This window comes from Dermacentor albipictus, chromosome 7 (genome assembly GCF_038994185.2).
Source record: "Dermacentor albipictus isolate Rhodes 1998 colony chromosome 7, USDA_Dalb.pri_finalv2, whole genome shotgun sequence".
NCBI classification, from domain to species: Eukaryota; Metazoa; Arthropoda; class Arachnida; order Ixodida; family Ixodidae; genus Dermacentor; species Dermacentor albipictus.
Window position 1 is genome coordinate 106,531,912 of NC_091827.1, and position 72,089 is coordinate 106,604,000.

General features: G+C 45.8%; 1 protein-coding gene and 1 pseudogene across 1 annotated transcript; one reads left to right on the top strand and one right to left on the bottom strand.

Moving 5' to 3' along the window:
• The first annotated feature begins 15,284 nt into the window (after positions 1 to 15,284).
• On the top strand, positions 15,285 to 52,678 carry LOC135903521 (uncharacterized). The gene is made up of 7 exons (XM_070522566.1): positions 15,285 to 15,335; positions 15,864 to 15,999; positions 18,872 to 18,991; positions 34,223 to 34,395; positions 37,089 to 37,248; positions 42,338 to 42,487; positions 52,419 to 52,678. Exons 2-7 carry the CDS (start codon positions 15,866 to 15,868, stop codon positions 52,585 to 52,587), a joined length of 906 nt encoding a protein of 301 aa, XP_070378667.1. The 5' UTR covers positions 15,285 to 15,335; positions 15,864 to 15,865; the 3' UTR covers positions 52,588 to 52,678.
• LOC135903528 (U2 spliceosomal RNA) lies at positions 47,453 to 47,625 on the bottom strand (annotated as a pseudogene).
• Positions 52,679 to 72,089: the final 19,411 nt, after the last annotated feature.

Sequence of the window (72,089 nt, forward strand, 5' to 3'; positions counted from 1 at the left end):
TAAGCTGTTATTGCAAACATATTCCAAAAAAGTTTCAAAGAACTGCAAGAAATTGGCAATACTTCCGCCTGGGGGTCGATACAGTACAGAAAACAGCTCAAGCTTACAATTAATTGTTAGTATTTCATAATCATCAGTTACTACAGTAAATTGAGGGACAATATGGCAATTCTTTTCAGAGTCGGCAGAGCGAGGTCGTAAACATGCCGAAAGTGCTCGAAAACTGTACACTACCACACAAGGAGTTTTATTCTACGCACATTAACCCAAGCTCTCCGGCAGGTGCGAGTAGCCAGTGCCTCAGCGATCGGTGGCAGCCATCTTTTATTCCTTTCGAAACGGGGCAGCGTGCGGCTATTCAGAAGAAAATTGTGCTTTGTTCGGCATATAATGCACCTTTAACGTGTACGCGTCACATTGCCGCGGTGAGTTTTCCCTGTTATGTGACGCCGCGTGACCGCCAGGTGAAGTGGGCGCAGCCCGAAATCTTTTGATCAATAGCCGAGGGCTAATGGCGAAAAGGCGTCGAATCAGAAATAACTTTTTTACTTTGTTTAGTCCAGTCATGCATAATTATGTAGAAATCAAGTTGGATGAGGAGCTATCGCAGGTTTCATGCCATCGCGTGACAGACAGATGAAGTTCGGTAGCTTCAGAAAAGTATTTGAGCAATCGCGAAGAGCTGATTACAGAATTGAAATATAAAAGTTTCGAAGAGCTTTACGACATACCGCCCCCGTATACAGCTCCATTGGTCATCCGCCTTGACTGAGTATAATAGCTTGAAATTTTATTGTTGTGATAGCATTATAGGTGCACATCAACTACTTTTGAATTAACGAACAGAAAAAAATTTAGTGACGTTTCTGTTCGTGAACACGGGGGACTCCCAAGCCTATGGGTACTATGGCACTCATGATGCTATCGGCCCTCGGTGCGCCTAAAAGCCTGCACGGTCCACACCGAAGTTCGTAATTAAGACAGGGCTCCCACGGCCACGCCTTAGGGAGCAGCCACCAAAGTAGAACGCTAGCTTTTAGACATTAGCTTACTAACTAAATTAACCAGCATGGCATCATCGTGCGCAGCCAGATATCAACACTTCACACTAGGCGGCCGTGGACACTCGCGGTCAAAATATTAGCTTGAGGAATGGCGGCAGCTGCAGTGAGCAAAATGAAGCTTCAATGCAAGTCGAGGGGTGAGAACACTGTGTACGCACAGCTACGAGCCGTCGGCCCTGCTAGACCTTGCCCAAGGTTGCCAGGTCCAAAATGTGAAAAGTAGCCAAAAACGATGGCATTTTTGGGTCGGAAACAGAAATGCAGCCAAGGAGTAGCCACATAATGGAAAAACGTTGCATTTTGCTTTATTGTGTTACCATTAAGCCATTATCACAGCACATGCCTAAAGCTGTTTTTAGTAAATATAGGAACATACAAATAACACTATGGAATGTGTATCAATGACTATACCTAGCAGCGCATTGGTTATTATCGCATATGAGTAGAAATGTATCGCAGAATCAGAATCACAGCTGCACTTCAGGTGTCATTCTATGAGTTCGTTTCGGCAATAATTTCCGGAGGGGTATCAAAGCTGTAGCTTTTTGAGTTCGTCAGTCGTAGTCCGAACTTTATCATCAGAATTGTTTACGAGGCAATCAGACATTCTGTTTTGAAACATTGCTCGCGGAATAACTGCGCAAAGCGAGCGTGCTTCACAACTAAGCATTTCATGTGAATCCATTCGTTTCTCCAACCTGTGACCCAACAATGTGTAGTAGGCCTCACACGGAACGTCAGTGCGAAGTTCGTGCACACTGCGTAATCACTAGTCCGGAATTCATTGCATAGAATGAAAGCGCCCGCGTCGGATTGACGATGATGATGAACAAGCTTGAAAATATTTGAAGTGCCCTGATTGTCCGGTGGTCTAATATACTTAGTAAAGTTGCTTCACAATATAAGCTGAACATACTTCTATTCAATTTTGACAATAGCGAAGCAATGGGAATAGTATCCAAAAAAGTAGCCAAGGGAAATTTTTTCCCCACAAACAGCGCCAAAAAACACCAAATTTGGTGCAAACCTAATCATATTGCAAAAAACGCCATGCGTTGCATTGCAGCTACAGTGCACTTACGTCGGAATCATTTGCAAGATTTAAGATTTTAACGATTAAATCTTTCTGCGAGCACTATCTTGTAAGGACATTTAGATCAGAACTTATGAGAAACAGCCGCTACATACGTACATTAGTTAGCTTAACTCTAAATACCTTTTTACGTTCATCACGACACACTGTCCACTGACACACTCCACAGCCGTGTACAAATTATGGATGGCCGCTATTATAGTATTGCCTAGCCAATGTACCCAAATAAATTCAAACAGATGACAACTTACGCGCTATGTCCAAAAAATCAATTTTATATTTGTAGTCTTTGAATGCGTTTTGTTCCTTATGTAATTATGACATTTTGTGTGCTTTTATGTTACCCTTTTTGACATGTCACTTAAAATTTTGCAGTATGACTCAAACTCTTGTGTACCACATGTTGCTGCCTTTGTGCCAAAGGCGTGGCGGGGATATTCAAGCTGCATATATTCACCCTGCTATCCTGACTATAAATGGTACGTTCTGATGTGGCTCCTTGTTTGCCATGCAAAGGGAGGGGATATATATATATATATATCGTCATCAGCCTGGTTACGCCCACTGCAGGGCAAAGGCCTCTCCCATACTTCTCCAACAGCCCCGGTCATGTACTAATTGTGGCCATGTCGTCCCTGCAAACTACTTAATCTCATCCGCCCACCTAACATTCTGCCGCGCCCTGCTACGCTTCCCTTCCCTTGGAATCCACACCGTAACCCTTAATGACCATCGGTTATCTTCCCTCCTCATTACATGTCCTGCCCATGCACATTTCTTTTTCTTGATCTCAACTAAGATGTCATTAACTCGCGTTTGTTCCCTTACACAATCTGCTCTTTTCTTATCCCTTAACGTTGCACCTATCATTCTTCTTTCCATAGCTCGTTGCGTAGTCCTCAATTTGAGTAGAACCCTTTTCGTAAGCCTCCAGGTTTCTGCCCTGTAGGTGAGTACTGGTAAGACACAGCTGTTATACACTTTTCTCTTGAGGGATAACGGCAACCTACTGTTCATGATCTGAGAATGCCTTGCCAAACGCACCCCAGTGCATTCGTATCCTTCTGATTATTTCCGGCTCGTGATCCGGATCCGCCGTCACTACCTGCCCTAAGTCGATGTATTCCCTCACCACTTCCAGTGCCTCGCTACCTATTGTAAATTGCTGTTCGCTTCCATATATATATATATATATATATATATATATATATATATATATATATATATATATATATATATATATATATATATATATATATATATATATATATATGTATATTATCACGTGGTGGTCACGTTGAAGAACACAATAGCAATACTGTGAACGACAAAACTAACTTTTATTGGGCGAACCTGTGGGCACAAAACAGGCGGCACTTTAAGCAAAACGAGGGCGTTGAACACAGTGGGCGATCGTCGTAAATCTGCTCAACGGGTCAAGCGCCGGCTTTTATACATCAATCGTCGAATGTTCCAGACTAATCGTTGGGACCCGCGTGCCTTCCACAAAGTTCTACACCATTCGCGTCAAGTGATGAAATCAGATAACATAAGGTTCGGCGACAACAGACAGCTGATAGAAGCATCGATAACTTTCCAGAAGCTTCGGATACATGCAGGCGAGTCCCGCGCTGTGCGATAACATTTGTTAGGCGACGAAACGTGGTCGCCCGATAAAGATAAACACACGTGTCATTACCCCCCTCTTAAAGAAGCATCGACCCGATGCTTCAAACAAACGAAAGTAATAAAGAAAAGCACTCGTAGCAAAGAAAACAACGAAATAAGGACGTTGATCAGCATCCGTAAAAGGGTTTAAGACGCACTACGTGGACCACTTAGGATCGTCCGCGGCGCCGCTGTGAATGCGAAATGCCGTCTGGCACTACCTCATAGTCCACTGCGCCAATACGTCGGATGACCTTGTAGGGTCCGAAATAGCGTCGCAGTAGTTTCTCAACAAAAAATTTCGCCAATTCGGCTGCGCTGCCTTTCGGTAGAGCTTTAGTTTCAGCGAAGCGGGTGAGATAGTCCGTCGCCACGACGATCCACTTATTTCCAGAAGTTTATGTCGGAAACGGGCCCAACAAGTTCATCCCGATCTGCTGAAAAGGTCGGTAAGGAGGCTTTATCAGCTGTAGTAATCCCGCTGGCCTTGTCGGTGGTGTCTTGCGTCGCTGACAGTTTCGGCATGTCTTGACGTAACGGGCGACATCGGTGGTTAGGTACGGTGTGATAGGAGGATGTGGGCCCAGGCCTCAAGCACACAGGGATGGCACAATGAACACAGAGAGGCTTTAATGACACGGGGACGGGACTAGGATAACGTATACGATAACACACAGAGTTCCTTTCATAAATGTCTGTCGCGTAAGTATCGTCGCGCTCAGCGTCAATGTTGAAAGGCGTCCGATAGCGCGTCGGTCTCACACACTCACGGCACGAAGAGGCGCAGAGATGGATCTCGAGCGGCGAGCGGCGCAGGTGCTGGAGGCCGGGGCGGGTGCCCGGCACACGACGAGCCACTCGCGCGACAGCAGGGTCGGGACGTCGGCCCGCCACAGGGTAGACCGGTCGGAAGGCTTAGCTGCACCGGAACATGCCGGTGTCGGATGCTCGCCCAGCAGTGGAGCAGGCCGGTTGAAGACCAAGGACAGCCCGGCCTGTTCTGCCAGCACGCCCAGGAACACCGGCCTTGGGTAGACGAACTGCTCGGCTCGTTCGGAAGGCCAGTCCAAGCAGCTCAGGCAGATCGCATCGCTGCCGTCTCCGCCCAGACACCGGCTCTTTCTCTTCTTCTTCGTCCGTCGCCGCCACTCAGCAATCACGCGCATTCGGCCGCGTCATTCAAACAGTCCAAACTCCTATCACATTTCCCCCCAAGTTCAAGAAGTCGAGGAGGGTAGCACTACGGAGTATCACAAGTGACACAGTTCACATTATTACTCTCATGACAGATTAGTCCGTGTCCGTAGCTATTCTACTTAGATAGTCTGCACCAACGTTATCACATCCACGAATATACTCCACATGAAAGTCATAATCCATGAGGAGTAAACTCCAACGTAGCACGCGACTGTTCACGTGCTTCGCCGAATTGAGGTATCGCAGTGGTTGGTGGTCGGACTGCAGGATGAACGGTTTACCATAAAGATACACATGAAATTTCTGTACAGCCCACACTATGGCCAGGCACTCCCTCTCAATTGTGGAGTAGGCAGCTTCACGTGGCAAAAGCTTCCGGCTAGCGTAGGACACGGGATGCAAACGGCCGTCGTGTTCTTGCAAAAGAACTGCTCCGAGACTTCTCGAAGAGGCGTCTGTGCGTAGCACAAAGTGTCTGCTCAAGTCGGGAGCCTTTAATATAGGCTGCTGTGACAACAGCTCCTTTAATCGCCTAAATGCCTCTTCGTGTGGTGTCTGCCAATTCAGCCGGTTCGGAGAGCCCTTCTTCGTAAGGTCGGTGAGTGGATGGGCAAGCTCAGCGTAGTTCGGAACAAAGTCCCGGTAATATCGCGTTAGTGCTAAAAAGGCCCTGAGCTCCTTCTTCGTTCCAGGTCGTTTGGCAGTGCTGATCTTGTTGGCGGTGTCTTTCAAGGGCTGTAAAACGCCTTGCCCTACCAGATGGCCTAAGAAGCATGTTGTTGGGCAGCCGATTTCACTTTTGCTGGGTTTTATGGTTAGTTTGGCTGTGCGCACTCTATGGAACAAGCAATTTAAAGTCTCTAAATGCTCTTGCCATGTTTTTGTTGCCACAAGAACGTCGTCGAAGTAATGGTAGACGTGAGGTATGTCTCCGACAACCTCCCTCATCAATCGGTTGAAGACAGCAGGTGCTGTCTTAATGCCAAAAGGCATGTACTTAAATTGGTATAGTCCAGAGTCGCATGAAAATGCAGTGGCTTCTTTGGACTCAGGGGCCATGGGTACTTGCCAGTACCCTTTTGTGAAATCAAATTTAGAAAAATAATGACTTCCAGTGAGCCTGGCAAACATTATCTCTGCTCTAGGAATGGGCTCACAGTCGGGAACTAGAATTTGATTAAGTTTTCGAAAGTCTATGCAGAGGCGCACTGTGCCGTCTTTCTTTTTGACCACCACAGTGGGTGCCTGATATGCTGACTTTGATTTTTCTATTATACCTAACGTCAGCATGTCCTGGACTTCTTTTCCACGGCATTTCTGACAGCAAATGGCATGGGGTACTGCCGGACTTGTATGGGTGCAGTAGTAGTCAATTCCAAATGACATTGCAGGACATCAGTCTTTGCAGGTAGATCGGAGAATATATCGTCGTAGGTTGTAAGGACAGCTTCAACTTGGAGTCGCTGATCCATAGTCAGTTGGTTTGAAATGACGACGTCTTTTGATGTCTGTGTTCGGATAAGTGACGGGTAAGGCGGCGTCGTCTCTTCAAGCTCTAGCCCTGTTGTGTCATCTGTACCCACCGTTGTCGCTGTTACCTGAAGCAATTCGCTGTTGGGTCGCTCTTCGTATTTTTTCAGCATATTTATATGAAAAACCGTTGTTCTGCTCCCAAGGTCAACAGCATAATCCAACGGACTTTTCCTTTCTACAACGTTGAAAGGTCCCTTCCACATAAGTATCAATTTATTCCTTTCACCAGGCAGGAGAACAAGTACTTTGTCTCCCGGATTGAGCTCTCGCATCTTGGCTTTCCTGTCATAATACGTTTTCTGTTGCTCTTTCGCTTTCGTGAGCTCTTGCATGGCGATGGCGCACGTACGCTCTAGCCGGTGACGCAGTTCCATGATGTATTCATAAGAAGATTTCGTGTCGTTATCCAAACGGGGATTTGTCCACAATTCCTTTAGCACAGCCATCGGACCACGGACATAGCGCCCATACAACAGTTCAAATGGCGAGTAACCGATGCTGCTCTGTGGCACTTCTCGGTACGCGAAGAGTAGGGGGCCGAGATAGCGGTCCCAACATTTAGGTCGCTCTTGGCACATCCGTCCGAGCGCGCGCTTTAGCGTGCCGTTAAATCGTTCCACTAATCCATTTGCCATGGGGTGGTACGGCGTGGTAGGCAATTGCTTAATTGACAAGAGACGACTGAACTCCTTCATCACAGCTGACATGAAATAGGATCCGCGGTCGCTGACAATCTCCCGCGGTACGCCCACTCGGGAAAACATTTCGACGAGTCCTTCCGCAACAGTTCTCGACTCGGTTGATGGCAGGGCGACAGCGTCAGGGTATCTGGTGGCGCAGTCAACCATAGTGAGGATGTATCGGTTGCCTTTATCTGAAGTTGGGGATAAAGGACCAATAATATCGATGCCTACGCGAGCAAAGGGAGTCTCAATTACAGGCATCGTACCCAGTGGAGCGCGTCCGACTAAATGGCGCGGCAGCGTTCGTTGACAGACGTCGCACGACTTAACAAACCGTTTCGTCTCCGACTGGACCCCTGGCCAGTAAAATTCAGCAACAATTCGGTCCACCGTTCTCGTCATACCCTGGTGACCGGCGAGGATCCCTTCATGAGCCAACTTCATGACCATCTCCCTGAGGGCTTTTGGCACCACTAGCTGATCTAGTATTTTCCCACCTTGCACTGTGTGCTTCCTGTATAAAATGTCGTTCTGTAGGTAATATTCGCTTGCGCGACCATCCGCGACCATCATCTTGCCGACCTTTACGAAGCATGTCCTCAGAGACCCATCGTCTCTCTGTAAAGCTTTTAGTTTGCCTTGCTCTATCCCAGTGACTGCGAGTTGCGGGACAGGCAGTGTAGGCAGGGACCGTATCTTCGTTTCTTTTGTCACAGCAACGAGCTCGGTACCAGATTCGTAGTCTTCTTTATGTCTCAAGGATCCGGCTGCGTTTTTAGCTGCTCTGGTCAACGTTTGACCCTCTACGTCTGGTAGCTCTGCTTGAGCGGTGGATGACATCCTGTTGGCTGGGTAACTCATCTTGTCGCTGTTATGTTTCAGCGGAGACCATGAATTGGTCGGGTCATCAGCTGCACGGGCACCTTCAATGTTTCCCAGTACCACATCATACAGGGGATCTTGCATACATTTAACTCGTGCGACGCCGGTAAAGAACGGACTGTCTAAGTATACTATGGCTTCCGGTAAGTAGTGGATTGTACGGTCTAGCAAGAACACTGGACTCTTTGTTCCTGTCATTTTGTCCTCAGGTACCAAAGAGAGTCGCACGACCACGGTATTGCAGCCAGTGTCTCGTAAGACAGACACCGGTTGTGATTCGAGAAAGCCTCTTCTCACTGACAGATTTCCACTGTCACATGTCATGTCAGCTTTTACTTCGGTCCCCCTGCATCATCATGTATGACGTGATGGTCGAAAATAAACTTACTTACTTACTTACTTACTTACTTACTTACATCTGGGACCTTGTCGCATTAACGTCATGTTGACTATTGGGACCGTTTCGCCACCTTGAAGCACTACGTATCCGCCTCTCTCTTCTGTCGGCTTTTCGGCTTGCGATGGAGCCAGAATACACGAAGCTTGTCCTTGATTTTTCCTTCTTGAGGTTTCACCGCCTTGTCCCTTTTTGCCGGACAATCCGCGACCTGTAGAGTTCTCTTTAGTCCGGGACCAGCACTCCGAAGCTCGATGTCCCGCTTTATCACAAAGGAAGCACCGATTAGTTGCACGTGGCATCGCTGTTGGAGGTTCAGTCTTGCGAGCAGAGTCTAACACGACCTCCTTGGATAACTTTTCTCTACCTAGATTGGTCAGGTTTTGTGCCTCTATAAAACAATCGGCATTCTTTGACAACATAGCGAGGGTCTTACAGTTCCTTTCTTTCAGGAACACTCGCAGTGACGCAGAACATCTTCTCAAGAACTGTTCAGCAATCATGGTGTCCCTGAGGGAGTCGAAGGTCCTCTCAATATGGGACATTTCAAGCCAGTGGTCAAAGTAGCCCGATATTCTACCTGCATATTGTAGGCCAGTCTCATTGTCTTCGGGCCTTGCGTTTCGAAACTTTTCTCGGTATCCCTCAGCAGTGCACCGAAAGCGCTGAAGGAGAGTAGCCTTCAGCTGGTCGTAGTCTAGGGCTGCATTAGAATCAAGCCGTTCTATGACCGTCAACGCTTCTCCTGTCAGGCAGAGGCTGAGGGAGAGCGCCCATTTTGCACGGGGCCATTCCTGACTTGTTGCCACTCGCTCAAAACGTTGCAAGTAAGCGTCTAAATCATCCCGGGCTTCGTTAAAGGGCGGGATCAACTTATGAGGACTGAATAGCTCAGGAGCCGCCCTGGTAACCGACTGTTCCGTAGTGCTGTCTCTCTCTGCGCTTTGTACGCCAGTAGTCTTTTCCTGGAGCTCGATCTTGAGCTTTAGCACTCGTTCTTCCGCTTCTAGTCGTAGACGCTCTTGTTCTGCCTGCGCTTCGGCCTCTAGCGCCTGCGCTTTCGCGTCTTCCCGATGTTGGGCGCGCTGGTCGCGTTCCCTCACGATTTCTGTATCAATCCAACGCTTTAACTCCGCTCCTGTCATTCCTAGCTCTTTCCCTATGGCGTACAACCTCTCGATCTCCATCGCTCCTCCTGTGCGTTTGAATATCCTGGCAGGCTCGCCAAAATTTGTGATAGGAGGATGTGGGCCCAGGCCTCAAGCACACAGGGATGGCACAATGAACACAGAGAGGCTTTAATGACACGGGGACGGGACTAGGATAACGTACACGATAACACACAGAGTTCCTTTCATAAATGTCTGTCGCGTAAGTATCGTCGCGCTCAGCGTCAATGTTGGAAGGCGTCCGATAGCGCGTCGGTCTCACACACTCACGGCACGAAGAGGCGCAGAGATGGATCTCGAGCGGCGAGCGGCGCAGGTGCTGGAGGCCGGGGCGGGTGCCCGACACACGACGAGCCACTCGCGCGACAGCAGGGTCGGGACGTCGGCCCGCCACAGGGTAGACCGGTCGGAAGGCTTAGCTGCACCGGAACATGCCGGTGTCGGATGCTCGCCCAGCAGTGGAGCAGGCCGGTTGAAGACAAAGGACAGCCCGGCCTGTTCTGCCAGCACGCCCAGGAACACCGGCCTTGGGTAGACGAACTGCTCGGCTCGTTCGGAAGGCCAGTCCAAGCAGCTCAGGCAGATCGCATCGTTGCCGTCTCCGCCCAGACACCGGCTCTTTCTCTTCTTCTTCGTCCGTCGCCGCCGCACAGCAATCACGCGCATTCGGCCGCGTCATTCAAACAGTCCAAACTCCTATCACATACGGCCAGTAGTACCTTTCTTGTATCCTCGATAGCGTCCGGGAGAAACCGAGGTGCCCAGCGGTCGGATCGTCGTGTAGGGGGTGCAGTACTTCTGCACGCAGCGTCGACGGAACAACAAGAAGGTAGTTCGCGCGGACTTGTGAGAAGTTCTTCTTCACGAGTAGGTTGTTTTGAAGCGTGAGCGAAGACAATCCACGCTTGAATGTCCTAGGTACTACGTCGGTGTTCTCTTCCAAATACTCAACGAGGGCTTTTAGCTCCGGGTCTCCTCGTTGCTGTTGGTGAAGTCTTCCGCGCTTATTATTCCAAGGAAAGCGTCGTCATTCTCGTCATCTTGCGGCGGCGGGTCAATGGGGGCGCGTGATAGGCAATCGGCATCTGAGTGTTTTCTTCCGGACTTGTATGTTACAGTGATGTCGTATTCTTTTAGTCTGAGGCTCCATCGTGCCAATCGTCATTAAGGGCCCCTTACGTTAGCTAGCCAATACAACGCGTGATGGTCGCTGACAACTTTCAATGGCCTGCCATATAGGGAAGTGCGAAATTTCGCTGAAGCCCAAACGATGGCGAGCCATTCCTTTTCGGTTGTAGAATAATCGCCTTCCGCTTTAGACAACGACCGGCTAGCGTAAGCCATCACGTGTTCATGTCCATCTTTTCTCTGGACTAGGACGGCACCGAGGCCTAGGCTACTGGCGTCAGTGTGTATTTCGGTATCCGCGTGCTCGTCGAAGTGTGCAAGTAATGGTGGCAACTGCATGCGTCGTTTGAGTTCTTTAAATGCGTCGGCCTGCGACGTTTGTTCTTCGTGATCTTGTTGAGACTACGATAATCGAAGCAGAAACGTAGGGATCCGTCCTTTTTGTTCACCAGGACAACAGGGGATGCCCACGGGCTTTTCGACGGGTAGATGATGTCATCGCGCAGCATTTTGTGGACTTGTTCTCTGATAGCTTCACGTTCTCGCGGCGAAACTCAGTAAGGGCTCTCGGAGTGGTCGAGCGCACTCCTCGGTGATTATGCGATACTTGGCTAGTGGTGTTTGTCGAATCGTCAATGACGTCGAAAAGCAGCCTTTGTATCGTCAGAGCAGACTTCTGAGCTGCTGTTGCTTAATCACGGGGAGACCTGGATTAATGTCGTAGTCTGGTTCGGGAACCATGGTTGTCGGGGTAGATGCCGCGGAATCCGAGAAGGCAAACGCGTTACTGGTTTCGAGAATTTCCTGGATGCCCGCAATTGTCGTGCCCTTGTTGATGTGCTTGAACTCCTGCCTGAAGGTTGTCAGCAACACTTCAGTTTTCCCTCCATGCAGTCGAGCGGTCCCTCTTGCGACGTAAATTTCACGGTCTAGCAGTAGACGTTGGTTGCCTTCGATGACACCCTCTACGTCCGCGGGTGTTTCGGTGCCGACCGAAATAACAATGCTGGAGCGAGGTGGGATGCTCACTTGAGCTTTGAGCACACTCGAGGCGTGGTGACTTCGAGGGCTCTCCGGTGGTATCGCTTTATCTTCCGACAGCATTATTGACTTCGACTTCAGGTCGATGATTGCGCCGTGTTTGTTCAGGAAGTCCATACCGAGAATGACGTTTAGTGAACACTGTTGGAGGATAACGGAGGTGGCAGGCTAAGTCCGGTCATGAATGGTTATTCTCACCGTGCAGATTCCAGTCGGCGTGATGAGGTGTCCTCCAGCGGTCCGAATTTGAGGGCCTTCCCATGCGGTCTAAACTTTCTTCAACTGGGCGGCGATGTGTCAACTCATTACGGAGTAATCAGCCCCTGTATCTACTAAGGTGGTAACTGCGTGGCCCTCGAGAAGCACATTGAGGTCGGTAGTTATATGTCTGGCGTCGCAGTTAGGTCTTCGCGTCGGATCACGGCTGCGTCGTGTTGAGCTGAAGTTGGAACGTCGCGTCGTCAAGTCGTCTTTCGTCGGTGTAGTCTTGGCTGCCTGACTTCGTCGGGACGGCGGCGTGTCGTTATTATGTCGTCGAGATGGTCTCTTCGTCGTCTTCGTCGGCGGCGGAGTATCTTCATCAGTTCGACGAATAGCAACCGCACCTCCATTGGTTGCTGCTTTTAGTTTGCCGGATAGGGGCTCGTAGAGCGGCCCCGGGCTGGGCCGGTGCATGGTCGGCGCTGCGGCGACAGGTAGCTCCCTGGTGACGGCGAACAGGATGGTCGTCGAGTGCTTCACCGAGTGGGGGCAAGGTAATCGGCGATATCGCGAGGTCATTCGCCAATCTGAGGTGGCTGCGCGTTAACGGAGAACCCTCGGATTCCCATCTCACGGTATGAGCATCGGCAGCAGATGTGCCCGGCTCCTCCGCAGTGATAGCAAATCGGACGATCGTAGGGGGCGCGCCAAACCTCAGTCTTCCTTGGAATGCCGCGTGGGGCTACGGGTTGCCGTGCTGGCGGCGGGGGTGGTGGTAGACGACGGAACTGCGTCGTCGCTGGGCCCTGCCGTGGGCGCGGAGGGGGAACGTGATGGCGGGCTGCAGCGGCGTATGTCATTGCTTGCGGCTGAGGCTGCGGCAATTCAGGGTGAACTCCGAGTTGTTGTTGGAGCTACTCACGTGCGACGTCGGCAATCGAAGCCACTTCAGGCTTCGATGACGGGAACAGCTTCTGTAGCTCCTCCCGCACGACCGCTTGGACAGTCTCGCGCAGGTCATCGGTGGCCAGTGCGTAGCTTGTCGAATTCGTGCGGCGGTTGAATTGCCGGTTCCGCATTTCCAGTGTCTTCTCGGCGCTAGTGGCCTCGCGAAGAAACTCGTCGACAGTCTTCGCTGTGCTTCGTACCATACCGGCGAAAGTTCCTCATTTACACCACGCATCAGTAGCCGGACTTTCTTTTCCTCGGACATTTCCGGGTTGGCGTGGCGGAATAGGCGGCTCATTTCTTCCCAAAAAATCACAGCGGTCTCATTAGGCAGCTGCACTCGGGTTTCTAGTAGTTCTTGGGCTCGTACTAGGCGTACCACGCTTGTGAATGTCTGCAGGAAGCCGCTTTAGACAAGGTCCCAGGTCATTAAGGTGGCTTCTCTGCTCTCGAACCACGTCTTTGCAGCGTCTTCCAATGCGAAGAAGACTTGTCGCAGTTTGTCGTCGCTGTTCCAGCTGTTAAATGCAGCGACTCTCTCGTACGTCTCGTGCCAGATTTCCGGGTCTTCGAATGTTGAAACGCGGAACGTCCTTGGTTCCGTGGGCTGCTGCCGCACAATGGGGGCGCTATGGCTGCCATTAGGGTTGCCTTGGCCACAATCTTCTTGGTCGTCTCAAGTTGAAGTCCGTGCTGCGGGGCCACCTGTTGAAGATGGCGGCTTTCTCGATGGTTCGGGACTACGTTGGCGTTCTCATTGCGGTCCGGGCTTGGATCACGGCTTGTCGGGGGCGTCCCGTACACAAACAAAAAACACCTCCACCAGATGTAACTTGTGTGCGCCATTATGGCAAATGGTGCATAGATGCCTTACGTGTACTAGGATATGTATCGTGGTCTTCGCCGTGGTTCCTTACAAAATAATCACACATCACCATTTCCTACTTGCATTTGGGCGTACCTTGCGGTCACTGTAGTACCCAAACCAGCATTGCATGACATTACACATCGCATAGAACGAAAATACCGTAATTGTTCGCATAGTATTTGCTGCTACAGCATTTACCCAAAGCTTCATGCAAGATTCCATTCACTCAGATTCTAATCTCCATGTCGGATCTCTATTGTTGTTTTTAGAAATGTATGTTTAATCTCTACTTTTCCTTAATGGAGGCAGTTTACGCAGAGGTCGCTTATGTATGTTAATATGCGTACACGCATTATCGCCACAAAATGCCAGGACGCCACTTTAAAGTTCGAATTGTCTTGCTTCAGAAGTGGCGCTCGCTTCCGAATCGCCTCTGACAGAGTGCGAGCGCTGCGCTGGATGTTGCCGATCTGCCGACTTGGCGGATCCTCTAATTCGACAAAACACTAGTGGTCCCGGAGATGGGCTCGTATCAGTATGAAGAAAGTGCACCGCAAAGCAAGCGTGCTTATCTCTGTTTGTCCGAAACTCTGCTGTCTCGTTACCAGCACGGCGACTTCACCTGCAATCCGTCGTTGCGGCAGGCATCCCACCGTCGAGATCAATATAGCGACCGCGTTCGCTTCCTGTCTGGTTATGCTTCGACGTTGCGCAAGTTCGCGGCGTCTCTTTGCATGTCTAGCACTTGCACTTTCCGTGTGGCACAACAGGCGTCGCATCGTCGAATGGTGAATGTCTAACCAAGCCTAATCACACTCATGTCTAGCCACCTACTTAGCCACAGCCGTCATACCTAAGTATAATTATTACAGCTAAATCAAAGGTTAACCAAGGGAAACCAAGAGTTAACCAGACAAAACCAAGCTTTCGCTTTGCATATGCAGGGTTAGCTGAGCTAAGCCGCGGCCGATTTTTTTCCCGCGCATGTGTTTACGTTACTCCTTTCTGAGCAAGAAGCTGTCCATCGTAGCAGTAAAACCGCCACGTGGCACTGCGTTAGATTCGGTCGCTGGACTCAGTGTAGCCTATGGTGCAGGTAATCTACATTAGCATTTCTTTACTTCTTTTGCAGCGTATGCACCTCTTCCTGCCAAATATTTTTTTTCAGCAGCTTCTACGAACTGCACCGCACTCGTACGCCAGATGTCATGAGCGTCATTGGCATCTTCCTATCTGTGGTCGCCACATGCGGTCTGCATCCGGCGGCGCACAATAATTTTGAATAAATATCCCAAAAATTTTTAGTGGAAATTCTAAGCGCCCTCTACCCTCTTCGTGTCCTCATTATTGTAGAGCCTATAAAAACGTCCATGCTTATTTACACCCTCCGGTAGAGTTCCAAAGAATACGGCTGCCGCAAGCAACTGATTGACGCGAGGGTGAAGTTCTCTCTGGTCGCTGCGGTGAGCAAATTTTTGGTTCCGTCGGGGGTTTTTTTTTTCACCCACATTTTTACTCTAACCAGTCTGTTATTTATCAAAATTGAACACACCTTTTTTTTTCCTTTGTCTCCAATGGCTGGGGACAGCTAAGCGAACTTAGGATACGCATGTTCCCACAACGCTTGAGTTTATTAATGCTAATGAAACAAAAATAAATTTGTGCGTTGAGTTTGCCCGAAAGAATAAGCTGGTTTGTTTCCTTTAATGTAACCACCAAATATCTGTAATTCGGGGGCATTTATGCCGTTATGAAGAAATGCTAAAGTTTAACTGCGTCGAAAAATAACGTATTAACCTTCTGTAGAAGTACAGACGCTGTACAATGAGAGTGGCGATATGGACTTGTTGGTTATTCATCCTGGGAAGCGCGAGTTGTAGCGCAAATTCCTGCCTATTCTAAGCAGTTGAGTTCAAAGTATAGTGTGCATGAAAAATGGAGTTGCGTCGGAAAGTGAACTTACTGATTCGTACACCTGCGTTGCACTGCAGCTATGAAGCCTGTCTCGGTTGCTCTCTCACTTGTTTCCATATTATATGACTGCCTGAGATACGAATGTTTCGTGGAGGCAGCAGTCTTGAACGGCTTAGAGCAGCCTGATGGCCTGGAGAACGTTTCTGCAACTGAGTAAGTCCTTTCTTCGCCTTGCTTATGTTTTGCTGCGATATAGATACAGCCACTCGCTACCGCGAGCTAAGGGGGCCGGAGTACTATTATTGTAAACCAGTTTAATTACCAAGTGAGAACGATACACCGGCAGGAGGGTTTACTGTAAATGTTCACTTAGTGCAAATGTCCATTTAGTCTGCTGCTGAAGTTTTGATTGGCTGTGCTGGGGCACGCATCACAAGGCGACAGGTGCTCCTAATCAATCTACATTTAGCAGCAGAGGGAACGAATATGTACACTAGGTGGACACTTGCAGAATACTTCCCTCCCTTGCCCCCCAGCCCATAGGTCTATTTATCGATTGTCATGCACCGAACATGTGAGCTCAGTTCTTTAGATGCTGATGATGCGCATGACGCATACGCCTATCCTCGCTACAAGTTCCGCCGGAGAGGAGAGCGCCATCCTGGTGACTCAAGGGAAGGAGAGGACGACCGGGGCGTAGTAAGATTTCAGTCGCTGCGCGTGCACCGTCTCACTTCCACGGCGCCTTAAGTCAGCGGACAGCGTCAGCAGCTCCACGAGGTAATTGACAGGAGACGTCTGTTGCACGACGCGGTAAGAGAGAGAGAGAGAGATGCAAATGAAAGAAAGGCAGGGAGGTTAACCAGACTTAAAACGTCCGGTTTGCTACCCTGCACTAGGGGAAGGGAAAGGGGAAATAAAGACGGAAAGAAGAGCGTGACAAAAATGAAAGCATGAGAAAAAAAATATGAGAAGGGACGAAATGGGGTCATTAGAGTCTTTCTAATAGGCCACTGTCACGTAGAAAAGTCAACAGAGCCTTGACCGACTTCTGCTGCGACGACAGTTCACGTCGGCATTCCAAAACTGACTGTTCTGAAAGTCGCCTGTCGTCAAGGCTCGCCAACGCGGTCGCTAGTGACAGCCGGTGCGCGCTGTATCGAGGACAGTGGCAAAGCACGTGGTCGATAGTCTCTTCGCCGCCGCAGTGTCTGCAAGCCGCGCTGTCATCCATACCGACTCGGAAGGCGAAGGATCTTGTATAGGCGACACCAAGCCACAGTCGGCAAAGTACTGCTGTTTCGAGTCGAGAGAGTCCAGGCGGGGGTCGAAGTCGAAGGGATGGGTCCAGTCGGTGTAGACGTGTATGCTTTAAGCTGGGTGTGTTCCATAAAGTTTTGATGGCTTCATTTGCAAGCACACGAATTTTCGTTGCAGCGTCGGTTCTTGAGAATGGAATGGAGTCTTGTAAGCCCTCCTCGTGTGCAGATCGTGCTGCTGCGTCGGCAAGTTCATTGCCCGTTATGCCACAGTGGCTAAGGACCATGGTAAGGACCACGCGGTAAGGACCATTGTACTTGGCGAGGTGGTTATAGGAAAAGTCGGGAGAGGTTGAAGGTATCCAGAGCCAAACTAAAGATCCCGGTTGATATGCGCAGGTGAGTCGGTAGTTATCGTGACGGAACTTTTACTGCCACCGGCCTTCAGTCGTAAAAGAGCTAGTGGCATTCCTCGGCGTGTCTGGAAGCTTCAGACGGATTGCACTCGGATGGGCCAGGTAGGCAAGGGAGAATCGTGTCGAGTGTACAGGAAGGTTCACTACCATATACAAAAGAGAATGGAGAAAAGGGCATCGTGGTCTGTGCGGCGGTGTTGTGGGCACAGGTCACATATGGTATAGCCAGGCCCCAGTTGGTATCATCGGACGAAGTGTATATTAATAGCATGCCGCCCAAAGTGCGATTGAATCACTCAGGTATGCCGTTTGTCCGGGGGTGGTAGGTAGTAGCAGTTCGATGTACAGTACGGCATGCAGTAAGTAGCGCATTAACTACGTCGGATAGGAAGACACGTCTTGTGCCGCTGAAAAGCTTCCGGGGCGCACCGCGACGAAGTAAAAGATGTTGCAAAAGGAAAAATACAACGTCGCTTGCTGCCACAATTGGTAGGGCAGCTGTTTCTGCAAAACACGTCAGGTGATATAAGGCAACAACAATCCAACGATTACCAGCAGTTGTGCAGTGGCAAGGGTTTTATAGGTCGGTGCCCACGCGGTCGAATGGTTGAGACGGGCACGGAACGTGGTATATGTAACGCAACTATTTTATGTAAATATGTAATTAATTTATGTAATCCTTACAGAAACTTGAACGTGTGGCAGAAGTTGTATGGTGCGATGCTCGCGTCTACATGAGTATGCGTGGTGGAGGACCGTAATTCATGAATAGCCAATTGAAGCGATGTGCCAGGACGCCGGGTCCTCGAGAGATATCGAGTTACCGTAAAGCAGTGAGGAAGAATCCCTTCGTTGGCGCTGAAGCTGCGAGCGGTCACAGACAGCGTTTATGATGGACAGAGACAGAGAAGCATACATACATACATACATACATACATACATACATACATACATACATACATACATACATACATACATACATACATACATACATACATACATACATACATACATACATACATACATACATACATACATACATACATACATACATACAAACAAACATACAAACAAACAAACAAACATGAATACAGAACAAACAACCAACCGACCACTTGACGAACTGAACTGGCCGGCTGGCCGACCGACTACCGACCGACCAATAGACCAATCGAGTACCGCAAAGCCAAGGTTGGATAGGCAAAGGAAGCTTCGATAGAAAAATATATGTTTTTCAAAATGCAACTTTTTGGAAATCATGTCCATGAAGCTAGCCCTATCGGAAACTGTTCACAAAACAGATTTAAGGCACCACTCTACCTCACGGTTAATCAAAAAGTGACATATAGCGTTTGGTTTGCTTAGTTTCAGCTCATATTTTCAGGGAAGTGACTGGCGTGTTCGCTTTAGGTTGCAGTCGAAGTCTCTGCAACGCATCGTCACAGACTTCGAAGATGGAGGCCACCGCCTCGCCGAGGTTTTCGAAGACAACACCAATGCTACCGTCAACTGCAACCTCATCGGCGAAGAGTGAGTATTGGTGAAATTCTACATAGGGAGAAAGAAAGGACGAGGAAGGCAGGCCGAGTAACCAGGTTACATCGTTCTTACTACCCTACACAGGGCTTGCGCGAAGCGGTGACAAGACGAAAATGATAAGGGACGGAAAGTGATGCGCGTTCAGGCGCAGAAGGTTCACTGGTCAAATGACGGCTGTCCCTGAGCCAGTGGTATTTAAGCAGTGCTGCATGGCTCATATCACTTTCCGCGTGGATGACGGTCGACTCCATTGCGCCAATATATTGTCTTATCTCGACGCTCTGCCAGCCAGGGCAAAGAAAACATAACAAATAATTTTGTAAGACATTGTGTTCTCGCGCAAATGACCCACCGCGGTTGCTTAGTGGCTATGGTGTTGGGCTGCCGAGCACGAGGTCGCGGGATCGAATCCCGGCCATAACGGCCGAATGTAGATGGGGGCGAAATGCGAAAACACCCGTTTACTTTGATTTAGGTGCCCGTTAAAGAACCCCAGGTGGTCGAAATTTCCGGAGTTCTCCACCACGGCGTGCCTCATAATCAGAAAGTGGTTTTGGCACGTAAAACCCCATAATTTCTTTCCCCGCGCAAAAGAGCAATTTCAGCTGTTTTCTTAAATGATTGACAGAATGAGGAAGCTTGCTGGAGCGAGCACATCAATCGTGTCCCTGAAAAGTTATTCATTTTATGTACCTTGACAATTTATGCCTGATAATTACAGACAGCTTGCATACTATGGAAGAACTAATCGAAGGAAGCGCACTTTATGCATGCTTCTTCCATTGAATAAAAAAGATGCGATAGTGTTGTCAGGTAACATGTGAAGTTTCTTGTCACGAGGAAAAAGCCAGAAAAACAAAAGCATTTATTTTATGTATATAAGAGCTACATTTATAAGGGCTATTGCATGGCTACATTGTAAAAATGAAAGAGAAAATGAAATTACGGATCTCACGCATATGTGGGGATCAATGATAAGCGAAGATTTCGCAGATGTTCTTAAGGAAATTTCTTCACTTCTCCTTCGTAGCTGAACGGTTAGGGCTCAGTAAACATTCCGACTACATTTTATTCATTTAAATTCTTCACACTCGCCTGCACCTGTAGCCGTATTTTATATCTCCATCGCCGACTTCATTTTTTTTTTGTTGCGGGCTTTTTCACTGATGTGTAGTTCAACGCTCCTCGCTCAACGCATGCGCTTGTCCACTTTTGTTTTCCTTTTCTCTTTTTCTCGTCTTTCTTTCTTTCTTTCTTTCTTTCGTTCTTTTTTCGGAATTTGATTTTATTTCCGACTTTATCACTTCTTGGCTCGTTTTCTACTTGTTGATTCGGGTGCGTAACGCCATCCGTTGCTTCTGTATTCGTCGACAAAAATTTGCCTTTTTACAGCGAAGCTGTAAATGCTAGTGTTCCGTCTATTTTTGTTCTCCGTAAACAAAAACTGCCAGTATCAATCGCTCATTCCCCCGTAAGCACGCAGAAACCTTAATCGTTCATATCCCAGTAAGTCAGACGCTACAATCGCACAACAATATGAAGCGAATAATGCTTACATTCTTTTGAATCACGCATATAAAATACAGAAGACCACCTCGAAAACTATGATCATCAATGGCTCATATCCCCGTTAGCATGCAAAACTGTAATCACTCACAGCCCAGTAAGGGAGAGGCTACAAACGCGCAGCAATAGAAAGGGAATAGTGCTTAGATTCTTTGGAATCACGCATACAATACACAGAACCACACGTCGAAAACTGTAATCATGAATGGCTCATACCTCTGTAAGCAAACAAAAAATTAACTGGTTCATACCCTCATAAGACAGAGGCTACAAGCACTCAGCCAAGTGGAGCGAAAAGTCTATACATTTTTGTTTTCTCTTGAGCAAACACACACTCAAACATATATATATGTATATATATATATATATATATATATATATATATATATATATATATATATATATATATATATATATATATATATATATATATATATATATATATATATATATATTGTGACAGGAAAGGGAAAGCGAGGAGCAGGCTGGCAACTGCCACGGGAAAGAGCACAACGCCTGCCTACTCTTCAGGAAGGAGGGGACAGCAACAGAAAATGACACATGCAACATACAGAACACCTTACGTTTCAATAAAACCAGGCTGAAGAAGCACCCGAACCACATAACTGATAACGGGCTCGTGATAGCAATGCAAAGCCCGTAACTCTCCCCGCCAATGTTTCCACGTAAAGGTTATTCTTGCGCAAGCTGTCATGCCGATACCAGCTTTCGACATTGGATGTGACGTCCTTAGCCTTTCGTATATAAGATAACCAGCATAGCAACTGATTTCAATGTTATTGCAGCGCATCTTTGGGCCGCGATGTGCTGTCGAAATTACCATTACTCCCCCATTTCTACCATTACTATAACTTTACACCACTACCACTACTCTAAAGACGCAAAGCATTGCATACCACTTTCATCAGTTAATAATAATAATAATATTCTTTATTATATCCCGTCATGTGATGGTTACAAATCCGGCCTGCATAGGCAACATTGCTTGTGTGCGACGCTGGGCAGTCAGCTGGTAGTACTGATATGTGTACAAAACAAAGAAATATAAAAAAATGAAATTGAAAAATAATGATACTGCAAAAAAAGATAATATTGCATCAACAGAAAAAAAAGACATTGACATAAAAGATAACTTCCCAATCGGGTTCACCTGATTCATTTCCCGAAGAAAAAGTTTTAAAAATATGGGCATTACGTATCACCCATGACTTTAACTGTTATTTATTTGTTTTAATGCTCCTGCGATATCATTCACACTCAATTTATTGAAATTAGCCGGCACGTAAAAAGCAAGAGTCCTCTTGCCGTTGTTTGTGTCAGTCTGACGGAAGCTGCAAGATTTCACGTTCAAAATTTTGAAATTAGTAGAATAACAACTCTTAAACATGGCGTCGAACAAAACTTGTTGCTCAACAATCAACATGTCTGACTGGTACATGTTCAGCAAGACATCTTCCCCATTACCAAGTGTGCCATACGAGACGCTATAGGCAATTTTTGTAGGATGTTGGTATTTACCTTAAGTATGCTAGAAAAAGCAAAGCCATAAATTGTTATTCCGTACCGTATGATCGATTCACCAAGTGCTTTGTAAACCATTTTCCGAACGTTTACATCATAGAAAGATTTTAGGGCATACAAATGAGCGCACACAGCACTGTAAGCGCCTTGCGAGCTCTTCAATGTGGACATTCTATGACAACATTTCGCTGAAGTGTAGCCCCAGGTATTTTGTGTTATTTACCAGATTTAGCGGAGGGCATGAGCATGCAACGAAATCACAGGTGTGGAGATAAACAGGTGAAATATCCGCGACTATTTATATGGGCTCTGGAAACATATGTTAGTCTTCGATTTATTAATAAACATTTTGTTGTTAATGAACCAATCAACATCTGACTGGTTTTTAATGTTTCTATTAATGTGTAAAGCAGTGTTGATTTGAGCACATCGAAATTCACTGCTATATTTCTTATCCTAATTTTAACAAAACCTGGAGATTTTGTTAAGCTTGTGGGTCGTATTATATACCTCTACAGGTATACAAAGGCCTCTACAAACAGTTCTTAAGCCTTTAGGCGGCGGTGCCGCGTTAGAGAATCCCAGGTAAATGTTCTCACACGTTTATCCACTTCATTAGAATTGAAAAGATATTTCCCTACAGTCTTTGTTTTAGTTAAAGAAGCAGAATCTCCTGAAAGTGCTATAGCGACGAAGTATTGGTCCGATACTTTTTCCTTAATAACACAGCCAAATGAACTATATTTCAACATTCTTGTGCTGATAAGATCCATACACGACCTTGTTAAACAATGGCCTAGAATTTCCATGCCTGTATACCTCCGAATATTGTTTTTCAGTCCGTAGATTGCCAAAAGTGTTAGGCAATCAGATGTTGCAGGCTTATTTGTTGCAGAAAGGTCTATATTAAAATGGTCGGCCAAAATAATGCTGCTTCTGTCTGTGTGCTTTTTGAGGAAGCTTGACAAATCGTCTAAAGACATATTTATGCTAGTGCTCGGTGGCGTATAAACAGCGCATACTGTAAATTCCAGATCTCCTTTAATCATTAGTACAGTAAGTACTTCAGCATATTGAAAATCAAAGGACACTGTCACAATGCCAACCACTTTTCACATAGACCCCTACACCACCACCTCTTTTGTTATCCCTGCACAAAAAGAAAGTTTGAAAACCATGCTGTGCAAAATGAGCGCATTCGTCTGTTGAAATATTGATTTCTGTTCAAATTAAAACATGCGTTGATGGCAATGCTTTAGCTAGGTGAATATTTACCATGTCCCACTGTTTGCGCAGGCTTCTCACATTCACATGGATTAGCTAAGGCAATGAGCTACTAGAAAGTTCTGACGCCCACTGGTCATTCCTCGATAGCCATTGTTCAGTTGAGTGTACTTGGTCAACCACTTCAGATTATTTTATTTCAGCCTTGTTCATTGTCATTGCGTAACAGTGCTGTTCCTTCGTGTTTCCTTGCAAGTATTCTGCCATTGCGCACCCAGACGAAGTGATATTGCTTATCTTTCGCTAGAGTTTTTGTTATCCATAGCAGTTTCTTCACTCGGGAAGTTAGACTATCGTTCAAGTATATCTTTTCACCCATCCACCTGTTCCGCTATTCAATCCATCGCTCTTTTGCTTCCCTTCTTGCAAATTGCACCAGAATAGGTGGGATGGAGTTAGCTTTGCCTTTGATTCTGTACACGGCTTCAAAGTCTTCTTGACTGGGCCTATGAAGTTCAAGTTTGGTCGCAATAGATTACATCACCTTTCATAGGTCCTCGCTTTCAGTCACTTTGACGCAATGTATTTCTAAATTGCTTCTTTGTGAATGTTATTCAAGATCATCTGCTGCTTGCTCCATATTCGACAGCCGGTCAGATCTGCCCAAAAGCTCGGCTTCCAGTTTACCTCTTTGTTTGTTTCCTTAAGTTCCTTTATATGTTCATACAACTTTCGCATATTTGCGTCATACTTAGATGAAAGCAATCCAAATGAAGTCTCCATACCCTCCGTTGCCGTACTCTGCACCAGCATTTCGTGGTTGCAAGCGTCGAGCTTGGCCAACTGCAGGTCTTGCTTCCTTTCTAACACATCTAATCGATTCAGCGCGACGTTAAGTTTGCCCAATACATGTGTTAGTGACAGCTCGACCGAAACATCTGTTGCTCTATTCTTCTGGGTTACGCCGTCACCGCCTCCCGTTAGCAATCGCGATCCACGATTTACGCAAGTCCGACACGACCACTGTTGTCTTTCCTTACTAGAGAAGCTTTTCAAGTTCGCTTTCGTAACACACGAAAACTTTCCTGCATGATACCAATTGTCGCACTCTGCACATGTGAGGCTCTGCAAAACATCAGCAATTGATTTCATCCACGCAAGGCAATCAAAGTCAGCCATCACAGAAACACTGGTGCAGTCCAGCGGAGAAGTATGCAACAACGAAATAAACAATAATACCTAATTAGGCATTCTCACCCATAAAGCAAAGAAGTGCCAGTCTCCCCTCTGCAAGTATTCCACCGGACTGCAACAGATGCCGAGTAGGCAGCGCCTTTATACCCTGCTGGTTTCGACATCTAGAGACAGCTGGCACTTTCCCCTGATATCGAGGTTGAAATCATGGCCATATCTTGCTTCCGAAGACGCTTTGCCCGCGGTCTCTTGTGATGACGTGTGCTCAGTCTTTTCTTTTCTTTTTCGGCCGGGAAAGCTTGCTTTGGACGATCTTTGATGCTGTCTTCAACTTCGGCGTTTCGAAGAAAGCAAGGAAGCGGTTAGTTTAGATTCTGCAAGTACTCCGCGACACTTCAACAGATGCCCAGTAGGCAGCGCCTTTATACCCTGCTGGTTTCGACATCTAGAGACAGCTGGCACTTTCCCCTGATATCGAGGTTGAAATCATGCTATATCTTGCTTCCGAAGACGCTTTGCCCGTGGTCTCTTGTCATGACGTGTGCTCATTCTTTTCTTTTCTTTTTCGGCCGGGAAAGCTTGCTTTGGACGATCTTTGATGCTGTCTTCAACTTCGGCGTTTCGAAGAAAGCAAGGAAACGGTCAGTTACGATTCTGCAAGTTCTCCGCCAGACTGCAACAGATGCCCAGTAGGCAGCGCCTTTATACCCAGCTGGTTTCGACATCTAGAGACAGCTGGACACTTTCCCCAGATAACGAGGTCAAAATCATGGCCATATCTTACTTCCGAAGACGCTTTGCCTGAGGTGCTTTGTGAAGACATGTGCTCAGTATTTTCGTTTCTATTTCGGCCGGAAAAACTTGCTTTGGACGATCCTTGATGCTGTCTTCAACTTCGGCGTTTCGAAGAAAGCAAGGAAGCGGTCAGTTTCGATTCTGCAAGTACTCCGCCACACTTCAAAAGATGCCCAGTAGGCAGCGCCTTTATACCCTGCTGGTTTCGACATCTAGAGACAGCTGGCACTTTCCCCTGATATCGAGGTTGAAATCATGGCCATATCTTGCTTCCGAAGACGCTTTGCCCGCGGTCTCTTGTGATGACGTGTGCTCAGTCTTTTCTTTTCTTTTTCGGCCGGGAAAGCTTGCTTTGGACGATCTTTGATGCTGTCTTCAACTTCGGCGTTTCGAAGAAAGCAAGGAAGCGGTTAGTTTAGATTCTGCAAGTACTCCGCGACACTTCAACAGATGCCCAGTAGGCAGCGCCTTTATACCCTGCTGGTTTGGACATCTAGAGACAGCTGGCACTTTCCCCTGATATCGAGGTTGAAATCATGCTATATCTTGCTTCCGAAGACGCTTTGCCCGTGGTCTCTTGTCATGACGTGTGCTCATTCTTTTCTTTTCTTTTTCGGCCGGGAAAGCTTGCTTTGGACGATCTTTGATGCTGTCTTCAACTTCGGCGTTTCGAAGAAAGCAAGGAAACGGTCAGTTACGATTCTGCAAGTTCTCCGCCAGACTGCAACAGATGCCCAGTAGGCAGCGCCTTTATACCCAGCTGGTTTCGACATCTAGAGACAGCTGGACACTTTCCCCAGATAACGAGGTCAAAATCATGGCCATATCTTACTTCCGAAGACGCTTTGCCTGAGGTGCCTGATTTTCGTTTCTATATCGGCCGGAAAAACTTGCTTTGGACGATCCTTGATGCTGTCTTCAACTTCGGCGTTTCGAAGAAAGCAAGGAAGCGGTCAGTTTCGATTCTGCAAGTACTCCGCCACACTGCAACAGATGCCCAGTAGGCAGCGCCTTTATACCCTGCTGGTTTACGACATCTAGAGACAGCTGGCACTTTCCCCTGATATCGAGGTTGAAATCATGGCCATATCTTGCTTCCGAAGACGCTTTGCCCGCGGTCTCTTGTGATGACGTGTGCTCAGTCTTTTCTTTTCTTTTTCGGCCGGGAAAGCTTGCTTTGGACGATCTTTGATGCTGTCTTCAACTTCGGCGTTTCGAAGAAAGCAAGGAAGCGGTTAGTTTAGATTCTGCAAGTACTCCGCGACACTTCAACAGATGCCCAGTAGGCAGCGCCTTTTTACCCTGCTGGTTTCGACATCTAGAGACAGCTGGCACTTTCCCCTGATATCGAGGTTGAAATCATGCTATATCTTGCTTCCGAAGACGCTTTGCCCGTGGTCTCTTGTCATGACGTGTGCTCATTCTTTTCTTTTCTTTTTCGGCCGGGAAAGCTTGCTTTGGACGATCTTTGATGCTGTCTTCAACTTCGGCGTTTCGAAGAAAGCAAGGAAACGGTCAGTTACGATTCTGCAAGTTCTCCGCCAGACTGCAACAGATGCCCAGTAGGCAGCGCCTTTATACCCAGCTGGTTTCGACATCTAGAGACAGCTGGACACTTTCCCCAGATAACGAGGTCAAAATCATGGCCATATCTTACTTCCGAAGACGCTTTGCCTGAGGTGCTTTGTGAAGACATGTGCTCAGTATTTTCGTTTCTATTTCGGCCGGAAAAACTTGCTTTGGACGATCCTTGATGCTGTCTTCAACTTCGGCGTTTCGAAGAAAGCAAGGAAGCGGTCAGTTTCGATTCTGCAAGTACTCCGCCACACTTCAAAAGATGCCCAGTAGGCAGCGCCTTTATACCCTGCTGGTTTCGACATCTAGAGACAGCTGGCACTTTCCCCTGATATCGAGGTTGAAATCATGGCCATATCTTGCTTCCGAAGACGCTTTGCCCGCGGTCTCTTGTGATGACGTGTGCTCAGTCTTTTCTTTTCTTTTTCGGCCGGGAAAGCTTGCTTTGGATGATCTTTGATGCTGTCTTCAACTTCGGCGTATGGAAGAAAGCAAGGAAACGGTCAGTTTCGATTTTGCAAGTACTCCGCGACACTTCAACAGATGCCCAGTAGGCAGCGCCTTTTTACCCTGCTGGTTTCGACATCTAGAGACAGCTGGCACTTTCCCCTGATATCGAGGTTGAAATCATGCTATATCTTGCTTCCGAAGACGCTTTGCCCGTGGTCTCTTGTCATGACGTGTGCTCATTCTTTTCTTTTCTTTTTCGGCCGGGAAAGCTTGCTTTGGACGATCTTTGATGCTGTCTTCAACTTCGGCGTTTCGAAGAAAGCAAGGAAACGGTCAGTTACGATTCTGCAAGTTCTCCGCCAGACTGCAACAGATGCCCAGTAGGCAGCGCCTTTATACCCAGCTGGTTTCGACATCTAGAGACAGCTGGACACTTTCCCCAGATAACGAGGTCAAAATCATGGCCATATCTTACTTCCGAAGACGCTTTGCCTGAGGTGCTTTGTGAAGACATGTGCTCAGTATTTTCGTTTCTATTTCGGCCGGAAAAACTTGCTTTGGACGATCCTTGATGCTGTCTTCAACTTCGGCGTTTCGAAGAAAGCAAGGAAGCGGTCAGTTTCGATTCTGCAAGTACTCCGCCACACTGCAACAGATGCCCAGTAGGCAGCGCCTTTATACCCTGCTGGTTTACGACATCTAGAGACAGCTGGCACTTTCCCCTGATATCGAGGTTGAAATCATGGCCATATCTTGCTTCCGAAGACGCTTTGCCCGCGGTCTCTTGTGATGACGTGTGCTCAGTCTTTTCTTTTCTTTTTCGGCCGGGAAAGCTTGCTTTGGACGATCTTTGATGCTGTCTTCAACTTCGGCGTTTCGAAGAAAGCAAGGAAGCGGTTAGTTTAGATTCTGCAAGTACTCCGCGACACTTCAACAGATGCCCAGTAGGCAGCGCCTTTTTACCCTGCTGGTTTCGACATCTAGAGACAGCTGGCACTTTCCCCTGATATCGAGGTTGAAATCATGCTATATCTTGCTTCCGAAGACGCTTTGCCCGTGGTCTCTTGTCATGACGTGTGCTCATTCTTTTCTTTTCTTTTTCGGCCGGGAAAGCTTGCTTTGGACGATCTTTGATGCTGTCTTCAACTTCGGCGTTTCGAAGAAAGCAAGGAAACGGTCAGTTACGATTCTGCAAGTTCTCCGCCAGACTGCAACAGATGCCCAGTAGGCAGCGCCTTTATACCCAGCTGGTTTCGACATCTAGAGACAGCTGGACACTTTCCCCAGATAACGAGGTCAAAATCATGGCCATATCTTACTTCCGAAGACGCTTTGCCTGAGGTGCTTTGTGAAGACATGTGCTCAGTATTTTCGTTTCTATTTCGGCCGGAAAAACTTGCTTTGGACGATCCTTGATGCTGTCTTCAACTTCGGCGTTTCGAAGAAAGCAAGGAAGCGGTCAGTTTCGATTCTGCAAGTACTCCGCCACACTTCAAAAGATGCCCAGTAGGCAGCGCCTTTATACCCTGCTGGTTTCGACATCTAGAGACAGCTGGCACTTTCCCCTGATATCGAGGGTGAAATCATGGCCATATCTTGCTTCCGAAGACGCTTTGCCCGCGGTCTCTTGTGATGACGTGTGCTCAGTCTTTTCTTTTCTTTTTCGGCCGGGAAAGCTTGCTTTGGATGATCTTTGATGCTGTCTTCAACTTCGGCGTATGGAAGAAAGCAAGGAAACGGTCAGTTTCGATTTTGCAAGTACTCCGCCACACTGCAACAGATGCCCAGTAGGCAGCGCCTTTATACCCAGCTGGTTTTGACATCTAGAGACAGCTGGACACTTTCCCCAGATAACGAGGTCAAAATCATGGCCATATCTTACTTCCGAAGACGCTTTGCCTGAGGTGCTTTGTGACGACATGTGCTCAGTATTTTCATTTCCATTTCAGCCGGAAAAACTTGCTTTGGACGATCCTTCGTGCTGTCTTCAACTTCGGCGTTTCGAAGAAAGCAAGGAAGCGGTCAGTTTCGATTCTGCAAGTACTCCGCCACACTTCAAAAGATGCCCAGTAGGCAGCGCCTTTATATCCAGCTGTTTTCGACATCTAGAGACAGCTGGACACTTTCCCCAGATAACGAGGTCAAAATCATGGCCACATCTTACTTCCGAAGACGCTTTGCCTGAGGTGCTTTGTGACGACATGTGCTCAGTATTTTCATTTCCATTTCAGCCGGAAAAACTTGCTTTGGACGATCCTTCGTGCTGTCTTCAACTTCGGCGTTTCGAAGAAAGCAAGGAAGCGGTCAGTTTCGATTCTGCAAGTACTCCGCCACACTGCAACAGATGCCCAGTAGGCAGCGCCTTTATACCCTGCTGGTTTAGAAATCTAGAGACAGCTGGCACTTTCCCCTGATATCGAGGTTGAAATCATGGCCATATCTTGCTTCCGAAGACGCTTTGCCCGCGGTCTCTTGTGATGACGTGTGCTCAGTCTTTTCTTTTGTCTTTCGGCCGGGAAAGCTTGCTTTGGACGATCATTGATGCTGTCTTCAACTTCGGCGTTTCGAAGAAAGCAAGGAAGCGGTAAGTTTTGATTCTGCAAGTACTCCGCCAGACTGCAGCAGATGCCCATTAGGCAGCGCGTTTATACCCTGCTGGTTTCGGCATCTATAGAGAGCTGGACAGTTTTCCCCAGATAACGAGGTCAAAATCATGCCATATCTTGCTTCCGAAGACGCTTTGCCCGTGGTCTCTTGTGATGACGTGTGCTCAGTCTTTTCTTTTCTTTTTCGGCCGGGAAAGCTTGCTTTGGACGATCTTTGTGCTGTCTTCAACTTCGGCGTTTCGAAGAAAGCAAGGAAACGGTCAGTTTCGATTCTGCAAGTACTCCGCCACACTGCAACAGATGCCCAGTAGGCAGCGCCTTTATACCCAGCTGTTTTCGACATCTAGAGACAGCTGGACACTTTCCCCAGATAACGAGGTCAAAATCATGGCCATATCTTACTTCCGAAGACGCTTTGCCTGAGGTGCTTTGTGACGACATGTGCTCAGTATTTTCATTTCCATTTCAGCCGGAAAAAATTGCTTTGTACGATCCTTCGTGCTGTCTTCAACTTCGGCGTTTCGAAGAAAGCAAGGAAGCGGTCAGTTTCGATTCTGCAAGTACTCCGCCACACTGCAACAGATGCCCAGTAGGCAGCGCCTTTATACCCTGCTGGTTTCGACATCTAGAGACAGCTGGCACTTTCCCCTGATATCGAGGTTGAAATCATGCTATATCTTGCTTCCGAAGACGCTTTGCCCGCGGTCTCTTGTCATGACGTGTGCTCAGTCTTTTCTTTTCTTTTTCGGCCGGGAAATCTTGCTTTGGATTATCTTTGATGCTGTCTTCAACTTCGGCGTATGGAAGAAAGCAAGGAAGCGGTCAGTTTCGTTCTGCAAGTACTCCGCCACACTGCAACAGATGCCCAGTAGGCAGCGCCTTTATACCCTGCTGGTTTAGACATCTAGAGACAGCTGGCACTTTCCCCTGATATCGAGGTTGAAATCATGGCCATATCTTGCTTCCGAAGACGCTTTGCCCGCGGTCCCTTGTGACGACGCGTGCTCAGTCCTTTCTTTTCTCTTTCGGCCGGGAAAGCTTGCTTTGGACGATCTTTGATGCTGTCTTCAACTTCGGCGTTTCGAAGAAAGCAAGGAAGCGGTAAGTTTCGATTCTGCAAGTAGTCCGCCAGACTGCAGCAGATGCCCATTAGGCAGCGCGTTTATACCCTGCTGGTTTCGGCATCTATAGACAGCTGGACAGTTTTCCCCAGTTAACGAGGTTGAAATCATGGCCATACCTTGCTTCCGAAGACGCTTTGCCTGCCGTCCCTTGTGACGACACGTGCTCAGTCTTTTTCTTTTCCCTTTCGGGCGGGAAAGCTTGGTTTGGACGATCCTTGCTGCTTTCTTCAACTTCGGCGTTTCTCATAAAGCAAAGAAGCGGTCAGTCGCCACTCTGCAAATGCTACGCCGGACTGCCATGATGGGCCAGTTGTAGCAGTGGTTTTAAATATCTTTGCTTGTCATCCAGCTTCCCAGAGTGGAATGTTCCTTTTTTTGTTCCGATTCAGCAAGACCGAGCACTAACTGTTCCGGAAGCGCTGCTGCCCACGTTATACTCGACGCTTCATCCCAGGGGTGAATGTCCGAATGGCTGCCATTGGCTGTTTGAAGCGGACGCTCTTACGACGCTAGCGCCAACACCCGCTTCAGCTACGGTCCATAACAGGAGGGCGATGCTTTAGCAAAATGGCGGCGCACAAGACTGTTTACGCTGTCATGGCAACACGAACAGCAGCCGCACAGAGCCCCCTCTCCTGAGCGTTTTTTTCTGTTTTATTATGCCTACCCACTCCGCTCCTTTTTCCCCTTTCGCCCATGCCACGCGCATCGCTTACGTTTTTTTTTTTTGCCTGTACGCAGTGTGTTCTCGTGTATTTTTTTTTTATCGCGCGCACGCTACGCCGCGCATTGGAATTGGTTGCGAGCTGGCCCGTGGCGCACCGTGGGCTATGTGTTAGTACGCACGCAGCCTTTACCACGCTTATGTTATGCCAGCTTGTGCCGGGACTTAAAAAAAATGCACTTCTACCACAACAGGCCTTTGTTCTCTCTTTATTGACATGGTTTCCGAAAAAAGATTTTTCTTGTAACGTGGTGTGATACAAGCTCAAAAAATGAAAAAAAGTGAAAGGTGCATGACGTGTACATGAGTACCAAACACAAAAGTTCGCAGAGAGTGAAATAACAAAAAAAACGCTAAAAAACGCGAAGGCTGTTGCATGTACAGACAAATATTAAAAAAACAAGGTTTTTAATATAACGCCCACAACACCAGAGTGTAGACGAGCTGCTGATATATGCACTAAGATATTGCACAAAACTCGGCGACGTGTATGACAGTCATGAGAACTAAAGAAAGCGAAAATTCGCTGGCAATTGCATAAACAGTGGCACGCAAGGTACCTAAAAAATACAACGAAAAGCAAAGATTGTTTTATTGACAGTCATACAAAAACTAGTTAAATACTTATATTCCTGCGGGACATGTTCATTACTACTGAACAAAATGAAAAAGTAGACATGGCAGAATAAAAGCAACTTTGCACTAAAAACGGAAATACACATTATCACATTATTTTGCACTTGGCCACAAATTTAGTAACCGTGGCAAAGGGTCTTTTCTTCACCCGGCCTTTTCTTCAAAGACCGGGTGAAATAAGCCAACAACGCCACTTTTCTTTTACCACGACTGCTATGCTTAGCAGTAAAATTACATCACGTAAGGCACTAAGTCATACCTATCGGACACTCCTTTGTCTAATAAACACGACCTGCGAAAGTCTGCATATAGGACGCTTGCAATGCTAATGCTTTCTAAAAAAATGCGTATCATGCCTGCAAATCAAGGCTGTTCGTACAGATTTCCCTTCGGCGATTACTGAGATAATGCACAAACACGAAACGTAACATTTCAGCTGCTAGTACGTTTGTAGAACGGTTACACAAAGAAAAAGCAGTGTGGGTGAAATAGAAAACTGGGTCAGTTAAGGAAGTTGCAGAGTGAGGCCTGGCACAGGAAAAGTCACAGACCAGGTGACAAGGAGGAGGAACATCTATTTGTCAGCTGTAGCACAGTTAAGGCGCAATGACGTTCGGAGGCTCGTGGAGCACACACATGCAGAGGGCCGTGTTCGTGTACATGCGTCGTATGCCCTTGGGTCTGCGTGCTTCCGAGGCACCCGGAAGAACATTGCAGGGCTTGTTTTTGAGGTATTTTTGCACCACTGCCGGATACACGAGCGGTGCGAGTCGTGAAACGGGTGAAATATCGCGGAACATAAGCAAACAGCTATCGAAGACCACGAAACTGCCCACGACGGTCAACGCACAGCAGCGTACGCTTCCTGATAACAGCAGACAACGAAACATGAATTTTCATGCAGTGGGTTAAGCTGGTGCCGGACCGGCAGGCGCGCGTGAAAATAGTCGAAAGTGAGGAAATTACGTGGCAGGACAAGGTAAGAGGGGCTGAGAGGAGGGGGCGAAAGGTCACAACGTGCGGGATCGGCGCGCGTAGCGCGCGCCGATCTAAGAGGCTGTGCAAGGGAAGCGAAGTTGATTTCCCGCCCTCCCGATGGATGGCGCCAATTACGTCTGCCACGGAAGCGGCGGAGTTGCCGAGGCTGGGCTTCATACCGTAGATTGGCACACGGCGATAGCTTGATGGGTCACCGAATGAGCCGTGACGGGCCTGCATCTCACCAACGACGGTAGCTCGTAAGCACGTGAGCTTCGCGAGATAACATCATAAGAGCCACGTATAGGTGGTGAACCCTTTGACATGAAACGAGCCTCGAAACATGACGTGGGGCATTGTTTTTGGCGCTGCCTGTGGACTAAGTATCGGTACCTAAGCGGGCCAAGGTGAATTTTCATCGACAAGTATCTTCAGAAGGAGTGAAGCTATTAAAATTGCATAATTTATTTTGTCTCTTACGGCTCACTTTCCCAATCGTATACCATTACAACGTTCATGTTAAAATCAGTAACTAAAAAGTTTAATAGCCCATTTTAATTCATTAACGAACGCACTGGAATGGCCACTCGACCATCTACTGTCCGCCGGGCTGAAGGAACGTGTAGGGCTGGCAGGATTTCCGCATTGATCAAATTTCATTTAAGAAAAAAAATTTTCATCCGTGCAGGTCTCCCCATAAATATTTCCGAGCGCAGCTAAGAGCACATGACATCTGCTTCGCGTATCATGCCACAGCAAGGAGTAAAGTTGCCTTGCATGGCACTAATCGATGACATTTTTTTTACAGAACCCTAATTCAACAAATATTGAGGTTGGTTCCGGCGGAGCTAGTGACAAGTGTAACAACCGCACAAATGGATGAAGTTGTCGACAAGTGTCAAGACAAAGAATCGATGATGGAAGGCTCATCCCTTTTAAGCACAATAGGCGATGATCTTCAAAGCCTTGTCATATTTCCAGGTAAACATAAGTTTCCTAATAGTGGCACAGTATTGTGCAAAAATTACATATTTCCGCGGAAGGAATTAATTTCGTACCATATCCGTGCCACCGAGTGGTCGATCTCGGTGACGAGGTGCGAGGCCTTGTGCGGGCAAATAATTGTTGTTTAAGAAGATGCAAAGCGAGAAGATTCACTAGACAGCCTCTATAACTCAGTACAAGCTTATCCCTTAGGCATTATCCCTTAAAACGATAACTGCGTAGGCAATCCACGAGATAGAACAACTATCCCTTCAGCGCTGCGTCAAGCAAAAGTGACTTTGCCCAAAAAAGTTATCTACAAAGAATACGAACCATAGTTGAGCAATGCATGATGCCAGTAGAAATAAGCAAGCTTTCTTTTTCATAGCTGTGTACAGCCTCCAGCACACTTGTTGAGAGCGTAGCTGGGTGCATTGAGCGCTAACTAACGCAAGAGCAAAGAGTCCTCCTTAGCATTTCCATCTTGACGCCTTAGGGGCCTCTGGCGTATGGAGGGATCGTTGAGAATACGGAGAAATTTAAGTGAATTTCCGAGCCGGAAACACTGTTAGCATAGACTTGCCCATCTGGCAACATGTGCTCGAAAGCGTGTTGTCATCGAATCAGTTGCCTGCACCTGTGCAATAGGCGGGCGCGGAACGCACTTGTTAGCAAACCGCTTAGTTGCTATCTTAGTTGCTACCTTCACTCCACATATGCAGCATGAAATGGCGACATATTCATTCAAAAGCAAGGGGTTTGCATCGGTTCATGTTTGGCGCCCATACTAGGTGACATTTTTCTAGCCCATGATAACAAAAACCTGTCCCGTATCTTGTCGGAGCACAGGGTGGTTAAAGTTGTCAGATACGTTGACGACGATCTCGTCCTTTTTGAACCAGACGCACGTTTTGCAGTAGGCAAGCTTTACGAAGTTTTTTTCTGCAGGCCTTTGACCACACACTCTCACGATTGCAGAGCCCACCGATAACGTGCTGCATTTCCTAGATATTCAGCTCGAGTTCATCGACCGGAACACGGGTTGGGAATATAAAGCTAGAGCTAGTAAGACCTTGTCATCGTATCTGTCAGCCTACTCGAAGCTGGTCAAGAGGAGCAATGTCAACTTATGCTTTGGAAATGCTTTAAAGAAGTCTTGCCACTATAAGACCTATACGAGTCTTATGGATCAGTCGGGAAGGTTATCAGCAGCAGGGTTTCCGGAATCAGTGCAAGTTTCGGTCGTAGTAGGGTTGCTAAAAAGGTGCAGGTTAGCAAGCACAATTCGCGACGTGGCAATTCAACCGACGGAATGCAGAAGGAAGGCAGCGGTAGTGCCCTACCTGCATAAAATGGCACATAATCTTAAGAAAATCGCTAGTCGGGTGGACACTAAAGTGATCTTTTCAGCGCCAGAAAAGCTGGCAAAAGTATGTCGATTAACGGACCCGTACCGTAAGCCAGCTGCCCGATGCTCTACGAATCATCGAAAAGTGCCAGTGGGTTGCGTAGAAGCTGTTGTACATGAGCTATCGCTGTCCTGTGGGAAAAAAATACATCGGACAGACAGGGAGATGTCTGAATGACCGATTACGGCAACATAGCCTAAACGTGAAAAGAAGCAATACGGTCATCTGTCAAGCCACTGTCAGGAATGCGGCTGTACGCCGTTGTATGGATCCTGCCGCGTTCTTGCGAAGTTCAAAGATAAAGACGTGCGAGAGATTATTGAGGCTCAGGCTATCAGGAAGAATAGTGATGCATGTGTTAGTGCCCCTTCGATCGACTTGTTAGATGAGGAGACGGCTTTATTGGACGGTTAAGAGTTGGATGAGGTTGCGGCACTGCGCATGGGTTATATAGGTGCATTTCCTGAAAATCAAGTTGTTGAAGTTAGCGCATTGTGGTGTCGACTCCCTGCCGTCCTTGTTTGCTGGCGCTATATATGGTTTCATGTCGTAAGAATTACGGGATGTTGGCAACGTTTGCGCATCTTTCTTCTGAATAAGTTGTGCACTAGGACTGACAATATAGTTCAGCTTTCTGTTCTTTACAACAACTTTTGCGACCAACATGAAAATAGGTTTCAGGTATACCTGAGTGATTTGAGACGATTGGCTTGTATTCGGGAAACGTCGCCCATAATATGTCTCAACAATTATTCCAGTGCGTTAGAAAACCAATTGGGTGCGATGCCACTTTCGACGAATTTGTTGCAGGCGCACTAAAGGTAAAAACGCTTTCTTTAGCCTGGGCCTTGAACTGCCGAAATGTGTGGCATTGAAGGAGCGTAGAGAGGATTTTGAAAATTGTGTCAATTTTCGAGAGGTTCAGTACTCGCCTTTTGTATTCGCTGTTCTGTGAGCATTGTTCTCTTCTTTTCCCGATATCCTCTTAAATATGTAGAATAAACGCCAGTTAAGGACTTGCCCCTTGAGCGTAAACACTAATTCGAACGCAACAATGATTGTGGCGGCAAGAGCGTTTTCACATTCTCGACGCTTTCCTGACAGAAACGCTTCCGGGTGTTCATAGAAAACTTGGAATTTCAAATCTCCAAAAGTTGGCTTTTTCCGCAATTTTAGAGCGTGTGTCTCTGTCTTGACTTATTATCGAGACGGACGGTATCGAAACACCTTGGTATTTCCTAGACAGTTAGCACCACCTATACATCAATCACGACTACGCAGGAACCAAGTGGTGCGGAGCCGGCAACGTAGCGAAAAATTATAGCGATTTGGGCAGTGCCAGCGCCACCGACATGTGCTGTCGGGACCATGACCATTCCGAAGATAGCATACCAGCCTTCGGCATGGAGCATGGAATCAGAAACTACATGTTCTACACCATGTGAGTTCAATAACCAGCCTCTACGTGAACCTGGTGGTGCGAGGGCGGCACTCGTGATGGTGAAAGCAGGAAAGTGGCGGCAGATATAGTTTTCGAAAGTTTTATATCTCCGATGCCTGCGGGAGAAACTCGTCAATAAGATTAAAAATACAAAAGAAAGTAACGAAGCTGATGCCCTCTACTCTCGCTCATTGGCATCCTTACAGAAAAGATTCAATATTGCGCTTCCTGTATTTAGGCTTCTAGCTGCTTGAGTTCGAATATATTTACAGAATCCTGTGTGGAAAGGGTTTGTACATCTCAGAGTAAAAATAAAGTATATTAGAGGGCTTCAGATTGATAGCAGCGGTTTTCGCATTACGCGTGCGTGCGATGTGGTTAACACCCTTAGTAGAACCATGGGAGTGTTAGCCAGCGCCACCACTCACAAAGCTTAGCGGCGGATGTGTAACATCTTTTCTACCTCAGCCGTCACGAGAACATGATCTTGTCAGGAGAACGCGATTTTTCAAAGATCACGTTCTCGTGACGCCTGCGGCAGAAAGGATGTTCCACATCCGCCGCCAATGTTTGTGTGTGGTGGCGCTGCCTAACACTCCCAGGGCTATACTCTACTAGGAAACATAAATACACAACAAAGTGCATGGGGAAACGGCGCCGCGATAGTTCGATTGGTAGAGCATCGTACGCGTAATGCGAAGGTTGTGGGATTGTTCCCCACCTGCGGCAAGTTGTTTTTCATCCACTTTCACTTCCATTCATTTATCGTTTCTTTATTTCATTTATTAGGCAAATGTAATTTGCCCTATGTAGTCCTTAGTGTCAGTGTTTGTTGGGTTTTTATGATATGACTAATAAAAATCGGGCAACTCGGTTAACACGCTTTCTTCTAATTTACCAAATGATTGAGCAGCTTAAAGAAGTGTAAGAGTAAAGTTGAAGATGAATGCGCAGAAGGCAAATATAATGAGCAATAGTCTGGCAAGGGAACAAGAATTCAGGATCGCCAGTCAACTTCCACAGTCTGTGAAAAACTACGTTTACCTTTGTCGATTATAGGGGACTTTGGTCATGAGAAAAAAATTAACAGAACAAAAAAAGGTTGGCGTACATGCGGCAGACATTGTCTGACCTGAGGGGAAGCCTATCATTATCATCGAAGAGGGAGGTGTACAATCACTGAATTCTACCAGTGCTAACATATGGGGCTGAAACTTGGAGGTTGACAAAGAAGCTGGAGAACAAGTTAAGGACCACGCCAAGAGTGTTGGAACGAATAATGTTAGGCGTATCCTTAAGAGACAGGAAGACAGAGCTCTGGCCCAAAATGCACGCGGGGATAGCCGATATTCTAATTGACATTGAGAGAAGAAAATGGAGCTGGACAGCCCATGTAATGGGTAGATTAGAGAACCGGAGGACCATTAGGGTTACAGAATGGGTGCCAAGAGAAGCGAAGCGCAGTGGAGGACGGTGGAAAACTAGGCGGGGTGATGAAATTTGAACGTTCGCAGGCGCAAATTGTAATCGGTTGGCGCAGGACAAGGGTTATTGGAGATCGCATGCAGGGAGAGGCCTTCGTCATGCAGTGAACATCGAATATGGTGATGATGACGCATGCAATAGAGTCCATATTGATGAAATGAAAGGATATTGTTCGTGCTCGTCTGCGAATGTTGCCTCCAACCGATACCAGACGAAAAAGCGGGAGCCTTTCTGGGCACAAGATTATACCAGAAATTTGTTCACGGTTTCGCATTAGGGGTTAAACAGCGTTATTTTTCGCCTAGTTTCTTTCCAACTCAGAGTTTTTTGAACAACTGTGTAATCTCCATCAGTTTCTCCGGAGGATCATGTGCCCAAGCCTTCGTTATTTTCATAGATTTTATAATTCTTACTCATGGTTATTTCCCGTTATCCTTTCAAGTAGGTCGCTGCAAACTCAGTCTAATAAAAGGTGGCTGGGCCGCTCCTTTCTTAAACACGCCGCCACTATCTGTCAGCCGGGGTCGCATTACTGTCCAACCACTCTGCGGTAGTTAGACAGTTCGAGACCCACCGCCGACACCCACCGAAAAAAAAAAATGTGTACAGGCGCTCCCGAAGCCCGCGCCCGGTAGTGTTTGGGGTGTACCGCCTGGGGAGTGCTGCCGGCTGCCGAATTGTCTAGTTTCGGCATGCAACCCGGAAGGGTGGAAACGTTCGCTGGCCGTAATGCGGACACGGGTGCATTAATCACTACCACGGTTGCGTCGTAAGACGGCTTGCAGCGAATGTCGGGCGTCGAAGGTTTTTTTTTAGGGGTGGCAGGCTGCGTAAAGGCAACAAATTATACAACGCCGAACACGTGTACTCCGGACCGACAAACGAAAAGCCCTCCGCGTCCTGAAAACTAAGTGCATGTTAACGCTCACCATGCAACAAAAAATAAATTATAATGTTATAGCTCGAGCATGGGTCAAGGTGCCAAAATTAACAACCTACTAATCAAAATTTTATAGGGTTTGTGGACGCTAATGTAATTCAGATTCTTGGGGAACAATACCCACTTCGTGGTGCGTATCTAAATTCACTGACGCCGCTGCTTAATGAAAAATATTTAAAAATTGTTCCGGTGGTGCACACAATCGAACCAGAGTCACATCCATTCTTCAAGAAGAGCCGCCTGGCGCGTCAGCTCGCTGTGTCACGAGTGCTCACAATCAGAGAGGGAGTAATATTCAGCGTTCGCATGGCAACGAAACACCAAGAATCTCGAAGGCCACAGGTAGACGTCGCGACCGCGCCGCTAGATTACACAGGTTCTCCGGAGGTAAGCACTACGGAGGAGCCCGGCGGCAATACATGCCTCATACAAAACGCGCCGTTCCCCTACGCCGGCGTGGAACGCCCATGCTACGCAGTGGGGCCACTAGATAGCGCACTTTGTCAAGAGAAAACATAAGACACGTTTAGATTACAGGTGGAGAACAAACAGTGTAGTGAGAGGTAGGACCGGATCGGGTACAGGTGTAAGTAACGGTGCAAGGTAGATATCGAAGTATATCGAAGATATCATCGTATTGAACTTCGAAGAGCAGCGACAACCGCTGCATGAAGGTCGTTACGTTGCCTACTGATAATGGGAAATTTATCAATGGCTACACGCATAGAAGCGCAAAGCGGCAATACGGAGTGCAAAGTTGTAGAGCAAAATGAAGACGACGTCTCCACGCAGGGACGTCGTCTAACCTCAATAATAACTAATCTCAATCATAAGTAACGTAACACACCACAGTAACAAATTAAAAACTCAGCCAGTAAACTAATCACATAATATTGAGTAAGTAATACACCAAATAAAATAACTAAATAACTAAGGCAACCAGATCTAATTGCCTAATCAGACTAAACAGCTAACCAATAAATTAGCTACGTTATCTTACGTAAATACGAAAATTTTTCGCTAACAACCTAGATATAATTACTAAGCCAAATGAATTAAATTACTAAATAATAAACTAATACCTAAGTAACCCACTGATCTAGCGAACCGAATATACCAAACTTATCCAGCTAACTTGAGAATGTGCAAATAGAGACAGCTAAACGAAAGAGTTAGTGCGAGGATGCCTAATAAGGGTGAGGGGGGTGACGGCAACCATAAAACGATGGCATGTATAATTTTAACACAAACGGATCGCACTATAAATTAATTTGCCAAAAGTTCCCTTTGCATGTTCACTTTAGAAACATGATGAAATAAATGTGAGAGAAGAACCTTTCATTGCGATAGATTAGCGTGTACGCGCAGCTCGGCCATTTGGCGGGGCTGATTGTTCACCTTACACGTACGCCAGCACCTCCGGTGCCACCTTCTCTCGCTATGTGATACTTTCGGAGAAGATGAAAAGTATTCAAGGACCCTGGCATATCATGCTAGGGCTCGGGCCGAGCCGCGGCCTAAACAACAGTCCATACAGTGTTGTATTTCGGACGCGTACTAACTGAGCAGACATGCTACGAAACTTTCGAAAAACGATAGCTCAGCAGTATAATCAATCCTGATAATACGCATAAAGCGATCACTTTTTATTCTCAGTGGCGCTGTACAAAGTGCACAGTGATCTCTAGGAACAGCCTCAAAGTTAGTACTGCCGTCGGGAAACTTCGCTCGGCCACTTCATCTCAGGACACTTGATTCCTGACACATCCACTTACATATCTGTGGTTCTCCACTGGGTAATCACTCTCTTCTTTATATAGACTTGATTTTGAACACATTTGTAGGCACTGTGGAGAGTAATAGTAACACAGCAAAGGTGGAACTACATAGATTACGGCAACTAAGTGAAAATTATATTCGTGCGGTGCTTCGTGCATGATATTTTTTGTATTTCCTATTTTCTCTTGCCTCTCGTCTCTAGCTTGTACTAAGCTAGCCCTCTGGTATTGCGAAGATCGACCCCTCTGAAAGACGTATGATAAGAAAAGAATAGAATCAAGCGAACATAAGCGACCCCACACTTTCTTTCACCGAAGACAATGCTCCCGTAGGCAACCACAGCTACGGAATCTACGTCGTTTTATCTGAATGGAATCGCTTATATCACTAATGCTATCTGGGGCAGGATTGCCAGCGCCCATCAGATACAGCTCTGATGCGTGGCTTCTGTAGAGCAGTTTCTCTTTCAGAAATACTGCTTCTATGTGAAATGTGAGAACAGATTTATTTTGTCGTAAGATTTACAAATGCTTGCAGGCCAGAAATTGTAGGCGCACTGTTCTCTTTCTTTTCATTGGAAATTGTCACCTATAGTAGCTAAAGCGAATGTAAAGTTTACTTCAGGCTAATCTCCATTTTAAAACCGACTGCATTTATTTCACCTTTTAATTAGATAAGCACCATTACCATAATTATAAGAGAAAAGAGTACGCAACAAGAACTGCCTTATGTTTCTAATCCCGAGTTGCACCCTGCATGCTTGAATATGCATGTCGATCGACTTCCATCATTTTCACTGAAACAAGCATCATAGCAACATGAATTCCTTGCTCGGCTTGAACAGAGTAAACCCAAGTACAATACTTTTTTTTGCCTGCTCCTTAGGACCGACTGCCCCGACGATCATAAGTTCTTCAATTGCCTCCAAAATGTTAGCAGCTTCACTTCTGTGACCGTGGGCACGATCTTTTTCGACATCCTGAAGACCCACTGCTTCGAGTACGGATATCCTACAATGTGCACGGATTACAACTAGTAAGGCCCCTTTTATTTTGCCCTTTGGGGTTCAACTACCACCACCTAACACACGAGGCATGCTACCCGTCTCCTTAAACGCTTTGAAAGAGCTGATGGAAGTGTACCGTAAATCTACGTGTGTGTGTGCGTGTGTGTGTGTTTGCGTGTGTGTGTGCGTGCGTATGTGTGTGTGCGTGCGTGCGTGTGCGTGCGTGCGTGCGCGCGTGTGTGTGTGTGTGTGTGTGTGTGTGTGTGTGTGTGTGTGTGTGTGTGTGTGTGTGTGTGTTTGCGTGCGTGCGCGCGTGCGCGAGACGGAGAAGGTTCCGCGAATTTTCTGGATATGGTAAGGAAAGGAGAGTGCGGTGCACATATTAGTTTGTGTGAGAACTTTAAGGATTCTAAGCAGCTACAGATGCTGAGAGTTGCCAGATTGAGGGTAAAAAAATTGAAAGACGGGGAAAGCCTCGACCAAAACAATGGTAGATAAAAGAGATTGCGCTTTTTGAATGATTTCTAAGTTGTCAGCATTTGAGTTTCGCATGAATTCCAAACGACACAGGCATGCTGCAGAAGCGACCGGATAAAGGATTTGCACGGGCATAATTTAGTATCTATTGCAGCTGTGCCCCACGTCCACCAAAAGTGACCCATCTTTTAAACTGCTTTGTTACAGATGAAATTGTTTTATAAGACCGCGACATTTTGGCAGTAAAATAATCAATATTACATTTATATTCGGACACTTTTTTCAGTGCAGAACCATTGAATTCGTAGGAAAGCGTGGATGAGAAAAAAAAAACACTAAGAAAGACATGTATAAGACATTCCTAAAATTTAAAGGCATTTCCCAAGTTTTACACCGTTGACAGAGTTTGTGAAAGCAGTCAACAGGGCGGATGTGAACTTTTGGCGACATTACCCTGTGATAAATTGCGCAATCGTCCGCGTAAAAGCATATGTTGCGAATTACGTTCTACAGAAAGCTAATGTTATACACTAAGACGAGTAATGGCGCCAAGTCACAGACAATGTGACACACCACATGACGCTTCAACAGTAGGAGATTTAGTGCTCTTGAAAGAGGCGTTCTGTGAACGACTGGTGTGATTGAGGCGGCAAAACTAGCGATCCATTTAGGAAGAGAAGAGTTATATATTGTGAGGCAGTTGATTTTTCTTTAATTGTTGCAGACGATTCAAGGAGGTGGAGCCTCTCATAAACAAATTGAGGACACAGCTGTTACTTCCAAAACGCACACAAACTTTTAGTGTAACAAACGAAAATATAAACACATAATATAGTAAGTCAACGAAAAGTCATAGCCAGACGCAAAATATAGTAGGAAATAATCAGTAACCACAGCACTCGAGTTAGGGGCAGATTATGTGTGTGAGCGGGCGCGCAACAGTTCGATGCGGAAAGGCGGAGACGAGCCGGCGAAAGAAGTAATGTTGGTCTCACAATAGTGTCAATGTAGTTGACCGATGAGCCAACCATCAGAGCGCAGCTCTGGCTTGGAGAGGGGACGCAGGCGGCTCGGTCACATGAGCAGATAGAGGCGACGTCTCGGCCAGCTAGTTGGGTGTAAACACGGGCCCGTAGCCCGACTGCTGTCACTCAGCCTGCGGGCTCAGAAGTTCGCCGACCTCGGTAACCGTCCGGGCTCGGGAAGAGTAGCGACGCCTAGCAACAGAATGGCAGGAGGCCCCAATCGGGGGATGTTCTGGTGGCTCGTGTCCGGAAGACGACGGCGGGCCCGTCATCAGCTCCCGGTCCGGTAGCCGATGTTCAACCTTGCGTCGCTTCCTCGAACTTCGCCCCCCCTCATCTTCTGTCAGCGCTCATCGTTTTCCTGCTGCTCTGGCCTCTTTTCCAGATTGGCCCCTGGGAACTACGTGCACTTTCCGATTGGATCATTTTCCTTTTTGTTTTCTCTTGTTGCGGCGCCTTCGCGTGCTTGGCGCTCTTCGCCGTCGTCGTCTTCCTCTCAGAACTGAATTCGCGTTGGCACGTACAATCTATGGCGTTCTCTTCTTCCTTCTACTTCTACAACACTATATTCGAGCACTTCACACATCACACATATACAGTGTGTGCCACGTAACTTAAGCCGAACATTAAAATATGGAAATGCTACGTAGCTGGACAGAACCACAGTCATGTTTGCCGTAGTTTGGAGGTACTCACAGCGTTTCTGTCATTCAACCTAATTACATAATTAGACTTGACGAGTGATTCAACTTCTCCAATATTATAGTTAGATCAAAAGTGCCAATGAGAAAATTGCAGAGCAACAGGGAAAATTCCTCATACATATTTCTGTTTCTCGATGCGTGCTACAGAAAAGTGTTTTTCTGTAGCCCGAAAGTACACGCAAAATGGCTGCATGACTGGTCACTTGAAGCACTTTGCATCTATAAGCCGGCTTCTTTCACACTTGGCAAAACACATTTATGTAGCAGGTATTGAGCAACAGAAAGCTCAAACAACATTACATTGGTTTTGTTCAGTTACGTGGCATTTGCGTATTTTTTAATTTGGTTCAAGCTACGTTGGACACCCTGTATACGGTGTCCCAACTATCATGCAGCAAGGATTTTTCGCTAACTCCTTTAAAGTTAGTGGAACTGTGTGACCAGCGTTCCTTAAGCCTAGATTGCTTGAAATGATGCGCGAACAGCCAAGCAAGATTTCTCACCTTGCCTAGTGGTCAAATCCTACCGGAGTGTCGTGTCGTGCAACGGGACAGCAAATATACATGAGAATCCCAAAACGCAGCGCTGTATAAAAAATCAAAGAGGACGCCGAGGAGCCGAACGCTCACGTGTGCCGCTGGCCACCCACTCGCTTCGATCGCCTGTCTTGCGCATGCAGTTGGCATATCATTTACGTGTCCCTATAACTGCTGTCATACGCTTAACTCATTACATTTAGTTGGAAAGAATAAAACAAAATAAAAGATTGCCTGTAAACTTCATTTCACATTCCATTTTTTTTTACCATCCTCCCGCAGCTAACAGCTGCTGTGAACACTGTAGCGTCACTTGTTCCCAGTTTTTGCCGAGTGTTCGCTCTTGTTGAATTTCTTTCTCTATGGCGCTCTCATTAGCGCTGGTTGCTCGCGTATACTGTTTCAAGGTAGAAAACAATCACGTTGGTTCCTATATGCGATACTTATTCCGTTTCTCGGACTAACGCATCCTGACGAAGCAAGCGGACGACGTAAGCGAGAGACGCTTTTAGTGGCATAATCGTGCGCTTTGAGCTTGCTGCTTTTCTTTTTTTTTCTTTTGCTGAGGAGGGAAACTGGTGTGCTTCCCCAAGGTTGGTATGTTTACTGTCTTCCTTCGAGTTTCTATCAGCAAAACGTAAAATTTCGGCAAGTTACGAAAGCAAAGCGCGGCCATCAGCGCCATATTGTACGCGTCGTGCCTGAGCCATGCTTGCAATGGCGCGATGTCCAGAATATAGCTCTAGCTTTGCTTGCTTAAGCGTATTTTCGTATCTTGCCTGTGTACACTACCTTAAATGTGCGGCATGTTAACGACTGTGTCGTGTCATGCAACAGTCGGCATGCTATAATTTCATGAGTGCCGCCATCAGCACAACATCTCCGGCTACAATAAAATATATCAGGTGTGCTTGCCACACACTTCACCACATAATTCTGTGCCTGGTGGCAGAAATGCCCTAACATAAGTAAATGCCCATCGCAAGCCCTCGGGAACATCAGCACATTTTACTGATGCGCTGTAACTCGGCTAAAACAAATGCAATTTATTCAAGTCACGGTAGTGAATGCAGGGACAGACTCGTACACACCACGTGGCTCAAAGCATTTCATCGTTTTTACTTAACGTTGTGCGGGCAAGTACCATCCAAGCGAATGTACAGTTTTTCATTGGGCACCCCTTACACACCGCTCAGGGTTAGCACGCTGAGGAATCGCAGGGAACGGCGTAGATCTCGCGTTTTGAAAAGCACATCTTACTGAGACGCGCTATCAGCTCAGCTGCAAAACGACCAAGAAGCAAAGCAGACGTGCTCTACTTGATCGCCTGCAGAGATACTCCGGTGTTTCCAGCGTCCCAAGCAGTGGCCGGAGAAGTGTGATGCGTTGTGCAGGCGACGCCATCATCCTCGATGGTTTGCGCCCTCTCCAGGGATGAGATATTTCACTGCGCTTGCTCAAAAAAAAAAATATTTTGTGCTCACCGCGGCACTGTTCTTGTTCAAATTTTGCATAACAATCGCATTTTCTCGTCGAGATTGCTTAGTTTAACTCTTCGGGCAGTTAATCGCTTCGTTTTTTAAGAAAAGAGGGCAAATTTGCCTGCGCTAATGGGGATGCGCGCTGCTGTAATGGCAGCGCAAGCATAAACTGTTGTCGCTGCCTGCCGACAGCTGTAGAAAGCAGCGTTTCATGAAGAGCTGCCGCGTGTTGCCCTGGAACAGGCTTTATAAGGCTGGCCTTCAGTAGAATAGTAAGCAGTGGAGATTTGCCAGAAAAGGCGCGGAAGTATTGCACGCCGCCGTTAACAAAAATGACATTTAGCCGAATCATGACAATGCTGCTGCTGCTGCCGTGTTTCAATTTATCCGCCTAATCACTCTCGAATACCTTAGTAGTTTCTTGCATTAGCGTCCTACTTTTATCGATTTCTCTACAACTTTGTAACCATAGCAGCTCCCCTTCACAAACCACTCACCTGGTCAGTCATTTTTACCTGCCGTGGTGGCGCAGTGGTAATGATGATGCGCTGCTGACCCCGAAGGCGTCCAGTGAAATCCCGGCCTTAGCGGCCGGCTTTCGATGGGGATTCGACCACACAATCGAGGGTGGTCAAAGATAACTCAGCGTCCCCCAATACTGCGTGCCTCGTAATCATATTACAATTTCGGTATTAAAACCCCACAATTTCGTTGTTATAGCGTAGGTGTTTATGGCCAGTATTCAGTGGATCGATGCCCGTAAAATAAAAAAAAACGTGGACCAATCCAGAAGGTAGTGCAATACCGGCCCGACCGGCGGCGGAGGGGAAGCAGGCTTCAAGCACAACGCCAACTGGCAAAAATAGGTTTGAAATCTTTGTTCCAAATGTAATCCGTATCACATATTAAGCTGATCAGAACAGATACTCTACTTTGACCCGTGTCTGCCACGTCTACGTTCGCACCGTCCTCTCTTTGTCGGCGTTCCAAGCGCTTGCGTGTCTCCTTTCCTTTCCTTCCGCTCTTTAGTGGTGGTGGCCCCGTCGAAACGTCACGCGTGTCTAGTTTCCACCGGCTCCTCATGGGTCGTGGTTCCGTCATCCACGTGAAAGTGTATACCATCACGGTAAATGAGTCCGTAGCTATGTTCAAAATCCTTTGTCACCTTTCAGTCGTATGCTAAGCAGGTTCGCTCTTCATCTACGCTCACGAAGTGGAATGGCTCATGATTTTTTTCGCCTTTTGTCTGATCAGGTGACTGTGACCGCCCCCCTTCAACTTCATTCTTCTAACACCTAACGCAACGCCTCACGTCAGGACCAGTGCAACACCACTTTGGTCCGACCGCCTCCACTATCGCACACACTGGTCCCCGTTGACCTAGAAATTACGTTCTCTTTCTCCGGCGGAATCGGTGGTACGAAAAGCAAGTCGTCGCATATGCGAACCGTAGGTACACCATCTCCAGACGAGAGACTACACCACCACACAACAAGAGTGCCTCGCTAATTTCTGGACAATTCAAAACCTTGCTCCTATCTTTACGAGTGCCATTTGCCAATCATGACCGACCATCTTGGTCTATGTTGGTTGTCATCTCTGAAAAAATAATAAGGACATCACGGCCGTTGCGCCATACGTTGGCAACAGTATGACATCTTTGTTACGAGTCACTCCAGCAGCGCCATCGAGATGTCGACGCTTTGTTCCGCTTGCCGCTGTCGTTTAGCCTACTGCCTTTTGCATCTCCGGTCCCCGTGCTACCATCTCGACCAGCGAGAAAGCACAAGCCTAGCAGCCCGGAGCAGCCGGTCTACTAACTAAATTTTACTCTGCCTTCTGATCTTCTCTGGCGCCTGCGTGCACAGCCTTACCGTCGCGCGCATATCGATCGGCTCACTGGTTTAGTACCGCCTCCCAACAGCAACTTACCGCAGTAGCTTTCAAGCCTTAAAGTAGATGACGGAATTCTATAACGCAATAAGTACCCTTCTGTTGGTAACTGCTAGGCACCGCGGTTGTACGTTGCTCACTTCGCCTTAATGTTTTAGTAGCCTCTCAATCACTGTTGGCAAGTGTTTAGCTTCTGTGCCTCACGACAATGTTCAGCATTGCTTACTGCCGCTCTCACCCAACTCTTTCCATTCCATGAGCATTCACTCCCTTTCAATTTACATTTGGGTACGTGTGTATATATATATATATATATATATATATATATATATATATATATATATATATATATATATATATATATATATATATATATATATATATATATATATATATATATATTGACACGTGTACTTGTTTATCCTTTTTTTCGGGGACCGCATTTCACCCCGCTTACAGGTTACACTTATTAATTTGCGCAAAGCGTGCCCGCATGTTTTCAACTTACTCAAATATTATAGTTATTAGTAGAGTTTGCAGACCAGAATAATATGCGGATAATGAATACCTTTTTCCGCAAGCGGGTTAGTTGAAAGTGGAGGTGGAGGAGCCCGAATGGTGAGACTAGCAATGAAATCGACTTCATACTCTGCGCGAACCCTGGCATCATACAAGATGCAGACGTGCTCCGCAAAGTACGCTGCAGTGACCATAGGATGGTAAGAGCTCGAATTAGCCTAGACTTGAGGAGGGAACGGATGAAACTGGCAAACAAGAAGCCAATCAATGAGTTAGCGGTAAGAGGGAAACTAGAGGAATTCCGGATCAAGCTACAGAACAGGTATTCGGCTTTAACTCAGGACGAGGACCTTAGTGTTGAAGCAATGAACGACAATCTCATGGGCATCATTAAAGAGTGCACAATAGAAGTTGGTAGTAACGCCGTTAGACAGGAAACCAGTAAGCTATCGCAGGAGACAAAAGATCTGATCAAGAAACGCCAATGTATGAAAGCCTCTAACCCTACAGCTAGAATAGAACTGGCAGAACTTTCCAAGTTAATCAACAAGCGTAAGACAGCGGACACCAGGAACTATAATATGGATAGAATTGAACAGGCTCCCAGGAACGCAGGAAGCCTAAAAACAGTGAAGAAAAACAAGGAATAGGCAAGAATCAGATGTATGCGTTGAGAGACAAAGCCGGCAATATCGTTACTAATATGGATGAGATAGTTCAAGTGGCTGAGGAGTTCTACGGAGATTTATATAGTACCAGTGGCACCCACGACGATCGTGGAAGAAAGAATGGCCTAGAGGAATTCCAAATCCCGCAGGTAACGCCAGAAGAAGTAAAGAAAGCCTTAGGAGCTATGCAAAGGGGGAAGGCAGCTGGGGAGGATGAGGTAACAGCAGATTTGTTGAAGGATGGTGGCCAGATTGTTCTAGAGAAACTGGCCACCCTGTATACGCAATGCCTCATAACGTCGAGCGTACCGGAATCTTGGAAAAACGCTAACATAATCCTAATGCATAAGAAAGGGGACGCCAAAGACTTGAAAAATTATAGACCGATCAGCTTACTGTCCGTTGCCTACAAAGTATTTACTAAGGTAATCGCAAATAGACTCAGGAACACCTTATACTTCTGTCAACCAAAGTACCAGGCAGGATTCCGTAAAGGCTACTCAACATTAGACCATATTCACACTATCATTCAGGTGATAGAAAAATGTGCAGAATATAACAAACCCTTATATATAGCTTTCATTGATTACGAGAAAGCGTTTGATTCAGTCGAAACCTCAGCAGTCATGGAGGCATTACGGAATCAGGGTGTAGATGAGCCATATGTAAAAATACTGGAAGATATCTATAGCGGCTCGACAGCCACCGTAGTCCTCCACAAAAAAAGCAACAAAATCCCAATAAAAAAAGGCGTCAGACAGGGAGATACGATCTCTTCAATGTTATTCACCGCATGTTTACAGGAGGTATTCAGAGACCTGGAGTGGGAAGAATGGGGGATAAAAGTTGATGGAGAATACCTTAGCAACTTGCGATTCGCTGATGATATTGCCTTGCTTAGTAACTCAGGAGACCAATTTCAATGCATGCTCACTTACCTGGAGAGGCAAAGCAGAAGGGTGGGTCTGAAATTATTCTGCAGAAAACTAAAGTAATGTTTAACAGTCTCAGAAGAGAACAGCAGTTTACGATACGTAGCGAGGCACTGGAAGTGGTAAGGGAATACATCTACTTAGGGCAGGTAGTGACCACGGATCCGGATCATGAGACTGAAATAACCAGAAGAACAAGAATGGGCTGGGGTGCGTTTGGCAGGCATTCTCAAATCATGAACAGCAGGTTGCCACTATCCCTCAAAAGGAAAGTGTATAACAGCTGTGTGTTACCGGTACTCACATATGGGGCAGAAATCTTGAGGCTTACGAAAAGGGTTCTGCTGAAATTGAGGACGACGCAACGAGCTATGGAAAGAAGAATGATCGGTATAACGCTAAGGGATATGAAAAGAGCAGATTGGGTGAGGCAACAAACGCGGGTAAATGACATCTTAGTTGAAATCAAGAAAAAGAAAAGGGCATGGGCCGGACATGTAATGAGGAGGGAAGATAACCGATGGTCATTAAGGGTTACGGACTGGATTCCAAGGGAAGGGAGCGTAGCAGGGTGCGGCAGAAAGTTAGGTGGGCGGATGACATTAAGACGTTTGCCGGGACAACATGGCCACAATTAGTACATGACCGGGGTAGTTGGAGAAGTATGGGAGAGGCCTTTGCCCTGCAGTGGGCGTAACTAGGCTGCTGATGATGATGATCTTTGTTTCTATCTATTGAGTATGTTCTCGCTGAGCCTTGTGTCTGATCACAGTGTATGCGCGACGTGAATAATGTTTTACTTCCTGGAAGGTATGCGAGCGCCGGCGATTGCACTACAACGCACAACGAGTCGTTTATAAAAGGTGACGCACTTGACCCGCAAAAATAAGATTTTCAAACTTCGCCGACTGCGCTCGCCACTATCGTCATGCTCTGAATGTCAATTGCTTTTAGGGGCGCACGTTCGCCAAACAAAGAGTTAGTTTTCAGATAGATGGTTCTTGCTACAGTGTTATTCACCGTCACTACTATGTGGCAATGTAGAGGGAGTGTTTTTCTGCATAAGGGTTGTTCCCAGTACTATGCTAAACTAGATTTGAAAACATTACAGAGTCTTTTGCCGAGAGCGGCAAAAGCTCGTCATGCGTAAGCACCACCCCCCTTCACCCTACGCAGGAAAGTGGAAACTCTCCGCTAGTTAACCAAGCTATTATTAAGATGGCTGCATAAGAGGGGGTGAAACTGCCATGATCAGGAATAAAATGGCGCCTCGGATTAGGAGTCAGGCGACAGTTGTCTTCTTAACACCTTCATTGCCGTGAAGAGTAAGCTTCCTTAAATTCATGCAGTTCTTGCCTTATGACACGGGCAATTAGTCATCCGCATTCTTCGGTCGCGGTGAACCATTGAACGCCCTAATATTTTCTTGACGATGGAACCAAGCAGGCGCCTTCCTCTTCAAACCACGTGCTCAATACCTTTGCTCTATTTAGTCATGTGACGCCAATAATGATTTTCTGAAATGTTAGACTAATTAACAAAAGCAAGTGTTGGTGGCGGAAATGCGCAGCAATAAGCTTAACATATTTTTTGTAGTTTAATCTTACACTTCGCTGTTTCAGAAAGTAATTATAACGGGTTACTCATCTCTCATCTCTCCCGGTAAAGATCTGAACTTGTACTTTACATTATTTTTTTCTGACAAAGGCACTTCTTTATTTTCAGTTGGCTCATCGTGTTGTTGCAAGATCCTTGCCTAAAAAGAGAGCCAGACACGTCTAAGCCCATGCAATGGCAAGTCGTCGGCCCGGCGCCCTTCTTAGAAACCTTCATTGAAAGTCGCCAAAATGGAAGTGCATCCAATTCTTCGTTGTCACGCTCAAATAATCGCTAACAGAGACTAGCAAGAGACTCAAAGAAGAAAAACAAAGAATGGAAACATCGATCTGATTTGGCTAATACTGAAATGCGCCAGGGCAAATGCGTCTTTCCCTCATGTTTATACGCACGCTTCTTCAGCAAATAAATAAGATTCTAAAATTGTCATTTTCATCTCGTTTCACCGGTCACTCTTTGGTCGCGCAAGTCTGTGTTTTCTTTTTCATAAATTACCTAACACGTATATGACACCTTGAAGCCTTTCAATCGTCATTCTGTAAGTAGAACGGAATACTTTTCGCCATTATCGTGTATGTTAAAAGGCACCACTTCTCTTACCATTTTCGTCATCATTGTAGCATTTTCTGCTACTTTTGTTCCCCAAGATGAATCAACACCTCAGTAATAGCATAAACTCATAGCATAGCATGTTAGGGGTTTCGGCGGTCGGTGGGTCCCTCAGTCCAAGGTACCGTTGCTCTCTGCGCCTGTTGTTCGCTGTGCTTGATCGAGAACAGCTCTCTGGCTTTGTGGATCTTCGCTAGCAAGCCAAACGTTCCGCTTCTTGTCACTCGACATTCGTGCCGTAATGGACGAATTGAAATTTGGAGGCCGTAATTTACACGTCTACGTTAGTCTCTTACCCTGTCGGTAAGACACCCGCCTCAGTAGAGCTTTTTATTGTCAAGGCGCCGATGAGCGCACAACCTGTTTTGGGTCCAACGAAGTTTTTATGATACTGAGACCCCGAGCCCGATTCCTCACTTGACCTGCGGTAAGAAATAATTTCTCCTTTGTTAAACTTTGTTACGCAACTTTGCCTGAGATATGTTAAAGAAAGCAGTAATTAGGAGCTTCGTTGCGAATAAAAACTTCACACAAACAGAATGAGAAGAATTAGACTAAGCTACTACTAACGGCCTTGTCCACCGTGGTTGCTTAGTGGTTATGGTATTGGGCTGCTAAGCACAAGATCGAGGGATCAAATCCCACCCATGACGGTCGCGTTTAGTGGGGGCGAAATGCCCGTGCACGTGGTGGACCCATGTGGTCTGAATTATTGCAGTCTCCCATTACGGCGTACCCCCTAATCAAAGGTTCGTTTTGGTACCTAAACCCCTATTGCTATTTTTTTTTGCTAACTTCCTTTTTGATACTACAAATGAAGCAATACAATTAAGAAATAACACAAAAGAAATCGTTGCGCTACGCCGCAAATTGATGCATAAGTAAGGTTTACTTGTTTTGTATTATTTATTTTTTACGACACCAGCGCGCATGGCGTTCCTATTATACTTTATGCTAAAGCGCACAGCCCGTCCGCAGCTAAGCGGTCGCTCAGACGCAGATGCGTGGGTTACGCAAGCGCAGCCCAGATCGGCTCACGTGTTTGGGCTCGCAACGTGGTCAGCGCTTTGCAGGTGTAAGTGCATACCTTGAATGGCACAGTGCGTTGCGTACCCGGTGCTTTATGCAATCGTCACAAGTCGTCCCATGCAGAACTCTCATCTTCCAAGACGAGTGCTACCTTGCCGAGCAGATGCGCCTCCAGGTATCGTCCCACCGAGGATTCAATGCCCACTTGTCTTTAGATGTAGGTCCTCATGTGCGAAAGGCACACGCCTGCTTTGAATAATAGGTCAAGAACAGAGAAGTCAGAAAAAAAATAAGGATTGAGTGTATATTCAAAAGTAACAGAAAGCGATTGCAAGTTGGCGATATATGTACGTTAGAGTCTAAAAAAAGTGAGTTTGGCGGTTCGTAAGAATGAAAATGAGTTGATAAATCGAAGCATAAATAAATAACAAAATCCAACTAATTTTAACAAATAAGTATGCTATTGTCCGCATTGCAAGAAGAGACAAATAAAAATGAGGTGGCTTGCAGGAATCTCACACATCTCAGGAAGTGAACCATCCGCTTCGTTGATTGTTGCTGCGGCTGCTGCTGCTTATGAGACTTCTACCAAGAATTCCATGAAACCGAGTTGTAAACGAACTTTTGGTATTGGGCTGCCGAAATCTCTGCTCACAAACTAATCATGATACACTACACATAAAGAAAAAGGAACGGCAACTCCATCAAAGACTGCTTCGAATATCACTGCGTCATTATTTACACTCAATTTTTCGTCCAGCTGTCACTGATGGTATCAGCAACGCGACTCGTGCGGGAAGTGGTGGCGGCCACGTTTGAAGCGAGGTACAATGCGTTAGCGCTAGCGGGCGACGCAACGCTGAGCCTAACTAACGCCATATTCATAATGGTGAAGCGAGGAATACCACTATTTTAACAAAGATTGACTCTTCTGCCAGATCAAATGGCAATAATCATAATAAGCCTATCCTTATATCCACTGCAGGACGAAGCTCTTTCCCAGCGATATAAAATAAGCCCTGTTTTGCGCTAGGTGGATGCTTGCGCCTGCAAATTTCCTAATTTCATCATTCCTCCTAATTTTCAGCCCTCCTCTAGTGCACTTCTGTTCCCTTGACGCTCATGGAGTAATTCTAAGGCCCAACGTTTATCTGCCCTGCGCATTACATGGCATGCCCAGCTTCATTTTTTTTACTTGATGCCAACTAGGATATCGACTATCCCCTCTTGCTCCCTGATACACATCACTCTCTTCCTGTTTCTTAATCTTCAGCTTAACGTTCTTTTTTTCTTACCATAGCTCTTTTACGTTCCTTAACTTGTTGCCGAGCTTCTTTGTTAAACTGCAAGTTTCTACGTACTATGTTGGCATCGGAAGGCTTCAATGATTGTACACTTTTCTTTTCAATGACAGCGGTAAGCCCTCAGTCAGGATTTATAATTCCGGCTGTCTGCACTCCAACCCATTCTTATTCTTCTGTTAGTTTCTTTCTCATGATCAGGTCCCCTTTATGAATAATTCACCTAGATAAACGTAGTCCTGCACAGACCCTAGAGGCTGACTGGACATCACCAATTCTTGTTCCCCTTACATGCTATTGAACATTACCTTTGGGATGTGCCTATTATTCTTCAACCCTACTCAAGAACTTTCTAGGTTAAAGTTGTCAAACATTTGATGCAATTAATCCTCGCTGTCGCTGAAATGTACAATGTCATCTGCAAATGGTCGGTTGTTGAGATATTCGTCGTTGATCCTAGCCGCTAAGTCTTCCCAGTCTAATACCTTGCATACTTCTTGTAAGCATGCAGTGTATCGCATTGGAAACGTTGTGGCTCCTTTCTTGAACCCTTTGGAATAATATGCAAGGTCCCAACTATGATGCATCAAGATTTAAATATACCCACATGCTACGTCGCTGCGCAGAACCAATATAATGTTGTTTACCGCCGCTTGGAGATACCCAGATCCTTTTTTGCATTCCGCCTAGTTGCATAATTGGTCCTAATTATTTATTCAACTTATCAAGTATATTAATTGGATGAAAATTGGCTGTGAGAAAATCATAGAGCAACTGTAAACACCCCCGATACAGATTTTTGTTGTTAAATACGTCCTACAAGAAAGTGTTTTTACCAGCTTCAAAGGAGCCCGCTAATACACGTAAAATTGTCGTGCGAGCTGCCGCTGGAGGCGCTTTGCATGTATTTGCCAGCTACTTTCACATTCGCAAAAGAAAACACTTGTATGTAACACGTACATTGAGCAACCGAAAGCTGTATCGGGAGTTCTTTACGTTTCTCCACAATTTTCTCGTTCACAGTTTTCATCTAGCTATAATATTTGAGAAGTTGAATAATAATTAGGACTAATTATGTAGTTAGACGGAGTGCAGGAAATACTCTGAGTATCTCCAAGCGACGGCTAACAACATTACCTTGGGTTTGTTCAGCTACGTTTCATTCGCATATATTTAAATCGTGGTGCATGATAGTTGGTATACCCTGTATATTTGGACTAATACGGTATATTAAGTTGATCACTCGAGGCGTTTTTTGCGAAGTCACCAAGATAATGGAAATGGGAAATGCATAGCTTACCAAAGGGGCTTCGCACGGGAAACGACATAGCTTATCAAGTGTCTTTTTAACCGCAGACCATGGCTTCACCCATTTCGGGAAAAATATGACCGGGCCGGGCCGGCCCAACCTGAATGCCGCTTACTCTCAAAAATGCTGATGAAAGCTTTAGGTTTCTATTGCATGCTGAAATTGCGCGCGCATAGAGACATGTCTTTAGGAATGGCTCCGTATTTATATTTATTGCTCACCCCAACATGCGCCTAGGGAATTAGAGCAGAGTGCTGTGGTTTGAACGTTCGCCGTGCGCCCCTCCAGTGTGCCAAAACACCAGACGACATAGCGTATGACGTGCCGCAAACACCTCACGAACCGCTAATGTTAAATTGTGTTATATATGTTAGTATGCTCGCTTATGCCCGAAACTCTTAACCATTGTGTTACTGCAAAGTGAGATGCCTTGGTTACAAAAGGCTTTCTGTACGACAGATTTAAAGCCCGAAAAATGTAAGTATGCGATAAACAACAGATGGCAACATGTGGTTGAACTTGACCGCGGTTTGTCTAATACAATCCGGTGTTCTGGCTTACAAATCACAGAATGCTATTACAGGACATGAGCATTATGCAAGCGTCCATCCTTCACAGGCGCGTCTGGAAGCACGGCAGCTATTTCGATGGAATGCTTTCAGCCACTCTGGAATGTACAGCCATGCTGGCGAGAAGAACACTACGCTTAAAAGTGACAAACGAATTCACCGACAATTTCGATACTGCCTAATCCGAAATTTGAGCACAGCTGTATATGTGTTTTCATTTCACGATATATTGGCTGGCGCGGTTAATCTGCCTCGTGCGGCACGTTGCAAGCATAGCGAAGTGTGGCGCATCTGCCACGCTAAAATGGAGATCGCGAGAAGCAGCGCGTGCATGACGCGTGGGTGCGTTTCACAGCAGCCGCCGCAGAGACACATCCGATCATGCAGCGCTTCGTTTCCATATATAGTATCGGTGGTATCATCGGTGAACAGACGACGTGAACTACTCTGACGCAATCTCATAGTCCCCGACGTCGTCCATAGTACCCTCCCTATCAATAACTGCACTTTCCTTTCTTCTTTTGGGCGACACAATAAAATTACTGTATTTGGCGGTGAACTGTCATTATCGTACATCTGATCAATGCTACTTAACTCCGAAACAAGCCTCCCCATTGTCACGAAGCAAATGTGACACGTAACATGCGTGGAATAGCACCTTCAAGATTTCTTTGTTTGTGAAGAGCATTAAACAATGGAATAGCTGACTGTGGTGCATCCATGGATAGCAACTAATTGAATGCTCAGATTATCCTAGCGATTAGACTGTCTTGTTTACACATTCTGAAGAAACTATCGTAAGAATAAATGATGTTAAAATGATGTTAAGGTGATATAAAAGATGTCACATAATATATGGAAATAAATCAGAATCTGAATCAGAATCCACTTTATTTCCAACATACTAATACAAAACCTGACCTACAAGCAAGCATATAGGAAAGATGAAAAGTCATTGCCCGCTGGTGAAGGTCCACGAAATTATGTATTTTTCTTTTGCGCCCACAAATAGATCTCTCAAAGGTTTTTGCATATAAGACAAGTTGACCCATCACCACGTAGGAGTACAAGAATGGCTTAAAAATATCACTGCAACAATGCATTTTGAAGCACGTGCACGGCCATGAAAAAATGAACGGAAAATAACATTTATAATGGATGTACAACTCACAGTGACTCGATTGTTCAAGCCAACTTTCTTTCGTGTCTAGCCACAGTATGCTGAAAAAAAAAGTGCTTCTCTGCTGGAGAAAAATTTATACATGCCGCTTGCTGATTTGCTTTTAATATATTCTGCACAAAGTAATTGTTCTGTCTTTCGAACGAACTAATCTCTCAATACAGTTGCAGGCACGTGCAATATAATGTTGTGGAAACCAATACTAACTAGGTCTACAGTTTATTACATGGTTATGCTACTGTTTCATACTTTTTATTATGGCTGCTGATACCTCAGAAATGTGCTCCCACGTTTAAATTTTACAGGCCACCGGTGTCTCTCTGCAAAGAAAAACAACCTTTACCCGAATATTTCGTGCGACAAGGCAAGCCAAGATTGCTCTTGACGGGGTTAGCGCTATCATATATTGACTTCTAGGGGTCGAAAGAACTATTTATTACTCAACAGCCGCATCTATAGCTGTGAAATTGCGGGAATAGTCAGTCCTACTTCGAACACCTTTTTTACACTTCTTGTTACTCGACACAAAAGATTAAAATTTAGTCTCACTAGATATCAGTTCAATGTATGCCTGGAGGTGACTTCTCGGAGTTAGCGTATTGAATACCACGGCATCATATGCAGTAAATACAATAAAGGCTCGTTCATCTCGCTAGAAGTCATATTATTTTGTTTGGTTCAAGCAATATTGAGACAGCTGACCAATGGCATAAATCTGTACATTAGCACGTTCTCGTTGCCCCTTCGAAATCATGTGATAAACTTTCTGGTTATTGTATCGGAATGAGACAGCCTTTAAGGAGACTAAACTTGAACATTTCTTATAGATTTCATAACTCTCTGTCACCTCGACCTATAAGCTTATTCTGCTATCGAAAGTGCTATCAAAATAGATGATTCTTTACAAATGGTTACTGGAATGTCGATTTGTTGCACAGGTAGCTCAAGAAACTGTGAAAGATGCATGGAAGTTTAAAAAAAAAACGGTTTAGAAACGTTTTAGGTAACGCATGTTCTCCCTGCTAGTCCGCGCTATAAAGAGGGGCTTAGTGTGGTTTACGTTTGTATCAGTGCAATTGAATGCAACGGCGTTTGTTAGTGGCTTGTATTGTGCAGCAAACACAACATGTAACCCGGTAATATTATGGCCGCTAACCCACGCTTTCATTCAGTTCAGACACCGCCCACAAAAATGTGAGATCTCCAATTACGTTCCTGCTTTGACTGCGGTCCACAGAGTAATATGCCAAATTACCCTTCCCTGATCCTTAGGTGCAACCTTAGAAAGTGGGTAATTTTGGACGTTGTTCAGATAGTTACTACGAAACGTTAATCTGCCTCGGACAAAAATATTACGTTTTCGATAATAAAAGAGCATCCAAACGTTCTTAATGCCGATCATTCTGTAATGCTTAAGGCAATTGAATAGTCGAGCGTTGCTAAGTTTTAGTATGTGTCGCTACTATTGGCGGATATTGCGCGTTCTTTTTTGAACAGAATCTGGCTAGTTCTTAGTTAAAAATGGCACAGCACGAAACCCTGAAATCTCGTGGCAGTGTTTGTCGGTGCTTTCCAAATATTTCCAGTTACTTCTATTCACACAAATTTTAGGTCACAATTGTAATTTACACAACTTTCCTAATTCCATTTTATCGAGAAAATATTATGAAGTTCACGAAAACTGGGTTTACTGAGCGGAGTTTCCAAAAAAAAAAAAGATTATTTATCCTCAGCTGCATAGCGCACGTTTTTATTGTCAGCCTATACATGCCTAGATAGCAGTACTTGGTACCAAATTATTTATTTATTTATTTATTTATTTATTTATTTATTCATTCATTCATACCTCAAATATCCCATTTGGGGTTTTACATGGGGGGTGGGCATATCTAAGTCCCATTTTCAATGAATGCCTTGAACGATGAATCACTGAAGTGGTGCACCGCTTCAGCAGGTAGGTGATTCCCGTCTTTCCCTGTTTAAACGAAAAAAAAGTTAAGATGAGCGGTGCTGTGAACTGGAGGGGGATAAGCAGCCTTTGAATGGCTATGACGGAATGAAATGCTATGCACACGCATGATATCGGTCTGGTCAAGCAGCGAGTGATAAAACTTGCAAAAGAGACGCAGTCTGATGTTTCCCGGCGGTGTTCGAGAGTTGGAATGTTGAAAGATGACTTAAGTTTAGTGACGCTAGTGTGGTAAAAGTAGTCAGAGTGAATGAACCTTGCTGGATGATTCTGTATGAATTCCAGTGCTGTTGTCAGGTTAGATTGGTATGGGTCCAACCCTGAGCATGCGTATTCCACTTTGGGTCTTACAAGTGTTCATATGCAAATAGTTTTACTGAAGGGAGAGCAAGAAGTAGATTGCGGTGCAGGTAGCATGGTACACGGTTGGCATCATTGCTAATGCTGCAAATGTGTGAGGACCAACTGAAGTTAATGGACAGGTAATATCTGAGTACTTGTAAGAAGTCACCACACAAATTTCATAACCAGTGATATTAGCTGAAATAAATGATTGACGACGGTGTAAAGTAAGTAGCGACGCTTTTTTCATGTTGAGAGACATTAGCCAACCCTTTCACCAAGTCTCAAAAACGTTAAGGTCGGACTGGAGAGCATGAGAATAAGCGTCGTTAGTAATGAGACGATATATTTCGCAATCATCAGCTAATAAATGAATTTTCAAAGAACAATCTTTCCGTAAGTCGTTAGACGAGTTCTAGACGACCATTGGCTGGCGTAAACGAACTGTTGACGGTTAGTCAGAAAGTTTCCTATCCATTGGAGAACAGAAAGGTTAAGATTAGGACGCGATAATTTTAGGAAGAGCCCTTCTTGAGGAACCCTGTCGAAACCCATTTGGAAACCTAGGAGTAGGGCATCTATGGGTACGTTTTGATCAAGATGTGAGCTGATGTCCTTAACGAAGAGAGCTAATTGAGGCTCACAGAACATGGCTTTCTGAAAACCATGTTGATTAGGATTGACAAAATTAGGGGATGTTAGATACTTTACAATAGCAGAATAAAGTATATGCTTCATTGGTTTGAAACAAACACTGCTAATTGTGGAACAATGATGATGATCCTTTTTTCGGTACTGGAATTATCTTAGCTGCAGTGCAGTCTTGCGGCACCACTCCTGATGATAATGATTGCTGAAAGATGTGACACAAATATACACTAGAGATGTGCGCGGTATTCTTAAGCATTTTGGAGTTGATTCTATCGATGTCGGCCGAGGTAGTCAATTTGAGGGATTGTGTTAGTTTGGTGACACCATATGCCTCAAATTTATTATCTGGCGTGGTTGGGTGGTTGAGGTAAGGACAGTCTGAGAGGTCACTGTTAGGTTCAGAAGTCAACACCGAAAGAAAATTGAGTTTAGTACTTCAGATGCTTTATGTTAAAATAAACGGTTAGTGTCGTCATCATATAATAATGGTATGCTGTTAGTTGGATTAGTGTATTTCCAGAACTACTTGGCATTCTTTGGCAGCATGCAGAGATTTGTTGAGTAAAAGGTTTGTTTATCTGTTGCGGAGAAAGAATCAAGCGCCTTTTCACTGGCGTAATATTTTCTCCAGGCAGAAGCAGTATCGGAATGTTTGGCTTTGCGAAACAATATTTCCTTTGTTGTTGCGTAGTCGTGTTAATATGTTGTTGAATCATGGGGACCAAAGTCACTCAGTTGAGGTGATATTCGTATGCAAGTCTCAGTGAGTTCGATCATATTATTAATAAAAAGCGTCCAGTTGGTGTCTACTTCGCGCTTCGGGAAATCTACAATATACCAGCTCTAAAGCTCGGTTAGTGCATTGTTAGTACCAATGTAATCATCTTTATCGTAATGTCTCATTTCGTTTTGTTTTCTTTTTCTCTGAGGTAGTTGCCAGGATAATTCCGCATGTAGTACTGAGTGATCAGGTAGTTCTGGTAGATGTGCTACAGAAGAAACACTGTCCAGATGGAATGTTAAGATAAGGTCGAGTATGTTAGGGCACTGTTTGTTTTTTCGTGTTGGGGTAGATACTAGCTGCGTCAAAGCAAAGGTGAGGCATGTGGTCAGAAAATTACATCCAAGGTTATTCTTAGAATGCTTTATCGCTGGTTGCGAGCACGTTGTATCAGGAATGTTAGTCACATAAGAGGAGTAGTTGGACATGGCTAAATGACGTCGTAACAGTTTGTGAATAGTGAAGTAAGAATCTGCGGCGGGGGGTCGATAGCATATATCGATAATAATTTGTAGGTTCGAAAAACTGCACAATATCAATAAAGCTTCCAGAGGTGAACTGGTATCAACAATGGAGCAACAAAAGCTTCCATGGGCAGCTATCAGAACACCTCATCCGCCTTTGCCTACAACATCCCGCATAAACGTGTAAAAAATTAGGGAGGAATGAATTAAGCTCTGTGTTATCGACGGTGGAATTCAGCCACGTTTCTGTGAGTACGAGAAGCTAACAATCAGAAGAATCGATGACGCTACACAGTGCTTCGCGTTTGGGGCGAATGTTTTTGAGGTTAATATAAACAAATAATACAGGGATGCTATCTGGTTTTGCGTTAGTGCGGGATGGTGGCTATGAAGTTGTTAAAACTCTATTTGCAGCGTCATCATATTTCCAGTTTCTGTTGTCCAATAGTTTATCGTACCGAAATTTAAAATGTTTCTGCTGCGACTTGCCGAACTCGATTGCCAGGCTGAATTGCCAGAAATGATTGTAGACCTTGTGCGAAAAAGTGTAAGAGTAAGGTGTAAGAGTAAGGTTATAATATCCCGAAGGAAAAGGTAATGTTCTAAAGAGTGACAAGGAAACAAGCATTCATGAGCGGCAATCAGCCTCTATAGTCTGTCGAGCAGTAAGCTTATCTATACCATGCACTTGCAGAAGACCCTGACCATGAGAAAGAAATTCACAGAAAAAAATAGAAATGGTGTCGAGCACATATGGCAGGAATTACTAATTACTGATGGGCAGTTTACCACGGTCGTTGAAAAGTGAACAATTATTGTATTCTACGGATTCCAACATAAGGGGCAGGGACTCTGAGGTAACAAAGAAGGTCGAAAAAGAGCTAGGGCCGCATAAACAGGGATGAACAAAAATTTTTAGTCGTAACGCTGAGAGAGATGGTGAGAGTGGCGTGGATAATAGAGCAAACGGGGATTAAGGAAAGAAATGGAGCTTGGAAGGCCATGCAATGCGTAAGGCAAATAAACAATGTACAAATAAGGTTACAGAATGGTTTCCAAAAGAAAAAGAGCACCGTCATGAACGGCTGAAAATTATTTGAAGTGTTGAAATTGCTAATTTCACAGGCGTAAGTGTGAGTGAGCTAAGGCAAGACAGCGACAGTTGGAGATCTCTGGGAGGGTGCTTCGTACTGCAGTGGACACAAACATTGGGCGACAATGATGGTTACGATGCCAAAGTTATGTTTGATTAGTCGCTTCCCAGTCTTTCTTTATATGCAACATTTCAAATAGCTATGTCATCTTAAAAACAATGTTGGAAAGTCGTGTAATTTGTTATTAGTGCTAACACAGCACTCAAACTTCTCAATCTTGTTTTTTTTTCAGAAATAGCATCAAACGGCCCATTTTTATAATCAGCGTTATCCTCAACCGTACATCGTAAAAAACGCTCGGGTATTTTTTTAGATTCAGATGCACGCTTATTAACCCTCAGTGGTATGTATGATTCGGAGTCCCCCTCTATGGCCCAGAGCCGCTCTGTACAATACAATACAAACAATAGTTCTTATCGGCTCAGAGAGGGTGGTTATGTGTCTGGTATTGAAGGCACTAACTACGAAAACTTCCTCGCCTTCTACGTAGTCTCGCAGAAGTGAAAACGTTGACACGATAGCCGCTTGTCATGAGGACATGGTATGTCCCACACATGGCCTTCCCACTTCAGCAAAATGTTCTCTTCAGGAAACTATATTGGGTGAAAGAGCTGGTGTCGGTTTATCTCAATGGAATAAAAGAGAAACAGCGCGGCGCAGGACGAGCAGGTTTATCTCGGTCTCTTATAGCCGACTCATTAATGATGTTCTATGCTTAGGCACTTATGTTTGACCAGTAAACAACAACGACACTCCGCCCAAAAATATTGTCACGTGGCACTTTGCATGCCTTCTGCTCTTTTCTGTAGCTTAAAAAAATCAAACCAGCATGTTTACTTCGTACACTTTGTAACGTCTCTCTTTGTTGTTTTACGTGTAGTTGATTATTCAAAAAATTGATCAATATTTTTAGGTAATTTATTACCCTTATCACAAAAATAAAGCTCGGTCAGGTGATGTGAACATTGAAGAATCGTGCGTCCTTTACTTTGGCGCAGAGAATGAGTTTACTTACTAAGACATTGCTACTGTGAAACTAGCTACCTGCATAAAATGTTAAAGACAGAAACTGACGTCTGTTGGATGCCGTTTATTAGTAGAAATGTGCAAGATGCGCTAGCAAGAACCCTTACCTCACACATTATGGCTCTCTTCGTCTTCAGTTTTCATTAAACTTTCGCAACCGCATTGCCCATGTCCGCCACCAGGAGGTTGAAACACTGTATAGGACATGGGACTTGCTGGTCGTTCGACAGTAGTATAACGAAGGACCACGTAATACCGTATCTTCCTGAAATGCCCTAATGACACGGCATATCTTTCATGCCATGTCATTTTTATGTCATCATCATCATCAGCCTGGTTACGCCCACTGCAGAGCAAAGGCCTCTCCCATACTTCTCCAACTACTCCGGTCATGTACTAATTGTGGCCATGTTGTCCCTGCAAACTTCTTAATATCATCCGCCCAGCTAACTTTCTGCCACCCCCTGCTACGCTTCCCTTCCTATGGAATCAATTACGTAAGACCTAATGACCATCGGTTGTCTTCCCTCCTCATTACGTGTCCTGCCCATGCCCATTTCTTTTTTTTGATTTCAACTAAGATATCATTTGCTCGCGTTTGTTCCCTCACCCAATCTGCTCTTTTCTTTTCGCTTAAAGTTACACCCATCATTCTTCTTTCCAAAGCTCGTTGCGTCGTCCTCAATTTAAGTAGAGCCCTTTTCGTAAGCCTCCAAGTTTCTGCCCCGTAGGCGAGTACTGCGCACCCCAGCCCATTCTTATTCTTCTGAATATTTCAACCTCATGATCCGGATCCGCAGTCACTATCTGTCCTAAGTAGATGTATTCCCTTACCACTTCCAGTGCCTCACTACCACCGTTACTAGATTACTTCTTTCAGTCTGCAAACTCCGCCGGGATGCGGCGGCAAATGTGGCCCCCTTCGGTTCCCGCTCGCGAGATGGCGCTTCTGACACCATTGGTCCGGTTGCATCATCGTTACGGAGCCTGCGCGCTGCGTTCAACGCAATTTACGCAGTTAGTTATGTGTAATGGGAGTTATTTTCGAGATAGTGAGCAAACGTTATTTCCACTTCGCTACTAGAATATCGCTTGAGCCATTAGAGCGATGCCACCCGACAGAGGTGCTACTGAGATGCCTGAACCTAGCTACTGCTGCGCGGGACTCGTCTATTGAGCTGTGAGGATTCATCGGTTTCCTAGCTGTTCTTTTTAATTCAGTTTTGCATAAAATCACATGTTAGCGGTGAACCACGTAAAATAGGCATCTGATGCCGCCGAAAATACTGAAACCTAAAGCTTTTTATCTGCTGTTTAGCTGCTGTTTATCTGGAAGAATGTCAAGTGCACGTTCCACTCTCTCTTCTGTAACATTCTGAAGTTGTTTTTTTTTTTCATGGCGGTTACTTCATCTTTTCTCTCTGCATAGTTGCTCTTAATGCTCTCGATACTAACACAGCCCTGTCGATTACTGGAAGGTCTTCTCTCATTACCAGCTTGTACACCACTATTGTAGTGCCAACCACTTCAAGTAACCAACCCTGCAACCGTTGGCCTGCTGCTACGATGCCACACAACTCATTGAAAAGCTGTATGTTGTTCTCCTGCACAACATTGCTGTCAATGTCACCACTGCTTTCCCTAGAAACGCAGAAGTTCGACGTAGCAGCCTTTTCGTCGTTCTTTTTTTTGCCCTTTCTGACACTTAGGCCGAGGCGGTGCACCCACGGTTGGAGCCTTGCGTTTTCGCGCTGGCGTCGACAAGTATTTAAGGCAATTGGGCCCAGGCAGTACGCCAGCATTGGACCAACCATGGCCCAATGCTGGCGAAAATTGGTGCCAATGTTGGCCCAATCTTGGCATTTTGGCAAAGTGCAACCCGATCCAAGGTCCAGCCAATGTTCAAGCCAACATTGGCCCTACATTGGCCCTACATTTTGCCATTGTAGTATCCGATGCATTTCCAGCATAGAGCCAGTGCTCAGCCGTCTTGTATCCAATGTTTTACCAGCATAGCCGGTGCTCAGCCGTCTTGTATCCAATGTTTTTCCAGCATAGCCGGTGCTCAGCCGTCTTGTATCCAATGTTTTTCCAGCATAGCCGGTGCTCAGCCGTCTTGTATCCAATGTTTTTCCAGCATAGCCGGTGCTCAGCCGTCTTGTATCCAATGTTTTACCAGCATAGCCGGTGTTTAGCCATTTTGTACCCAATGTTCTTCCAGCATAGCCGGTGCTCAGCCATGTTGTATCCAATGTTTTACCAGCATAGCCAGTGCTCAGCCATTTTGTACCCAATGTTTTTCCAGCATAGCCAGTGTTTAGCCATTTTGTACCCAATGTTCTTCCAGCATAGCCGGTGCTCAGCCGTCTTGTATCCAATGTTTTTCCAGCATAGCCGGTGCTCAGCCGTCTTGTATCCAATGTTTTACCAGCATAGCCAGTGTTTAGCCATTTTGTACCCAATGTTCTTCCAGCATAGCCGGTGCTCAGCCGTCTTGTATCCAATGTTTTACCAGCATAGCCAGTGTTTAGCCATTTTGTATCCTATGTTTTTCCAGCATAGCCGCTGCTCAGCCATTTTGTATCCAATGTTTTTCCAGCATAACCGGTGCTCAGCCATATTGTATCCAATGTTTTTCCAGCATAGCCAGTGCTCAGCCATTTTGTTACTTATGTGCGGGCTTACTGCCTATACTATAACCTAAACGGCCATGCAATAGCATGCTTCCAAACGCAATTTTTTTCTAGACGCGACCAGTGCATGTAGTCTCAACACTTGTGCTATGCTTGCGATTGTGTGTACCGCGAGTCTTCATTGCCCCGGAATATGGAGTGCCGTGCCAAGATATACCTAATAAGTGCTGCGTGCCCAATTGCCGGAGCAATTACATGTACAAATCTGGGACGAAAAATAATATCTTTAAGTTTCTGCAATATGAAGCCCAGAGTGGCTGGATTAGGGCACTACCACGCGCAGACTTCATTGTATTAGCGCACTCAAGGGTAAGATGTTCAGAACTTCTGTACATAATTACTTTTGAAAAATACGGAAAGGTTAATTGCTCAAGTACAGCAAGTGCCTTTACATAAAGTGACGATTCCTCAGAGTTCGACGCCTGCGAGGATAGACATAAATATGAATTTGTGTTGAGGCACCTTTTGTGGTGTAGCACGAATATTTTATTGAAGAACTACTGCTGCGAGATGAATGACAAAATATTGGATGCCAATGCTAAGGCAAGGAAGAGAAAAGCTGAAACTCTGCGCAATAAGGCAGCTGTTTCTGCATAAATAGCTGCACAAATGTTTTATATCCCATTTGTAAACTCATTTGAGTTGTTGCAAATTTGTGGACTGCGGTAATTAGTGCATCGAAAGCGAAATCATTCGTTTGACCATAATCTAGATTGGAATAAATACATGTGTCCCCAATAAAATTGTTCATACGCAATTGTGAAGCTAATCGAGTGCTTTACATTCATCATTGCCGTGCCATAAAAACCATAAGTACAAAATACAGAAGGAGAGGTTTTTATGAATTCAATTTATTTGAAGTAATAGGTATAAAGTATGGGGTATAATAAATAATAATAATAATAATTCACAAGAAATGCACATTACAAGGACGACAAAGCGCGACACTATAAAAGCTCCTGGCATCAATACCTGCACAAGCTTTACATAGCTGCTTTGTACCTGTGCCTCTAGTGTCTGCTGCCCATTCCGCAGTTCAGACTTAAGGGTAGATGCAGGTCGAAAATGGCGGTTTTTCTCGAAAATTATCCATTTTTGGTTTTTACTTGTTTTGTCAAGTTTAGTACCTCTACTTTTATGAAAATAAATATCAAAGCTGAATTTAAATGGGAAATGGATTAAAAATGCATTTAAAGAGCACAAGGTGGCTATTAAAAAACCGAAAGTATGCTGTCTTCGAGCGTCTCGCCGCCGCCATGGCGCGGTTCCTCGCTGTTGCGGATCGCTTGAGGAGATCAGCCAAGCCTCATTCTCTGAATCGCAACGGTTGCCTGGGCTTCTACAGCGCTAGAAATAATAAAGAAAAGCATGTTATTGCCGCGTTTTCCGAGCGCTGCGACCGATTTTTCAATCACGTGGTACGAAGCCGGAAACGCCATTGGCCATCATGCGCGTACATGTGGTGAAGCCTACTTGCTGGTTCCATGTTTTGTCGAGGTGCGCTTCACGGTGACGATCATTCGGCAACCAAGCAAGCGCAGTCATCGTGGAGTGAAACACCGTGCGGTGCGCAAATATTGAGGTCGCCGGCGGAAATCTAAGGCAAAGGCTCAACCAGCGACAACTCGATCCACGGCCGCTACGGCGGTTAGGCCTAGCGCAAGCGGCGCCGATCCCGCCCGTGTTACGAATGCCTCCGGCGAGTTTGAAGCGGCCTTAGAATACGCGAGTGCGTCGGAAATGAAGATTGGACATTTCCAAGATGAGCAAAGAGCGCGTGATGAGGTGTCATCATTCATTACTGATTTGACAGCGCTCAACATTCTTGTGAGCGGCGCGATTTGCCCAACATGCCAGCGCTCAGAACTTCGTGTCCGGGAACCGGCCATGAAGCGCAAAGGACTCGCTTCGTTTCTGGAGCTACACTGCGACAACTGTGCGTGCCCAAAAAGTGTTCTTTCCGCAACTTATTCATCGCGGCGAGTTGCGGCATGCAGGGACACCAGCGAAGGTGCGCGCCGAGACTATGACAGCGGGAGCTCGCGTGAAAGATTCGCCGTCAAAGCTACTGTGGCGGCCCGTTCGATAGGAATTGGGTATGAGCAGCTAGTGCGGTTTTCATCAGTGATTGGACTCGCAAGGGCCATGAGGGAGAGACATAGGCTGCAGGAAGTTTCTAGTGACAGTCGCTGTTTTATGAACAATTTTCTTCTTTTATGTCAAAATTTTATTGGAATTCAAGCCCTCTTTTGTAAATAAACATGCAATTAAAACTTCAAATGAGTTTTTCTCAAAATGAAATTTTGGGCGATTTTTTGAGTTTGCCCCTCACGTTTTTGGCACTTCTGATGCTTGGATTTGAATGAAATTTTGCACACATTTTCTCTGAAGTGTGAGGAGTGCCATTATCTCTCTCAAACATAAATATAGGTCAAACATTTACAAAAAAATTTAAATTTCCACATGGTGGTGTCATGAAAATGTAGAAAATGCAGACTTGCCAGGTTCAAATTTTTCACGTCATTAGCATATTTTGTATGCACTTTATAATTTGCTTTTGGCACTCTACAGTTTATATGGATCAAAATGAGCCATCAATGACCTGTGATTAGGGAAGTTAAGTGTGACAAAAATTGGGGCTAAAAAGGTGCAATTTTGCACATTGGCATCGAACAGAACAAAAACTATGCAACTTACAGTGAAACTTATTGCAGGGTTGAAATCAGCAAAAAAAACTAAATTAATAGGTGGAGTTTCATAGCTCTAAGTCAAAAATTAAAGGAAAAGTGTCTTCGAGTAGCATCTCCCCTTAAGAAAAAATGTGGAGTGGTCACGCTAGGTGAACAACCCGCATCCCCAATTGCGCCGCTGGCCTCTTCTCCACGACGTCACTCGCCAAGGGCCTTCTAGTCTAGGAGGTGTTGGCTGGGGTCGGACGGGCCAGGGCTCCGAGGGCCGGGTCGGACGGGCCAGGGCTCCGAGGGCAAGGGTGGGGTAGGGAGAGGGCAGCAGTGGTCAAGCAATGATCCCTGTCCCGAGGGCAGGGATCATTGGGCTCCTCTGCTGCAAACGTTTCGGCGAAACGCCTCTTCCTGCCGCCACCCCTGTCCACAGACCCCGGCAACCACTTCTTTAGGAAGCTCTGCGCCTCCACGACGTCTACCTGGCCCTTCTCGCAGACAACATCTGCACACAAACATAAAGACCACAAATAGTACATACAACATACAGTGTGCTTGAGACGTTCAACATCCTTCATCCTAAGTAACTTCACTGCAAATATCATGCACCATAAAGATCACCCAGAATAGAGCAGGCCAGACGTATTAGACGAAAACCTTCATTATGAACTCAAGAGACTTAGTGATAAGTTGTCAAGTCTTTAGCGCACACTTCATGCGAGAGAATGAGCAACTGCAGCGAACCTTATTGAATTGAGGTTCACAGCATGTTCTGTGGCAAAATGCAGGAGCTATGCAAAGTAAAGCTGCAGACCATCAAATGCTGCTAGCACCTTCCTCGCCATCAAAATTCTTGATCCATTTACAGGATATTCATCCCTGTTGCCTTTGGTGGCATTCCTGCTTTTCCACCCTAACATAGCATTGATGTCATCAGTGATCATTATACCATGTTTTTACCAACCGAGACATATTCATCAACCGTCTCGCCCGCTGATGTATTGCAACAGAGCGTACTAGTTTAGCAATCGATCGGCATGCTTGTCAAGCAATTCACCTACGCTGCCATTGGCACTAGCACCAGAGCACATCTTGGTTACATCTGCGATGGCCATGGTGGATGCGCTATGTGGATTTCATAGTAAATAATGAAACCAGCTCACAGGGACGCCTAAATTCGTTCACTGTAGAGGTTCACAATTCATATGAAACATAGGATTTTCGCCAGGATATAATCTTTTGCTATGCAAGTCATTCAATGGAAAGTTTGGCTGTATACACAAGACTTCAACAATGCAAGAAGATGGCCAAGGAAACCTTACCTGTGACTATACGGCAAAGCTTCAAGTTGATGAATGCTCGCTTGCCTTTTCTGCCATGAAGGCTGTAAAGCACCTGCAATGGATGTGCCATTACAGCCTTCATGGCATTGGATGCCACCTCGCGCAGAGACGTCCCTCCTATCTGTAGGAGGTGCTTGCGCTGGAAAAAAAAATGTCAGATATGTGGAAATGAGCACTTATGTGGCAGTGTCTTCATGTTGAAAAAAGCCCAATACTGCTAGAATATAATGTTTAGCCGAGTGCAAAGCAAGACATTTTCGCTACAAGAGGGTTGCGAGGCAGTGCTCTTTAATTGTAAATGTACTCCACAACACCTGTGTTACTGGAAGACAAACACGAAGTGTATCAGATCTGTCTGTTCAGTACATTTCATGCTTGCATTTGATCATCCTTAGTACTGTGACCATGTTTCATATAACTACCTTGCCAAGCTTTCACCATCATTAAAATTACTGTAAGCGCACCAATTCTATTTGCATGCAAATTTGCAGTGCATAATTAGGAGATGCAATATCAGTGTGCAGGAAAGACAAATACACAAACATTTATGGCACAAAACAGCTACTGACATACCAACATATTTCCAGATTTTTCATATTTTTGTTAAATGGACTGACAATCTTTTAGGGACTTAATTTCTTTAAACTGTAACGAAACGCTCACTCTCAGCAATGTTAC

Excerpts from the sequence above, each read along its gene's own strand:
- LOC135903521 (XM_070522566.1), top strand. The coding sequence starts at position 15,866 with ATGAAGCCTGTCTCGGTTGCTCTCTCACTTGTTTCCATATTATATGAC. Across the intron at positions 37,249-42,337 it reads AACTACATGTTCTACACCAT|GACCGACTGCCCCGACGATC; the intron begins GTGAGTTCAATA and ends CCTGCTCCTTAG. Across the intron at positions 42,488-52,418 it reads ATGTGCACGGATTACAACTA|TTGGCTCATCGTGTTGTTGC; the intron begins GTAAGGCCCCTT and ends CTTTATTTTCAG.